This window comes from Malania oleifera, chromosome 3 (genome assembly GCF_029873635.1).
Source record: "Malania oleifera isolate guangnan ecotype guangnan chromosome 3, ASM2987363v1, whole genome shotgun sequence".
NCBI lineage: Eukaryota > Viridiplantae > Streptophyta > Magnoliopsida > Santalales > Ximeniaceae > Malania > Malania oleifera.
The window spans coordinates 125,796,771-125,857,718 of NC_080419.1; the positions used below are offsets into that span (position 1 = coordinate 125,796,771).

Sequence of the window (60,948 nt, forward strand, 5' to 3'; positions counted from 1 at the left end):
ACTTTCCATCACCTTGACTCATTAGCATTTGTTTCAAATCACTATTTTTCTTTCCCATGCATTTTTTCATATGACAATGTAAGTTTGATGTCCCAGAGTTCTTACTATGGTAAAGATATTTCTTAGGACAATACTTACATTGAGCATATTGTTTATCTCCACTTTCAATCAACTCAAAATCTGTCCAAATACTAAATCTTTTTTTTCTAGCTCTTTTTACCTGTGGAGTTGTTTCTTTTGTAGGTTCTGTGTTTGATGAATCTGGCAACTGAACCTCTTCTTCACTCATTTCATCATTTTGATCAATTGAATTTGCTATTGACTGAGACATTTTTTTTCCCAAATCCTTGTAATGCACTACAAAAAATTATGAAATGGGATTAAATGTTTCATTGCCTAGCGAAGGATTAAATTCATCTTGAAACAAAAACAATGCTACTATGCAGGCCTACAACAATAACAAGGTAGAGATGTCAAAGTATTTAAAATGACAAAGGCCTACAACAATAGTAATGCAGAAATGTCAAAGTATTTAACATGACAAATAATGTAGTTGCTAGAAGTATTGGCTTAGAGCTAAAAATTCATATTTTCACTAGCCTTCACTAACTTGAACATTGGTTTTTTTTTTTCTATAAAGGAGGAATTAAATAGAATTAAATTTCTTCGGTACCAAGGCTTTAAAGGAGGAATTAATGCTTTTACTAAGGACTCCATTATCAAAGAATTGCACTCAACCTATTAGCTAAGACTTTAGTAATAATCTCAAGGTTGATAGATGGATTAAGAGAACTTTATTTTTATAGGCCTATATATATTATATTGTTAATTTTTTTTATGACAATAACACGTTTTCTATGAACAGTACAATTTGAATATTATGATTGTTTGAGCAACAAACACTAACCATGCATAGGATTCATGGGAAGAGCATAGATTTTTAGGACATAGATTTGGATATGCGTTACTTTGAACAAACCATAATACAAAATTGTGTTGATTTTATTTCAAAAATTCACACAAATTCAATTCCATGTTCCAAAATCCAAGCTCATAACACTATCCATGCATGTTATGGTTTATTGCATGTTTAGTACATAAGAATATAATGAAATCAAGCGACATGAAATCATATTTATTACTCAGTTTTGTCATTCTCTTCATTTACATTTTTCATTCCGTCCAACTCTTATCAATTTACACGACAATATATTTAGTAATGTTTTGCAATGTCAAATTGTATTTCCTGTAAGTGTATGTTTTACAAAAATGAGTTTTTATTTTCAAGAAAGCTAGAAAAGGATTTCTTCTATTATTGTTTTCCAGCTTTTCTGCACAAATACTAGAAAACTACAAAGCAAGGTATGTCATCTTTTGTAATTCTTTGAAAAAATAAAAATTATTTTTCACAACTGAGGTCCTTTAACTTTTTTCAATGACTGGATTGCAGTACCAAATATGCCGACAACGGGAAACATCCATGCATAATTAGGGGAAAACATAAACACTGCTGTGGCAAGCCTAAGTTACAATTTGCAAATACCAATTCTTTAAACAATTTGCAAGGAATCAATATATAATATATTTAAAATTAAATAAAAATAGAAGCATGGCTCATGGATGCATGAAGAAGAAAAGTAAAAAAATAAAATAAAAATACAATACACAGTAGCATGGCTCATGGATGCATGAAGAAGAAAAGTAGAAAAATAAAATAAAAATACACAACACAGTGACAGTGGAAGTGTGGATTGTGGAACACACAAATAGGGGTGGAACTGTGGAAGCCTGGAAGGCATAAACCAGAGTGGAGCTCGGAGGGACTACCAGTAACCAAACTACCTTCTGAGTTCTGAGTTCTAAAGCCCCCTCCTGCTGGTTCGAAGCTCCTCGCACCTGCTGGTTTGAAGCTCCTATCGATTCGAAGCGCAAAGCTCCTGGAACTTGCTATGGCGATTGCAAAGACTGGTTCGAAGGATCGAAGAAACTCACGACACAGAGGGCCGAGGGAAGAGGGCTTCGAAGGGTCGAAGAAGAAGGGTTTTGTGCGGCGGCAGCGGCGCCTAGACTGGTTTCCACTTCTCCTTATCTGAGTGATTCAGTCTCTAGTGTCTGTGGCTAGGGCTCGAATGGAAGAATCGCGAATGGGGCTGACCTGGGTGGGGGCTGGAAGATTGGGAGCCTGAGGGTGGGAGTCTGGGAGGGCCGAGGGAGACTCAATAGTCAAGAGGGGCACGCATGTGGGCTGTGGGTGCTTGGGCCGGGGCATTGACCATTGGGCCTTTGAGTTTTGGGCAGTGCTTTAGTGTCAGTGGGCTTAGGGGCAGTGGGTTGTGGCCTGTGGGCTACTTTTATGAGTTAATAGTTAAGCAGGTTGGCGGATATCCACCGGATAAACCCGACCCGACCCGCTAAGGGGGCGGATATGAAAATTAAAACTCATATTCGACTCATTTAACAAACGGATGATCATGAGTCGGTTAGAACGGGTCGGATACGGTTCGGATTAACGGATTTTTATCCATTTTGCCAGGTCTAGTGCAATTGTAGTCTTTAATCAATTCAAGCCACCGCCTCTGCTTCATATTCAACGCCTTCTACGTGAAGAAATACTTAAGGCTCTTATGGTCAGTGAAGATCTCACACTGCACCCCATACAAATAGTGTCGCCAGATTTTCAGTGCATACACAACAGCAGCCAACTCCAGATTATGCATAGGGTAATTCTTCTTATACTATTTCAGTTGCTGAGAAGCATACGCCACAACCTTACCCTACTGCATAAGCACATATTCCAAGCCCTTTAGAGACGCGTTGCTATAAATCACAAATCCACCATCCCCCGAAGGAATGGTCAATACTGGAGCAGTAACCAACAAGTGCTTCAACTCCTAAAAGCACTGCTCGTAATCACTGGTCCACTCAAATTGCTCTCCCTTCCTGGTCAATCGTGTCAAAGGTCTAGACAGTTTAAAGAAACCCTCTACGAACCGACGATAATAACCCGCCAGTCTTAGGAAACTCCGAACCTCCTGCATATTCTTTGGCCTTACCCAGTCGACCACAACTTCAATCTTGCTAGGATCAACTGATATACCATCCCTAGTAACCACATGGCCTAAGAACGCGATCTAACTCAACTAGAATTCACATTTCTTCAACTTAGCATACAACTTCTTCTTCCGCAGAATCTGTAGCACTAACCTCAAATGTTCTGCGTGCTCTTCCGTACTCCTCGAGTATAGCAGAATGTCGTCAATGAACACCACTATGAATCGATTTAGGTACTCATGGAAAACCCTGTTCATCAGATCCATGAACACCGCCGGAGCATTCGTCAACCCAAGCATGACTAAAAACTCGTAGTGGCCATATCTGGTTCAGAAAGTCGTCTTCGCTACATCCTCCGCTCTAACCCTCACCTGATGATATCCTGAACGCAAATCAATCTTCGAAGAGACCTGCGTCCCCTGTAACTAGTCAAAGAGATCATCTATACGAGGTAAAGGATAACGATTCTTCACAGTTACCTTGTTAATTTCACGGTAATCAATGCACATCTGCATCGACCCGCCCTTCTTCTTTACAAACAGTACTGGAGCTCCCCAAGGCGAAACACTAGGTCGAATGAATCCCCTGTCCAGTAATTCCTGCAACTGCTCCTTCAACTCCTGAAATTCTACTGGAGCCATCCGGTACGGAGCTTTAGAGATCGGTGCCTTACCAAGTAGCAACTCTATCGCAAACTCCACCTCACGATTTGGAGGTAAAACAGGTAAATCATCTGGAAACACATCTGGGAATTCGTTAACTACCCGAATATCCTCGAGTCTCAACTCATCCAGCGGTGATTCCTCCACACAAGCTAAGTATCCCTGACATCTGTCCAAGAGTAGCCTCCTCGCTTGTAATGCCAACAGAATTTATGGCGCTAAACGCACACACGATCCTACAAACTCGTACTCCTGCTCCCCATAAGGTCTGAAAACTACTACCTTCCTACGACAGTCGATCACAGCATAACTGGAGAACAACCAATCCATCCTTAGAATGATATCAAACCCCGACATGTCGTATACTATAAGATTCTCCGGTAGCAGCTTTCCCTGAATTTCCACTGGGCAGTCTACCAACATCTTCCTACAGGAAGATACACTCCCAGATGACGTAGTAACAAATAACACCTCATTCATATCTCGAGTCTCAACCCAACACCGTCCCAAAAAATTCACAGATACAAAGGAATGGGTTACACCCGAATCAAACAAAACAAAAGCTTTATTCAAAAGCAATAATAAGGTACCTGTCACCATGTTACCTGCATGCTCAACGTCCGTTGGAGTAAGAGAGTATACTCTGGCCGAAGCTGTATTCGTCTAAATGGTTCCCCGAGGTATTTGGTTGCTTCCTCAATCCCCACTAATTGTAGGCACATTTCGCCTCGGTGCTCGACAATAGCAACTACCCCCAAATGGCCGGCACTCACCCTTATGCCGCCTGTTGCATCTGGTACAATGACCATCAGTCTGGCTCCCCTGAGAAACCTGGCGCTCGGTATTCTGACGATAACCCGAGCCCTTGCACCTCTTCTTCCACGATCCCTGACGAGATCCTGTCTGAGAACCAGAAGGTACTGTCCTCTTCCTCGATTCCTGATCCGACTCGTCCTCTCAAATACCAGTCTCGATCATCATGGCTTTATCCACCAATACCGAGAACTCGCAGATCTAAAGCATACCCACCAGTCTACAGATATCCTTCCTTAAACCCTTCTCGAACCTCCGAGTCTTCTCGTACTCGCTCGAGATGAATATGGTATAAAACGGGACAGCTCTATGTATCGAGCTGCATACCCCTACACCGTCAAACTCCCCTACGTCAGAGCAGAAAACTCATCTGCCTTCGCATCACGTACCGAAGCAGGGAAGTATCTGTCAAAGAACACCTCCTTGATAGGCTCCATGTCATCTCCTCAGGACCAGCTCTCTGCCTCTCTAGCAGACTCACCGCAGTCCACCATCGACTTGCCTCCCTAGACAGCTGGAAAGTAGCATAGAGGACTCGCTGCCTATCCGTGCAGTACAGAACTCCCAGAATCCTCTCAGTCTTCTCCATCCAATCCTCTGCTGTTGCCGGGTCAGGTCCTCTAGAGAACGTCGGAGGATGCATGCATATGAACCTCTTAATGGTGCACCCCGTAGCAGTAGGAGAGCGCTTGCATCTCCTCATACTCCGCCCGATTTCCCGTAATACCTGCCTCGTCAAACCTCGAGGCACAGAAGGGGACTTATCACTCGCAGTCTCCCAGAGCCACTTCCCAGATTATTATCCTTGGGCTCTATTCTGCAACATAATAGGAATTTATCAGTATCCCTATAACACATACAGTTAACACAATGATCTACACTAATCGTGTTAACTACTTCCTGTCAGGTCTAGGTATGTCCTATCACACCGACACGAAAGTCATCAATGATTAGCCCTGCTTTTACTAGAGTCGTCATCTTAGGAAAAACACGGAATACCGTCGATAATTCCCAATCTAGCAACCGAACAACCCTCAACCAACTCTACCCATATCCACATCCTATACTCTGGTATGTACTCATAACTAAGCCTAACCAAGTTTACAAGATCTAGTAACCTGGTTAGCTCTGATACCAAGCTGTCACGCCCCGAACCCGGAAATAGGACCTGAGGGTGAAAATATAATCTAACCTGTCCCTTTATCATACAAATCATTACAGATACAGTACAAAGGATGAGGGTCCGACCCCGTGGGGTTCCCAGGCACCCTAAACACATCCAATCATAATCATATACGCAGCAGAAAAAGTCATTCTATATCAACATATGCAGTACCATACCAGAGTCTATACAAGAGCAAAACATGGCTCTAACAAAACAAATAAACTAGGTGCCCAAATACAACTCAAAATGGTAACCCAACAAAACTACAGTCCTAGCACTTATCCAAGCACTAACGTAGTACACCGGCCACTACGCTCCCTATACCAGGACGTTAGTTCCGATTACTCAAAAGACTTGTAAAAATGTACGTACAGTAAGGGTGAGACACCTATTAGTAAGGAAGAACACAGGTTATATCGGTGTGTGGCATTTAAGTGTTATCATGACACAATATACAAGCAGTTGAATGCAATCCAATACTAATTTACACAGCGCACACACGCACGCACACGACAGCCATTTATACGTAGCCCCGTAACAATACACACACATGATCAGTAACCCGGTGTCATCACACCCATCGGCCTGAAGCCGGTCCTGCGTTTCGACGTTGGCCTATAGCCAACCCGCGAAGCACGACGCCACCGGCACATGGCTTGTCCTCGACTCCCATGGCATCGTACCGATGCTAACTGGTGGATCCACACACTTCGGCCTGATTTGCTGGAATAGGCTCACGCCCTCGGATATAGAGTCGATTACTTTTGCCAACGTGGCTGGCGATACATACGCTCTCGGATATAGAGTCAGCTACTCTCAGTATCTAGAACAATTTCGAAACCGCGTTCCTACTAGCACTTCAACATATCACACACACATGGATGCTCATATAACCAAACAAACCACACTCATTTGGTAATCTAAATCATGGTTTTCCAAACAAATACAGTTTAAACAAAGTCAAGGCACGGTCATCCCAATATCACAATATAAATCACACATATACTCAGTTTTTAACAAAACTCGGGATTCAGCCCGTCGCCCCCTTTTTCCCAAAACTGTAATAATGAAAAACCCATAGTTTTCCCCATTATATCCCCCCAAATGAGTAGCCAAAACACACACAGGACCGTGGACCACAGTTCAACTGAGTCTGATTTCAAAAATAACCAATATAAACATAGTTCCCCTTACCTTAACCCCGTAAGCAAATCCCGAACTCCAAGGTCCCTAAACAGCGAACCGAGTTTCAAAACCTACAAATCATAGTACAGAATATACTCATAATACTGATACCTACAAAACTACCAGATCAGAATTAAAAATCGAGCCTTACCTTGATTTTACGCCGAAACCCGAAAATCTTCGAAACGAGATTCCGATCCATAGAAGTTGTAGAGAATCCTTCCATGATCCTCGTGGTAGCTTTTGTTTTTTGATTCCGTCAATGATCAGCGAAGAATTCTAGAGAGAAGGAGAGAGTAGAGAGAGTTTAGAGAGAGAGAGAGAGAGAGAGAGATAGGATTAAGTTTACTTAATGAAGAAGTAACAGAAATTTCCTTTTATAGCCCTTGACCTGAAAATTTCCAATTTTGCCCCTCTTAATATTTAAACCCATTTTTCATATTTTGGGTTTTTACAAACAAAAATTCAAAATCTCTCTCAGTTGCTCTCAAATTCTCAAGGTTCTCTCTTGCTCTCAACTTGCACGAATTCAACTGAGTTTTCGCTGATCTTCTTCCACCGGAATTGTGCTACAAATTATAAATCTTTCAATCATTGAAATAGTTAATCGGTGATTTTCTTCATTGAGCTTCAAGTTAATTTCCATATTGTTATTTACTTTGAAGTATATTGTAGTTTCTAAATTGTTGTACTAATCAACTCCTTGAGTGAGCAATTTCTTGTACACATCTATTTGATTTATTTCTTGTAGATTGATGATTTCAAGGATTGTTTGGATCATTGGCTAAGCAAGAGCATATTGCTTAGAGAGGCGGGCTCTAGCCTATGTAAGGAGTGACCGAACGAGGGTACATTGTTTGAAGAAGGCGGACTCTAACCTTAACTAAGGAGTATTGTAAAGGTTTGTTTCGCCCATTAAAGGAACAGGTTTAGTGAATCCTTTGGTGGTTTACCAAAGGCAAGGACGTAGGCTGGGTATAAGCCGAACCTCGTAAAAATCTCTGTCTCACTCTCTCTTTTCCTTACTCTTTATTTTCAGTATATTTATATTGCGTGGATGGTTTAATTGGTAATCATATATACTATGTAATATAGAAATCAAGTAAACTTGAAGTCTAATTTTGATTTGGGTTGCAGAAACTGAAAGGGAGTACGTTGGTTATACCATTCCTTGCGAAAACCATATGGGAGTAAGTTACTTGGTTAACTTCCCAAGAATAAATTAACTGAAAGTCTAGTTGAGTTCTGAATATTGAGAATAGTGTAGATATTGTGTTGATTGGATGTTGTATTGCACATCATATTGAAGAAGCAAAATAATCAATACAGGGCTTTATATTAGCAAGTAGAAATTATATATATATACATGACTTATATAAACAAACTATTTTAAATGTTGCAGGTAACTTGTGCTTGGCAAATCATTTGGTTGTTTGTTTTCAAATTGTGGATGATTGACTTGATTACTTGAATGATTGGTTTGGTTGCTTGGTTGTTTACATAGTTGTGTTGATTGATTGAATTAAAAGAACTAAGTTCTTGAGTGATTAAAGAATTAAACAAACAACTCAAGAATTAACTCAAAGAAACAAAAGAAGGTTAAGGATTCTTAAAAGGAATTCAAAGAAATTTTTATAATCCAATTCACCCCCCCTCTTAGGACTACACCTTGTTTTTCTCTCGCCTTTGAAAGGAAATCATCTCCCTTATGGGAGTAAGCCCAATTCTCAAATAGTTGCTCAAGTGGGCCTTAGCACTGGCGCCTTACGTGCGCCAGATTACATTCTACGTGCCTCTGAACCAATCTTACATCTCACATCTTGACCCTATTCGGATCCATCCCCAAACTAGATGATCCTTATTGGCCTCGGCCACACACTTGGTCCTCCAACTGTTAGCATATTAGGAGAATTAGTTTCACGTATCAACTTTTACGATGTCACTAATCCAGAGTTACAAACCGTCAGCTCTGATACCATTTGTTAGGGATCTAGGAACAATAACCACACACACAAGCAAAATAAGCACACAAAATAAGAACACCAAATTTACATGGTTTGGTCTAATCTGACCTACGTCTGCGAAGCACACCGAATATACTATAACTTGGGAGAAAAACAAGAGGAGGAGACACACACTCAACTCAACTCTTCTCACACTTTTCTCTCTCTCTCTCTCTCTCTCTCTCTCTCTCTCTTTTTCACTCTCTCTATCTCTCTCTCTCTCTCTCTCTCTCTCTCACACACACACACACACACACACACACACCTTCAGCACTTTCACACTCCTCGCTCACTCACTTCACTTGCACACTTCACACAACACAAATGTTCTTATTTATAGATACATAGGATAAATATAGAAGGAAATGAGTTATTGCATTCTAATGGGATAATGAACACGCGGTATTTAATGGATTATTTTAGTACGTGATAATTGTATTTTTTATGGAATGAATTTGGCATGTGGCTGCAGCTCATCCTCTTTAAGGCGTTTCCATTTTCTCTATTTCCATATTTTCTCCATTTCCATTTTAGATTAACAGCCTACTCTTTACGGGTGAGGTCTCTTTGCTTAAGTGTGACGTAGTAAAAATTAGACTTGCTTGACCTTTGCAAGCAGGACTCCTTGTTGGAGTGTGATGTGGCAATGATTGAATCGACTTGCTTACCTTTCCTCAGTGAACAAGATATTTTGTTGGAATACAACTTGGCTAAAATTATATTCTTTTACATTCGATGAGTAAGATCTCATTTGTTGGAGTACAGTGTGATGATGATTAAACTCACTTTCCCTCCACGCGAGCAAGTTCTCCTTACTAGATTATAATATGGAAGCAATCAGACTCGCTTGCCTTTGCCAACATGGACTAAGTATTGGAGTATAACATAGTAGCGATTAGATTCGAGAATGTGAAGTTGATCAACTTCTTGAATACCACTACCATAGTAGAAGATGGTTTTATAAGGTTGGTTATTCATAACTTGTCATACTAATTTGTTGGAATTAGTGTGATCCCAAGAGGGGGGTGAATTGGGTTTTAAAATTTTGTTGGCTAATTTAAACATTTCCTCGATTCACCACAAATCATATCTCATTCAATATAGACGCGTGTATGTAAAATAATTAAACTATAAGTTTAGGCATACACGTGTGCAGTGTATCTCATTCAATTTAAATTTTTGTATGTAAATAATTGTAACCGTGAATAAACAAACATACACATACAGAAATTTAAGTGCAGAAATATAAATGAGATAGAGAGAGTGCGATACAAGATTTGTTATCGAGGTTCGGCCAAACCCGCCTACGTTCCCGCCTTGGGCATACCCCCCAAGGATTACACTAATCCTACTCACTTAAATGGGCGGAGCAAAAGCCGTTACAACCTCTCCTTACGAGGCAAGATAAAACCCAGCTCAATTACAAGGCTGAGCCCAACTTGCCTCACTTAGAGGGCTGAGACTTCCTAGTTCAATTTATGGGTTTAACCCAATCGGTCTCACTTATGAGGCTAAGACTCCCTAGTTCAATTTCGGTCTAAACCCAACCCATACAATAAAAATAATAAAAAGATGGAGAAATATAAAATTTTAAAAGGGTTCACAGCAGGATCTCGTCGACAAACAGTTCGCGTTCATCAACGAAGCGACTTATTGGGATCGTCAACGGGAATACGTGTCTCATTGACGAGGAATTACTGAAAAGGGTGTTTCAGGGCCTGAAATTTGTTGATGAGGAATAAGTGCTCGTCGACAAATCTCCTTCTTGCGCTCATTGACGAGATAACGTGGCTCATCGACGAGTCTGCATTTTATAAATATGCTGAACCCGAGTTTGGGCGAGACAATTTTTCATGTAAGGTTTCTTTCTCTAAAATTTTCTCCCTCCTCACCTTCTCTCTAGCTTTCTGGCTCGATTCTTTGTCAGATCGACGATCCGAAGCCCCCACACTACTCTTGGGAAGTTTTTCTTCAATTCTGCAGAAGTGGATCATTAGTTAAGTTAACTTGGGAACCATCCCAAAATTTGGGTAAGTTAGTTTATTTCAATTTTATTGGGTACTTGGTGTTTTTGTACCAAGGAGAATATGTTAGGAAAGATAATACTGAAGTTTTGTTGGGGGAAATGTTAATTTCAGGGTGTTGTGCTAGGAACATTGCAAGTGTAGGATTGAGTGTTTTGTGGGCTTCTCAGTAAGTCAGGTAAGGGGATAAATTAAGTTAGAATTTTCCATGAAATTATTTATTATTTTACAGTATTAAATTTCAGGAAAATATGTATATTATATAATTATGCTTGGGAAATACTGTTATGAACACAGATATGATTTAAATGTGATTTATCAAAAATTATGATTTTGGAACAAATTTTTACATTCAGGAGATTACCCATTTCTATGTGGCATGAGTTTAAATGTCCATGTAAATATGTATATCAAAATAATATGTTTTTCCAGATCAAGTACGATATGATAATTTTCAGGACAACTATAAAATAATACAGAAACCATGATTTTAGGATTATAATATTAAATAGTATAAAAATTTATGTTCAGTATATTATGATATGTCGGCGCAGATATCGTGATTCATGTTATGTTATGCTAGTGCAGATGCCATAATCATGCATGATAAGACAGAATTTATGAATTATTAACATGATAGATATTATCATAAAATACGAAACAGTTAATTTCTATAATTCTTCAGGTCTCTACATGTTCGGTCAACCGAGGCATTTATATTGCCAAGGATTCAGTTGACCAAACTTTTAAATTAAGCCCAAAAAAACCAACATCAGTCGACCTTCGATCGACCGAAGTATGTTTTTGCCGCAAATTTGATCCTAAATTATTTCTAAACTTTTTGTATGATTTTAGTCTTTTAGGAAAAAGTTTTTTGTGAAGTGCGTTGGTCCCTAGGGTTTGTCTATGGTCATTTTGAGCATTTTATCTATAACGACCCAAAAATTCATACCATTTTTTTCCCCACATATACTAAAAATCATTTTACTTTGATACCCCTAATAATTGCTACTGGAATGCACCTATGCAACGTAAAACATAAAACTGTATAACCATAATTACAATACCAAAATTCAGTATTTTCCCCAAAATTTATATACATAAATATACATCTCCCTAGCAACATTTACTAAAAACTCCTGAAATCTATCCAAAAAATACATCTCCTTGAAAATACTTACCCTACAGATAAGGTAGGCAGTGCAAACGACCTCTTTATCTCTGAATCTAATCTGCTTGTCTAGTTGGATCACCTGAAATATTTAAATCACTAGGATGAGACCACTCTCAATAAGACGAAATATGCTATTACTAGTGTGTGACAACTGAATTTACATGAATAATATACTGATAAATAACTGAACCTAGGGTACAATGTAAAATAAAATACTGTATAACTCACACCTATATGGTTTAAAATACAACTGTTTATGAACTTACTATTTAATCATACTTTTATAATCTATAGGTAAGTTTGGTTGTGTACTTGTCGTACGCTTAGGCACTTGGTAGATCTATACCAAGCATCTATAAAAGAAAAGGAAAAGACTAAAGAGGTTGAAATAAATTTTGCTAATAATGTTGTCACAATAGATGCTGGGTCATCCAATTCTGTTTATCTTGACGTAGCTGATTTCCTTGTAAATTTAAATGAAAATAATGATGTAATATTTTAGGATATATAGTAAGTAATATTGTATTTTGATAAATTCCTACTATTATCAATTATAGTGATAAGTTTTTAAAATATTTATTGTAGTGTGAATTGTCTTAGAACTTTGATCGATTTTAAGATGTCTTTGGAAGAAGGTTGTTTAACTGACAGTGCTACAACACACTCAATTCTTCAAGATAAGAAATATTTTCATTACTTGAATATATATTCAACAAATTTTAATACAATATTTGGTTCTGTAAATTTGATTGAAGGCTCCAAAAGAGCTAATATAAAGTTACCCAATGGTATTTTATAACAAATTTATGAAACTTTATATTCTAACAGATCTAGAAGAAATCTATTAAACTTTAAAGATTTAAGAATTAATAGATATCGCTTTTAAACTAAAAATGAAGGCAGCAAAAAATTCCTTTATATTACTTCTATTGTTTATGGGAAGAAACAAATTTTAAAAAAGCTGCCAACTTTATCTTTTAGATTGTATTATACAAAGATTGAAGCAGTCGAATCATATAATGTCTTGTACCAGAAGTGCAATAATCCAAAGTTATTTACACTTTGACATGATCGTCTTGGACATCCTGGAGATGTAATGATGCGAAGAATCATTGAGAATTCACATGATGATCCACTAAATAAACAAAAGATTCTTTTATTAAATGATTTCATGTGTATTGCTTGTTCTCAAGGAAAATTAATTGTCAAACCATCCGCTTCAAAAGTAAGTCTTGAATCACTTAATTTCTTAGAAAGAATTCATGGTGATATATGTGGACCAATACATCTACCATCTGGACCATTTAGATATTTTATGGTCTTAATTAATGCATCTACTAGATGGTTACATGTTTCTCTACTTTCTACTCGTAATATTGCATTTGCTAGACTTCTTTTTCAATTGATTAGATTACGAGCTCATTTTCTTGATTATTCAATTAAATCAATTCGTTTGAATAATGCTGGTGAATTTACATCCCAAACTTTTGATAACTGTTGCATGTCACTTGGAATAGATGTTGACCATCCTGTTGCTCATACCCATAGACAAAATGGATTAGCTGAATCTTTTATTAAGAGATTTCAACTCATTGCTAGACCTATGATTGAAAACTAAATTGCCTTTATCTATTTGGGGACATGCTATTCTTCATGCTGCATGTTTAGTTCGTATAAAGCCAATTGCTTATAATAATCTTTCACCCATGCAATTAGTTTTTGGGCAACAACTTGATATTTCTTATTTAAGAATTTTTGGTTGTGTAGTATATGTTCCTATTGCCCCTCCTTAAAGAGCAAAAATGGATCCTCAACGTAAGTTTGGTATCCATGTTGGTTTTGATTCCCCTTTTATTATTAGATATCTTGAACCTTTAACAAGTGATTTGTTTAAAGCACAGTTTCAAGATTGTCATTTTGATGAAATAGTATTCCCTACATTAGGGAGAGTTAAATCAATGCCAGAAGCACAACATGAAATCACATGTAATGTCATGAGTTTATCTCATTTAGATTCTCACACAAATCAAAGTGAACTTGAAGTTCAGAAGATTATCCATTTGCAAGAGATTGTAAATCAATTACCAAATTCTTTTGTAGATACCAAGGTCATACTAAAATCTTATATACCTGCTGCAAATATTCTAGCACATATTGATGTCCATGAAGGACAATAACCAGCTAATGAATCTAAACCACAAGTTAAGTGTGGAAGGTCAGTTAGTGTAAAAAATAAAACTCCCAAAAGGAGAAGATTGAAATTTGTAAACACTCCAAAAGAGGTTACAGTGGTGGATAATCTATTCAACATTCACAAAACTATTTCTTTTGAAAATGAAATCCCTATTATAAAACCTCTTGAAGAGGAACCTCCTAAAGAGGAATCTCCTGAAGAGAAAACTCCCGAAGAGACATCCCTTGAAAAGGAACAGGTACATGAAAATAATAATGAGATATCAATTCATTACATAGGAGAAATGTGGGATAGAAATAAAATTGTTGTCAACAATACATTTGCATATGCAGTAACTATTGACATTACTAGAAGTAATGAGGATCCTGAACTTAAATCTGTTAATGAATGTCAATATAGAAGTGATTGACCAAAATGGAAAGAGGCTATCATATCAAAATTAAACTTTTTATCAAAAAGAGAAATTTTTGAACTTATAATCTAGACACCAGAAGATGTCCAACTCGCTGGATACAAATGAATATTTGTGCGTAAGCGGAATGAAAATAATGAAATTGCTTGATATAAAGTAAGGCTTGTGGCACAAGATTTCTCGTAGAAACCTGGAATTGATTATGAGAAGACATATTCTCCTGTAATGGAAGGAATCACATTCAGATTCTTAATTGGGTTAGCAGTCGTTGAACGACTGAGCATACGTCTTATGGACGTAGTAACAGAATACCTATATGGATTGTTGGATAATGAGATTTATATGAAAATCCCTGAAAGATTTAAATTGCCTGAAGCAAAATTCAGGAATTTATATTCAATTAAAATCAAACATTTTTTATATGGACTAAAGCAATCTTGACGCATGTGGTATAATCGATTAAGTGAGTACCTTGTGAAAGAAGGTTTTATAAATTATCTAATTTGTCCATGCGTTTTTATTAAAAGATCAGAATCCAGATTTGCTATAATTGTTGTTTATGTTGATGATTTGAATTTAGTTGGGACTCCTAAAGAGCTCACTAAAGCTGTTAATTATTTAATGGTTGAATTTGAAATAAAAGATTTAAGAAAGACAAAATATTGTCTCAGCCTACAGATTAAACATATAAATGACGAAATTTTTGTTCATCAATCTAAATATACCGAGAAGGTATTAAAGCAATTCTATATGGACAAAGTTCATCATTTGAGATCTCCAATGATGGTGCGACCACTTGATGTTAAGAAGGATTCATTTCGACTTCATGATGAGGGGGAGAAATTATTTGGTCTTGAAGTACCATATTTAAGTGCTATCGGCTCTCTAATGTATCTGACCAATAGTACAAAACTCGACATTGCATTTGTTGTAAATATACTAGCAAGATACAACTCTGCTTCTACTCAGCGGCACTAGAATGAAATTAAGCACATTCTACTCTATTTGAGAGGTACATCTGATTTGGGTCTATTTTACTCATTTGATTTCAAATCTCAATTAATAGGATATGCAGATGCTGGATATCTATTTGATCCTCACAATGTTAAATCTCAAACTAGATATGTATTTCTTTATGAAAAAACTGTTATATCTTGGAGATCAGTAAAACAGACGATTACAGTAACATCCTCCAATCATTTTGAAATACTAGTTATCCATAAAACTAGTAGAGAATGCGTGTGACTTAGATCGATTATTTCTCATATCCAAGAAAATTATGATCTTCAATAAATACAGAACAAAGCATATCTCTTCAAAATGTTTCTATACGCATGAATTCCAAAAGAATGGTGATATAAATGTTCAGTAGATCCGATTAAGTGATAATCTTGCATATTTGTTTACTAAAATTTTGCCTACCATAACATTCAAAAAATTAGTTCATCTCATCGAAATGAAACACCTTCAAGATCTTAATAGAATGAGTTAATATATGAGTGACATCTAAGGAAGAGTGTAATGAAATATAGGTGGATGTCCCCTATGTCAACTATGAACCTACCTTATATATTTACACTAATTCATGTCTCATGTGAACCTGCCCCATATATTTGTGCTTATAAAGTGTATGTTATCCCATCTTCCACTCATTTAACTTTTCCTCTAATAAATGTTTAACTATCCATATTACCTTATAAAAGGGCATCCTCTCCTTTTCATTTAAGACACATTTGATGCTTAAGAGAACAGAAGAGAAAAGGTAAATTGAATAATAGATAAAGAGAAGATAAAAATATTTTATAAAAAATCGGTTTCATATCCTATTATAATTCCTCCCATTATATTGAAATTTTGATCTCATATGCCTATAAAATAAGTATAGTTGAATCATATAAAGTTTTGATCTCATTTGTCTATAAAATAAGTATAGTTGAATCACATAAACTTTTTGTCTCCTATCTATTTATTTTTTATTTATTTTTGACATTTTTATAACAATTACAAACATTATTTACTTTTACTCTTTAAATTTAAAGTTAATATTGAATAGTTTAGAAATTTAAAAAATAGGTATGCGTTCGTACAGTAGCATGAGGCTGTGGTTGAATATGAACGCGCTCTTACTACGCGTGAAGGGTTCCAACTGCTTGAGACTTGAGCCGCATGGAGACAAAGCGCACCGTACGATTCTACAGAGATGGGGGGCGGTGATTAGTTCAAGTTGTCCACGCGCATCAAGGGAACGTGGGTCCAAAATCTCAAGCCCCGAAAAGGTGCACTCCCGAAAAATTGAAAATCTCTGAACAGTGAAGGACAGAGGCCCAAAATCCTTCACTTTTCAACAAAACCAATGTGAAAGTGAAGGTGAAAGCTTTCTCTCTCCTTCCTCTCTCTCTCTCCTCTTTCAAAGCTCTCTCTCTCTCCTGTCTTTCTCTCTCTGGATTCCTCACAGGGACAAGAGGCTCACAGCTCATCATCAACTGTGGTGATAAATATAACTTAAGAATCTCAGATGGGATAAAAGTTGCAAATCCCAATGGACAAAATGTTTGTCTGTCACCCATTTTTGGCTCCCTCCTCTTCCTCTCGCCCTCCTTTTGTTCATCTCTCTCTCTCCTCTCTAATGGTGGGTCTACTGTGAATGATTCTTCTGCAACTTCAGTAATCACTGCATCCAGTTTGAGTGAGAGAAAGGGTTAAAAGATGAAACTTTTGTAATGGGTCTCTGCTTTGAATGACCTGAGCTAGCAGCCTACCACTCTCTCTCTCTCTCTCTCTCTCTCTCCTCTGCAACTTCAATAATCACTGCTCCCAGTTAGAGAGGGTGAAAAGATGATACCTTCATAATGGAGCTTTGAACTACCATTCGTCTCTCTCTCTCTCTCTCTCTCTCTCTCTCTCTCTCACCAACCATCTGCAGCACCCATAGCTCCCCTCCCTCATTCCCTACCTCTCTCTCTGCAAGAACATTCTTCTCTCTCCCCATTGCTGTCATCCTTTGAACTCATATCTGATAGCTCCAAGAACACTTATCCACTGAAAACTAGCTAGGATAAACACAAACACACACACAACACACGAGAGTTAAGAGACTTGGCAAGTACAATGCCCTCCATCTTCTTCATCGTCCTCCTCTTATCTTGCACACTCTGTATCTCATCCTCCACCCACCACCACCTGCGGCGGCGGCGGCTCCTCCACCAACCGTTCTTCCCCGCTAGTTCCATTCCTCCAACGGCATCTCCATCTTCCTCTCCCCAATCTCAACCCCATCAGCAGCCCAAGCTCCCATTTTCGACTTACTCTCCCCCAAACGCCCCCTTCTTCCCTTCTGACTCTTCTCCGCCGCCCCCTCCATCTCCTACCGTTCCCGTCACTGTCCCGGCCAACATCTCCTCCCTTTCTCTGCCTCAGTCTTCCTCTCGAAAACCCGTCTCCAGAAAAAAGCTCGTCGCCGTCGCCATCGCTCTTTTCTCCGCCACTTTCGTTCTCGTTCTCGCCTCTGTTTTGTACTACCGAAGGCACCGCGATTTCGCCGTCGATAAGGCCTCGAGATCCGACAGTCTCCGGTTGTTCCCTGCGAACGCCCCCGCCTCCGACGGTGGCCATAAGTCGCGAGTCGCGTCCGGTACGAGCTCGGAGTTTCTCTATCTCGGCACCGTGGTGAATTCGCGAGGAGCCGATGACGACAACATGCTGAATTCGAACAATGCCAATATGGGGATTGGCGTGTCCCCGACGCCGGGCTATCAGAAACTAGGTTCGCCAGAGCTCCACCCACTTCCGCCACTACCCCGGCAGAACTTCCGGCGGAACAGCCGAAATGCCAAAGAGGGCTTTTTGAGCGATGGCGACGAAGACGAAGAGTTTTTTTCGCCGAGAGGGTCCTCGGGCGACAGAGAGAGTCCGAGCGGCATTGGATCGAGCTCTAGGAGAGTATTCGAAGCTGTTGGAGCTGAAAATTTCGGTATTAGAAGCTCGAATTCGCGAAGCCCTTCGTACCCATCTTCGTTATCTGCTTCCTCAACTCACTCAAGCAATAACAGCCCTTCCCCGCCATTGAATTTAAGCCCCAGAAGCTCGAAATCGAGATCGCCAGATTCTGTCATCAAATTCCCAGCTCCGCCACTGCGGCCGCCGCCGCCACCTCCGCAACGGCAAAGGACGCCGTCCCCACCATCTTCATCACCATCTCCGCCATTTTCCCCACCAACGATAGAATTGGGGGAACCCCATGATTCGCCAGTGAGAATTTCAGATGTTTCGTGGCAGAGTCAACTTTCCCCAGAAAGATTTCAAATTTTGCCAAACCAATCCGTTTCTACAAAACAGCCGCCGCCGCCGCCGCCGCCTCCCCCTCCCCCTTCGAGATTCTGGGATACGCCAGTTGCGCCGTCGATTATCCGGGGACCGTTTTCTGGGCCGCCGATTCTTGTTGCGCCGTCCAGATCAGTTGTTTTCCAAAATGCCGTACCAGAGGTTTCCCCAGCAGAGCAATCTCAGAAGTCTGAGAATCTGGAGAAAAGTGAGGATACCCAAAAGCCAAAACTTAAGCCTTTGCATTGGGATAAGGTTAGAGCGAGCTCTGATCGTGCTATGGTGTGGGATCAGCTTAAATCAAGTTCTTTCCAGTAAGATATGAGCTGCCCTATCTCTCTCATTGCTTGTTTGGTTAGAATGATTAGCTTCTTGTTTCTATGTTCATATAATCTGATTTGGTGGCAGATTGAATGAGGAATTTTAGCTGCTATCTGTTGAAAAAATGTTGTTTTATGCTTTTGATGGAAAAAAATGTTGTTCTAAGTTCGCAGATTGTGTTTGATGGCATATTAAAAGGGGAATTATCATCTTGCGAGAAAATTTTGATTCATGCTTTATTTGGTAAACATAAAACACTAGTCAGCTAGTCTTTTTCTAAGTTTGTGGAATCTAATTTTGTGGCAGATTGAATGAGGAAATGATTGAGACGTTGTTTATGGTAAATGGTTCAAATTTGACCACCAAGGATAACCTCCGACGGGCAGTTCTTCCGACTCCAAACCAGGAGAATCAGGTGCTTGATCCGAAGAAGTCTCAGAATATTGCAATTTTGCTGAGGGCTCTTAATGTGACCATTGATGAAGTTTGCGAAACCCTTTTAGAAGGTAACTTGTTCCCTTTCCATGTGTTGGTTTCCGTACCCATGCTTGTTGGAAGTTTTGATAATGTGATTCTATGCATCCAGCTATTTCTGTTTTGCCGTCTGCAGCATTTTTTTTGTTGATGTGCGATTGCTCTGTATTGTGATTTTTATGTCTATGAACAGAAGCCATAAGAGAAATCTCATTTTCTTTCTCTTTCTCTTTCTCAAAATAGCCATGTCCAATTTCGTTTAGACTGCTGTGTTTTCATCTATTTGATTGCAAGGATCGGAATGGAATGAAATTGACCTAAAAGTCACTGTTTCTGAAGAAGTTGTTTGTATAAAAATAGTTGCAATGTAGAAAGTAGATTATAGCCTTGATGAATCCTTTTTTGGAATACTTCCTCTTAATGGATGTTGTGAATTTCCCCGTTGAAAATATTACAATGGCACCATTGTGAACTTCCTTAATCGATGATGCTGTCGCATCGTATCGCTGATGTTTCCACCTTTTATACTGAAACAGGTAATGCCGACACTCTTGGAACAGAGCTTCTTGAAAGTTTATTGAAGATGGCTCCAACAAAAGAGGAAGAACGGAAACTCAAAGAGTTTAGAGATGAGTCGCCAATCAAGCTTGGCCCTGCAGAGAGATTCCTTAAGGCAGTAATTGATGTCCCTTTCGCATTTAAGAGGGTGGAGGCAATGCTTTACATTGCCAATTTTGATTCAGAAGTCGAGTACCTTGGAAGATCTTTCGAAACCCTCGAGGTAAATCTTACCTTGTCATCATTTTTTTTTTTATGTATGACTTGTACTGCACCATGTCAATATCCATAATATAATGAATGATGACCAGAACAACTTGAGTCTGCATTCTTGAATTGAGTAAAAATGAATCAATTTAAAACTAGTAAGAAATAGTTTAGACACTTTTTTTTCTTTCTATTTAGAAATCTTATGATTGGGTTGAATCCTGTTCCAGCTCTGTTCGCTGTGAGGCTTAAGTAGTTCACTTTAAATCTTATGCATTAGATTAATGACATTGGCAATACAAATAAATTAATTCCATTTGAGCAAATCCTTTTCATGCCAAATTCCTTCAACTGGCTAATGTAAGTGACCACTCATTTTTCTTCTCTCTTGCAGGCAGCATGTGGAGAACTAAGGAACAGCAGAATGTTCCTGAAGCTTCTTGAAGCTGTGCTCAAAACTGGGAACCGCATGAACGTGGGGACCAACCGTGGGGATGCCCGAGCCTTCAAGCTTGACACGCTGCTCAAGCTTGTTGATGTCAAGGGCACTGATGGGAAAACTACTCTCTTGCACTTTGTTGTGCAGGAAATCATAAGGGCTGAAGGCTCTCGTCTCTCTGGGGCTAATCAGGATCCAACTGCTGACACAACTCAGCAATCTGCTTTTCGAGATGAGGTAGAATTCAGGAAACTTGGCCTGCAAGTTGTTGCTGGCTTGAGTGGGGAACTAACCAACGTCAAGAAAGCTGCAGCCATGGATTCTGATGTGCTTAGCAGTGATGTTGCCAAGCTTTCCGGGGGAATTGCCAAGATCAGGGAAGTTATGAAATTAAATGAAGAAGTTGCATTGAAGGAGAGCAGTCCGAGATTCTCAGACTCCATGAATGGATTCTTGACAAAGGCTGAGGAAGAGATTACGAGAATCCAAGCCCAAGAAAGCATTGCACTTTCATTGGTTAAGGAAATAACTGAATATTTCCATGGCAACTCAGCTAAAGAGGAAGCTCATCCATTCAGGATTTTCATGGTGATGAGAGATTTTCTTTCCATTCTCGATCACGTTTGCAAGGAAGTTGGGAAGATCAACGAGCGAACTATAGTAAATTCAGCTCGTCAATTTCCGCTGCCTGTTAATCCAACTGTACCACCAGTTTTTCCTGCCTTCAACGGAAGGCGGCAGTATGGTTCTTCAGATGATGAAAGCTCATCCTCTTCCTCGTAGCACTTTATTTTTGTTTCAGGGAATGTGCGTTGTGCTGGTCTGCTGATCACTCTAGGATGTCGATTGGTAAAGGCTTCGGGTGCAAAATTGCAGGACAGCAGGCTTTTAATTTCTCTCTTTCACTTACATTTAGAAGATTTTGGAATACTGCTTAATCCCATATGTAATATACAGGGTTGGGAAGTATATGGAGAAGTAATATGGTAGTATTGCTGGGAACATTTGAAGCTATTTTGTACATTTGCTAGAAACTGGATCCAAGGATTGATGTTCTGTAAATGAAGCAATGTTTATGGTTTTTTGAGTGTTTTCCTCTTTGTTTTTTTCTCAAGTCTTTAGGAGTTGATCGTGTTCATTTTCTTGCACTATACGATGCTTCTAAAAAAGTGCTATGAATTGTCAATGCTTCATTTGAGAGATAATTCAAGCTCTTGATCATAATTTTGTGGGCTGCCTGCGTGAATGAATCAATCTGATATTTGGAATCAGCTTTTTCAGTATAACACAAAACTGATGCATGAAAAAAATTGAGACAATATCCAGTCACCTTACATCTCAACATCTTTGAAGGTTCTAGGGACGAATTCTTATCAATTTCCTTTTCAAGGAGTTGGGCCGTTCCTGTAAATTATGCTCAATGAATGGATTGCGTTCATGAAATTTGGGTTTCTTTCTCATTTTTTATGGTAAAAAAATAACTGATAATAATGTGAATTGTACATATATATTTTTCCTCTCTGGTCATTCCTTTCTTGCTTGTTTCCTTATCCAAGTGCAAATCTGTTCGTGTTTCCTGAATGTGAGTGCTCAGCATCAATCAGTTCATCATTTTCTTAAATTGAATATGTTCATCATTTTACTAGATGCGAGCTTTCTCAGCATCCATACGCTCGAGCACTCGCCGTGCTTCCTCTTCTGTAGCTGGAACAGCATTCCGAATCTTCAACCCATTTTTCATGGCCTCCGGACGGATTGTGAACGTGAAGTAGAACTTGTTTGAAACCTAATTAAAATTGGCAAACACATGCAACAAAGACAAACTCATAAATTACAGAAAAATAAACCAGTTAATCTGACATAGAATATCAGATAAGGTCTTATTTCTAACAAAATGGGCTAATTTTTATTGCCAGTGACTTGACTTTGGTGGCAATAAAAGATTAATAGTGCCCCAAATGGCGTTGGGAAGATTTCAATTTTTTTCACTTCTTTGTTGAAAATTTTAAACTAACTTAATTATGTCCAAGCATTCAAAATTTGAGAGAAGAAAATGATTTGGTGCTAAAGATATGCCCTTTTTTGCTTCCTGTTTTCTCTTCGAGGACTCACCTGGCTAGCTCTGAGCTCAGGCCTTGTAACATGAGCCACAACTTCCACATTGATCAGAGGTTGAGCCAGATCCTCAAGTTGTGTGTACAGAACACAAGACTTGAAACGGAGGAAATCCCCAACATCCACCTGCATTGACCAAGAAAAAAAAAAAACCCCACCTCTAGTTATAAAAGCTTGAGTTGCGGAGTCTTGGAATGAAAGCAGTAATCTCATTGGACTCATCTTCAGTTTCCAGTGACGAATCAAACAAAACCTTGGGCTGCCCTAATTCCTCAACCTAGTTTTGATTGCAGGTGTGTAAGTGAATTATGAATGGAAACTTTTCCCATTTACATTTTCAGAAATGGGAAAAGTTTCCAATTCTTCAAAACAGTTATTTGTTCTAGCAACCAAATCAACCATAATTCTACACTATAGGCATACCTCAATAGCATGGCTGATGCAAATTTTGTTAAATCACTCGTGAAAAAAACACCACAGTGGACAAGTACAAGGCTTAGACGCATGGGCTTTGGGGTGTACCCAACCACACACCTACACATTTAGAGAGACTGTTTCCACAACTTGAACCTTAGACCTTTTAGGTTTTGGTCTAACAGCTATCATTGGGTCAATGCTCACCCTCACTGAGATTTTTATTTCCCACCCCATTAATCAGGAATCTGCCTAAATGAAAATGCAATTTGTAATGTGTCAAAGGCATATTACTCTGTAAGTTTAGTAATGTTCTATTTCGTTTTTTAATACATCAAAGCCCTTACTCTAGAAGTTTACTGACCATCAAATTTGAAACCCACAAATTCTCATCACAAGAGCTACCAAAAATTGCATGACAATAAAGAAAATTTCATATCCTACTTTTTAACAATTGTCTTATGAGAATCTGCTAACAGGGTCCAAGTTCAGGGGGGTTGCAACTTGCAACTTAAGGTGACATGCAAAAATCACTACAAGGAGTTAATATAGTCATATGAATAGTATTTTAGATTCTAGCAGGCATCAGGTGGCTACTCACAGGTCTTAAAAAGTCAACATGATCTACTTCCCAAAAGCATGGAGTCATGCCTGCAAAAGCATATGCTGTGGAGAATGCCAATTCAAATGCCCTATGCATCAGGAATCCTCCAAAAATCCGACCGTAGATGTTCCTTTGCTGTGGCTGGCAGATGAGAGAATTCTGGAGGCAGGTGTCCCTTATAAGAATGCTATCTCTGTCTGCCAAGGCTGGCATGTCACAGAATATCCTCCCTTCAGCCAACAATTCTTTGAGCCGGTCTACTTCCTCAATCTCAATCTCCTTTTTACGTTCTCCTTTCTTCTTTTTCCTCATCTTATTCCTTTCTTCTGCCTCTTTCCAGAGCAATTTTTCATGTTCAGTTTCAGGTGAAATCTGGTTGACTGGAGCAGATTTTCCAGTCTTAGAGTCACGAGCCACAAATGTGAAATTTGCTACAAGGGCTAATGAGTCTGATGACGGATTAGAATTCTCTGTGAAAAACGTTTCATATTTGGAAGAGATGAGATGACCCTGGTGCCAGTGCTAAATTGATCAAAAATGAAAAATACAAGAACATAGTGGAGTTGTATCTGTTGGGATACGAAGAAGCAGCATGTGCTCTCTATGAAATAAAAGGTATGCGTCTTTTACCGTGTATCAGTCATGTTATGAAGATAGAAAATAGCAGTGACTTATTGACTGAAAAAATAAACAAAATCTAATGATTATCTGGAGACAATTGAAAGGATATAAACAATTAATTATAAAGAAATCATGGGCAAGGCTTGAACTTATATTTATTTCCCTCATAAACTTTGACTGGTGAGGCCATGAAAAAAATAAGGAAAAAGGAGGAAGAAACTACTTAGAGAAAAAAAAAAATCTACTTCCAAAATGATGCAGGGGATGCCCAACCCAACTAACAACACTCTGCCATAGAAGTTCTAAAAGAGCTGACTTCGCAAAAAGAAAATGGATAACATTACTTGAATAGAACAGAGCAGATACCATGTATAAGAATGGAAATAATTTAATCACCAAAGGCTATGATAAAATCAGAAATGCCAAGATTAGCACAATGAAATGATAAAAAATATACAAGCATCAAAAGAAGTACATAATTTGTGCCCTTAATTTTTTTGCCACTAAATTCATGCTAAAAATTCCTCATGGAGTTTCCAACCCTCTGACCTTACTTACACTGCATTCGGTTGGAGGGTACGAAGAAGGAAGAAAAGAGAGATCAAGGAAATGACGAATGAAAAATCTGTTCCTTTCATTTGGTAGGGTGTAAAGCTAATTAAGGAAAGAAAAATTGATGGAAATGGGACTTTCCTTCCCATACAAAAGTGAGAGAAAACTAGACAGAAAGAAAATTTACTATTAAATCAAGTAATCAGCATTTTCTCCCTTACCAATTAACAAAACAAGTGAAAGAATGGCACATTTTTTCCTGTTCCTTTTCACTCCCGGACACAGCAAACATAGCATTCAAGTGCAACCTAGAAGCACTGTCAGTGTTTATCATGTTTCTTCTCTTCTCTACGGGCAAATGAGGAAGAGCTTATGACAGATCTGAGATGGGGGAAGCCCCAACTACCGATTGAAGTTTTCTTAGCAAAATTCAGCTCTTGCCAGTCTCAAAATAGTCTGCTTAATTTCCAATTATATAAGTGTGTTGGTATCACTGCAGATAGAGGAACCAAGTACCTAAATGCACATTTAATTTTTTTCAAAAAAGTTTGAAGTAACGAAAGTGGCATTTGTCAAAATGTTTTGAGTATGTCAAACAGAATGATATATGAAAGGGCATTCTATCCATGGTCTTAAATTTCCACAAAATTGTCAAAATTTGCGATTTCTGTCACCCACGAAATCAAAATGGCAGTCGATTTCTGTCTTGCATAATTTCCTTCGAAATCTCATCGAATCATCCGAAATTTATCGAAATCTGAAAATTTTAGCGAAACTTGTCGAAATTTTAACCATACGATGAAATTTCGTTAGAATTCAAATGAGAAATTTAGGAGTGAAGTGAAATTTCTATCCTAATTTATTTTATTGAAACAAAAGATTATTACAAAGGCTTTTGAAATTATATGAAAAAATAAACTTATAGTAACATTTTATTTAACCATTTATGTCTAAATTATCATTATTTGTATAATAAATAATATTTCAATGATTTATGAATTTCATTAGTATTAACTGAATATGTTTAATGTACATTATCTTACAAATATATTTGATACACGGACTATTTTACAACTTTTCCACCTCATACAAAACATAGATGTATTTAATTTGTAATATATTAGTACTAAAACTTATATTATTATGTTTGTTAACCATTTCTAAAGTTTCACAAAGAATTCCATGCTTTACCACTAATTTCCGTCATTTTTTCAAATCGAAATCGAAATTGACATCGAAATTGAAATTCTGTCAAACTTTCCGTACTTTTGGAGCTTCAAAATTTAAGACCTTGACTCTATCCTTGTATTCTTACACAATGGTGTACAGGACTGCCTATGTCACTAAGATAAAACCAAAACAGCTAAATTTTCACATGGTAGCCAGATCAAACCAAAGAAGGAAACAATAAACTCAAGCTGTACCAATCAACAATAAGCAACAAAAGTCCTATTTGCCTCCAATACTTTTGCAAGAGAAAAACCCAGAACACACCCAAAGGAAGCACCCAAAAAGAACCGAGGAAAACAATTCTACCCCATAACAACTAGGATGATGTTGCGTTGTCATTAAAATCCTTACATTTCTCTCAAGCCACAAAGTCCACAACATAGCAAACACAGCACAATTCCACAAAAAATTACCCCTTTTACCTCTCCCAAAACCCCAAAACTGCACCAGCATGAAATCATCAACATCTTGTGGTTTTACCAAGACTTCACCAAAAATAGAGAATAGAGATGCCCAAAGTAGTCTAGCCACCCAACAATGAGGAAAAAAATACCCATTAGTCTCATTAGACCCTAAACAAATCATGCAAATAGTAGACTAATAGCCTTATATACTCCTTATCTAGTAAATCATTTGCATTAATCTTGTTAAGAGTCGAAGTCCAAGTAAATGCATTGATCTTAAAGGGACCTTAGCCTTCCAAATGACACTATTTGGAGGAAAAGGACAAAATAAAATCTTCAATAAGTGAAGAAAATGGTTTAGATGAAAGAAGCCAGAAGTAACCCCTAACCAATCTATATATTGCACCTCAATTGAGGAACAAAAGAACCAAAACTCCCAACGAAATAGCTAGCTAATCAACCTTGCTTTCATTAAGAATCCGGACAAAAAAAAAAAAGCTGAAATCCCAAGAAAGAGAGGCCCCCTTCCAAGGAATAAAAGGATGCAACTGCAGCACTATGAACAAGAAAGCCAAAAAAGGTCAGGCAGCAAGGCTTTCCAAAGAAACTTCACCCACCCACAAATCTTCTAAAATTGAATCTTATAGTAGTACTAACAATAGTTGTCAAATCAGATTTGGATCGTGAATCAAAATTCTAATTTTAGGAATTAAGAATTGAAAATCGAATCGAATAGTACAATTCAATACAATACAAATTTTCAAAATCAATTACACATAACATGCACTAATACACATGAATGTACAACAAACAAAATAGTATAATTAAATTAAATTGAATCAGTACAAAAAATCATGTCATGTGTATGTTTTCTAAACAATAAAAGTAAGGAGAAAAAAAAAAAAAAAACCTTTTAAGAAATTAAACCTTACGTTGTTTGAGGGATGGAATCAAGAAACCATGAAATATTTCTTGCATATGCTTTCTCTAATTGAAAAAAAAGAAAAAGAAAAAGAGTAACTTGAAAAAAAATTGATGAATAATTGAAATAATTACTGAAGAAAAAAACCAACCTTTGAATCTTAACACCATACTGAAACATGAGTACTATCTTAGTTGACACTGCTCTTTCTTTTCAATGGTCGAACGCTATACTCCTCCAAGAGTGACAAAAGAAATAAGGTATTGTTTTCTCTTATTTTTTAGCATAGGACCAATGTAAGAAGGAATGGAAGGCAATAGTATATATATAAGCAATCAAGAATAAAAAAACTATTTTTTGGTTTTAACCAAGCCAGGTCGTGAGACTCAACTGTATATGATATATTCAAAATCATGTGAACTGATTGATTCAGATTGATTGAGTCGATAGATTCGGCAATGATTTGGTTTTTTTTATTATTATTTGATAAGATTCAAATTGATTTGGTGTGGAATTGATAACACCGTAAGATTCAAATTGCAAATCATAAGATTCTAACAACTATGGTACCAACCATGATATGGGGGTGAGATGAAAGAACAAAAGAGAAACTTGAAGCACAAATTTCCATGGTCTTGCATGAGAAAAATTTCCACTCCCTCTCTCATCCCACCCATCTCAATAAGTACCAAACTTGCTGCCATAACCTCATGCCATAAGGAATCAACCTCTAAGGGGAATCTCTACAACCATTTAACCTCTATAGAGAGGTTTTTACGCACCAAATTACTAACCCCATTACCTTAGATTCCCTAGCCACATTGTAGCTAACAAGATCATCCCTCTTTCACCCTCACTTGACCATATGATCTTCCAAATTCTTAGCAACATTGACAAGGACTCTAAAAAGGGGCAAAGAATAAATGGATGTTGGAAGATGCAAATCAATAAGAGCGATATGACCCCCCTAAGGACAAGTAATCCCTTGTCCAACCCTCTAAAAGAATCCCTTGATCATGATCTTGACATTCCCCAAAATAAAAATTCTATAAAAGCCTCCTTATTTGCTTGTGGTCTCTTATCAAGCATCAAAATCTAATTGAGATCCTTAATAAGACTTCTCCTCCTCCTCTCCCATTAGCCACTTGATGGAACAATCTAGAATTACAATCCTCCTCTTTTAGCACATGACCCTAACTTCTATCTCCAACTAATGCGTACAAATCATCACTAAGATGAATCTCTCTTCCAATCTATCCAAACCTTCAATATCAGAAAATAAATAAAAATGCTCTTTTATGTCTCCCATAATCTCTTTATTCCATCTTTTTGGTTTATTCTTTCACAAACTTCAATTTTTTCATAAATTTAAAACAGCCACCCTGAACTTGACACTTTACCCCTAATTTTTCACATTCTCCCTAAAGAATGGTGGGTAAACCACATATTCTCAAATCTAGATGGGATAGGACCCCACTTAACTGGTTGAAAATCTAAGGTTACATTTAGTTTGACATAATACTTATTCCTAGAAATAGGATGATAGACGATGAAAATTGTATAGGGATATAACAGTTTAGAAGAAGTCACTCATGTAAAACTTTGTATTATTCCATCCAACATGGAATAGGAACAAAATTGGCATTAATAATTATCCCTTGTCTATTCCCTGTTATACTTTCATTTTTGCATTTTCATTTGCTTTATGGTACTAACATATTTATGTAAACTATCAAATTCTTTTATTATAACCATTTTATTATGAAGAATAGACATTCTATAAATGAAACATAACATAAAAGCACCAACAATGGTTTGACGTACATCTAAATAGAACTTCTTGAACAACATTTGGAAACATGTCATCCTAGAGCAATACTTAGCTAATTAAGAATTTGAAGTTCAAGTTTAGAGTATCAAAGATAAAATCAGAATAAAATTCCATTAGCCATAACTAAAAGTTTAAAACAAAGTATAGTAATTGGGAAAAAAATGTTGGTACCTTGAAGTGATTGAATCACTTCTAGTTGAATCTCCATGGACGATCGCCCGACCCAAGTAACTGCACCAACTATTTCCAAATCAGCATCAATGCGGATTTGTTTCTTGAGAATCATCTTGTCAACAGATGCAGTGACCAATAATAGGGGCCTTGTTGTGTTATCATCACTGACACAATGCTGGTCCACAAATGCACAAATAAATAACGGAACTACCAAATCTTCTATTACTTGGAGGACAATTTTGAAACATGAATAAAGGTAACATGTGCAGTAATCCTGTGAGCATAAATATTAGACCTAGAAAGCTTTTTTCTGAGCAACTACCCATAATAATAATCATTGGGTTCAGGTGCAGCAGACAATTGGTAAAGCAACAGTCTAGAACTTCACATCTCATATAACTCCTCTTTGCAAAGTTTCACAATATTGCAACTATGTGACATGTAACACATACAACAACAACAACAACAACAACAACAAGCCTTAAGTCCCACTAGGTGAAGTTAGCTACATGAATCCTTTTCCATCAATTCACCCGTTCGAGAGCATTTTCCTCTAATAGATTAAGGGGTATTAAATTCTTTCTCACTACCTTATTCCAAGTTATTTTAGGCCTACCCCTACTCTTTTTCATGTCAGAAACAATAACTAACTCCTCTTCATAGGTGTTGTACTAGGCCTACATTTCAAATGCTTAAACCATCTAAATCGCCCCTCCCCTATCTCATCTTCAACCAGTGCTATGCCTAAATTATTGCGTATAGGCTTGTTACTGTAGACACCCCATTTTGTTCGGACCTAATTTAACAAAATTGTACATTTTGTTTTCGAAATACATCATAAATATACAAAATATAGGGAAATACAAGAAAAATACAAAAGGGAATATGCCGGAATATTCATTTTGGTTCGGCTGGCACCTACACATGCACAAAAAAAAGAAGTAAGAGGAAAATCAACAATTAAAGACAGGAGATTCTTTTCTTAAAATCAATTGATCTGCAATAAAATTGAATGATTTATTTCTCAAACTTGAATGATTTGCAATAAAGAAGGATGATTTGTTTCCTAATTCAATTTATCTGATTGAGATTCACATGGAAAGAAATCAATAGGAGACATCCAGTTGAGCCTATGATGGAAACTTTCTGCGAATTGGAAAGCATACGCATGGAAAGACTGGAAATTTGGAAAGAGGTAATGGGGGAAGAGTTGATTTATAGCCTAAGATGGTTTGATTTGATTTTAATGTTGGACGAAGCCCTAACCCTATAAATAGGGGCATCTGCAAGAGGAGAAAAACAACAAGGGAGGAGGCAATTAGGGCCCAATTGAAGAAGAAAGAAGGAGGCAGCAGCCTAGAAGAACACGGCTACCTAAGGAAAATAAGAGAGAAAAGCTTGGAGCATCACAGAGAAGGGAGGAGGCAGCCCTCAGATTCACAAGGAGGCAGCAACCTAGGAGAACACAGCCACCCAAGGAAAAAAAAGAGAGAAAAGCTTGGAGCATCCAAGAGAAGGGGGAGGCAGCCCTAGGATTCTCAAGGTAATCCCTTTCATATCATGTTAACTTATTGTTTTCTTTAAAAAAAAAAATTTCATGTCAAAGATAGATAGGGTTTTAAGGGCGTGCAGCAGCAACCGCATGGAGGATTGCTAGGGTCGGCTGGTAGTTTGGAAGCAGCTGGGTGTTGCAGACAGCAGCAGCAAGAAACGCAGCAGCAGCAGCACAAGCAGATTGAGCAGGCTATCTTAGGTGGCCAAACTAGGTTTAGTGTTAACTTTTTGAGTCCGATCCCTGTTTTGATACTAACAAAGCATATGTATCTTATGTATGCATTTAGTGTGTGAACAAGTTTTCATTTCAGCACGAACATAAGATACCGGAAAATGGAAACCAATACGGACATAAAGCTCACACTCCTGGTGAATTCCATAGAAAATAAAAAGCAAAAGAAGAAGACATTTTGATGTTATCTATATTGCATTTAATATTTTATTAATTGGTCTGTAATAATGCATGCATCTGAATGATATGGATAAAATGCTTAGAATGACCATAGACAGACCCTAGGGACCAACACACTTCACAGTAAACTTTTTCCTAAAAGACTAAAATTACAAAAAAGATTTAGAAATATTTTAGGGTCAAATTTGGGGCAAAAACGGACTTTGGTCAATCGAAGGTCGACTGACATTGGATTTTTTGAACAAAATATTAATTGTTAATGCACTCGGTCGATCAACCAGTTCGAGCTTTAATCAGCTCAGTCGACCGAACTTGCCCGAAGTCAAAATGTTGACCAATGCTCGGTCAACCGACCTCTTGGTGTGTTAAATGCCTTGGTCGACCGAATAGAGAGAAAGTTAACAGTTTGACTTGCCTTGATTAACCGACCTGTTTTGAACTAACCTTCTTTGGTCGACCGAACTATAAAAATATACTTTTCCAACTACTTAGTCGACCGAACTCACAATTCAAAAACACCATGGTTGACCGAACTTCATAGATGGTCAACCAAGCCTTTTACCTGGGTCGACTGAACCCCCATAGGGTTCAGAATCACCCTGATATGGTCGACCAAACTTGCAGTTCAAATTAGCCTTGGTCGACCTAACTTCTATAAGTGGTCGACTGAATCTCTCGAGTTGGTCAATTTTTTACCGCAGGTAAACGAGATTATTTTTAATTAAATATCATTAATTTTTTTCTAAAATGACCTCCGTGTCCCCAACGGTCATATTTTCCTAAAACTCTATATATACCCCTTCATTTGCTTAGATTAGTAATTTTGATTAACCATATTTTTCTCTCAAATTTTTTTCTTAGTCAAAGTTCCCCCAAACAATGTTTTATTGAAAAATCTTTTCTTTGGGGCAAATTTATTTTACTCTCCTAATCTCTTTTACTTATTACTCTTGCAAAATCATTTTTGAAAGAGAAATTTTTGTGTGGGCATTTGCTTTAGATCATCCACTCTTACATAAGCTTTGTTTTTCATAAAATTATTTTTGAGAGTTGGATTAAAGTTTCTCTCGATTATTTTCTTCATAAATTTCTTGGGAGAAATTTTCTATTGCACAAATATTTATGAGCTCAAATCCCAGATTCTCCAAATAATCTTTTATTGCAAAACTCTATATTGGAGAACATATTTATCTTATATACATATTCATATATTTTATTTGTGTAAAAACTATTTGAAAAGCAAACCCTAGATTCTCCTATATTTTTATTGAAATATATTCTTGGGAGAATTTTATTAGGGTCATATCTTTGAGTATTTTATCATACACATCATTTCTCAAAAATTCAAAATATTGTTTTGAGAAAACACCCTTTCTCTACTGAGCATAAATCATATCATATTAGAGAGTACATTGTAGAGCTTAAACGTGTACATCTTTGCTTGTATTTTCAGAAACATTATTATGTACAAAAATATTTTTATTGTATCGATTGGGTTCAGCCCATAATTGAACTGGGGAGTCTCAGCCCCATAAGTGAGACCGATTGGGTTCAGCCCGTGAATTGAACTGGGGAGTTTCAACCCCGTAAGTGAAACCGATTGGATTCACTTGGGAAATTGAACTGGAGAGACTCCGCCTTGTAAGGGAGACAAGTTGGGCTCAGCCTTATAATTGAACTGGGGTTTACCTCGCCCCGTAAGGAGAGGTTGTAACGACTTCTGCTCCGCCCATTTAAGTGAGTAGAGATAGTGAAATCCTTAGAGGATATGCCCAAGGCGGCGACGTAGGCAGTATTGGCCGAACCTTGATAACAAATTTGTGTCACTCTCTCTCTATCTATCTTATTTAAATTTCTACACTTTAATTTCAGCATGTGTGTGAATGTTTATTTAATGTCATAATTATTTGCATACACACATTTGATTTAAATAAGATATACTGCACATGTGTATGTTTACTTTCATTGTTAAAATTATTTTACATACACATGTACATTGAATGGGATATGACATGTGGTGAATCGGTAAAAGTTTAAATTAGCCAAAATGTTTTAAAACCCAATTCAACCCTCTCTCTTGGGATCACACCAATTTCAACAATTAGGGTTTACAAGGAAGAGGATGGCGGCAGGGCAGGTCTTGGAAGACTGCCTTGGGCGGCAAGGAAAGTCATAGGGGTTCGTTTCGTGGGGCTGCAGGGTGCTGCAAACAACAGCAACTGTGAGCCATAGCAGACTAGCAGGAGTTGCAGGTCTGCTGGTTGTCAGGATGGCAAGTGGTCTGTGGGCAGCAGCTGATAGGGCTGCTGTTTGCATACGTTGGGGCTGCTTGGGGTGGGCTGCTCTGTGTGGTGGTTCTAGGGTTCATTAGGTTTATCCGCCCGGGGGGGGGGGGGGGGTTCGGGGGGGGGGGGGATAGTTTTAAAGTTATAGCTGGTTTTATTTTTATTTTTATTTTTTATACAGCAGTGTGGGCTGCTGTGCTGGTTTTTCTAAGGTTCCATTAAGGTTATTTGTATCTTATTTTAAGAGACACAACCAGGTTATATTTAAACAGCAGCACGGGCACCTATGTAGTTGGTTTTCTAGGGTTTCATTAGGCTTTCTTAGATTTTTATTTTGAGAGTCATGGCTTTTATTTGGGTAACAGCATAGGCTGCTGTGTGGTTGTTTCATTAGGCTTTCTTAGGTTTTTATTTTGAGAGTCATGGCTTTTATTTGGATAACAGCATAGGCTGCTGTGTGGTTTTTCTAAGGTCCATTTAAGTGTTTTATTTTGAAGGTTATAGCTGATTTTATTTAGGCAGCGGCATGGGCTGCTGTGTGTTGGTTTTCTAGGATTTCATTAGATTTATTTAGGTTTTATTTTAGGAACTACAGCTGGATTTTTGTTTGGACAGCAGCATGGGCTGCTGTGTGGTGCTTCTAGGGTCTTATTAGATTTGCTTAGGTCTTTAATTTGAGAATATAGTTGGTTTTTTTATTTATCTGGATAACAGCATAGGCTGCTGTGTGGTGTTTCTAAGGTCCATTTAAGTGTTTTATTTTAAGGGTTATAGCTGGTTATATTAAGTCAACAGCATGGGCTGCTGTGTGTTGGTTTTCTAGGGTTTCATTAGGCTTGCCTAGGTTTTTATTTTGAGAGTTATAGCTTGGTTTTTATTTGGATAGCAGCATGGGCTGCTGTGTGATGCTTCTAAGGGTTTCATTAGGCTTGTTCAGGTTTTATTTTAGGAGTTCAAACTGAGTCTTTGTTTAGGCAGTAGCATGGGCTGCTGTGTGGGTGGTACTTTCTAGGATTCATTAGGTTTATCAGGGTTTTTTTTATTTAGGGCTATAACTGGATTTTTCAAGACAGCAGTATGAGCTGCTGTGTTGTCTTTAAGCAGCAGCATGGGCTGCTGTATGGTACTTCCAAATGGTTTCTTTTGGTTTGACAGAGGGTTTTATTTTAAGAGCTTCAGTTGAGTCTTCATGGGCTGCTGTGTGTGTGTAGTGTTTCTAGGTTTTCTTAGGGTCTCATCTTAAGGGATGGGCTGGGTTTTAGTAGGGACAGCAGCATGGGCTGCTAAGTACTCCTCCAAGGCTTACTTATATTCATTCAAGGTTTTAGGGTTATGGCTGCTTTTTTTTTTTTTTTTGAAAACTCGTATGATTGTGAGGTCTCTTTTGATTAGTATGCCTCTTAATTTTGAATGGATGTGTAAAATCGATTTGGTCTCCTTGTTATGAACCTTTAGATATTTGCATATTTAAGTCTCCCTCCATTTAGCATTTGGTTTTTCTGAACAATTTTTTTTTGTTTTTCTAATCATTTATTATTTTATTTTCAATTTAAATTTTAATCGGATTTTCAATTTTAAAAATGGGAAGAAATTAGAATAGTGAAAAATCAGGAAAAATATTTTGAAAGCCAGAAAAATAAGAAAAAATATTTTTGAGCTGTTTTGAGCCGAAATAAATTAGAAAAAAGTTTTTTAAAATCCCAAAAAATTCTAGAAAATTTTTGAAAAATCTCATAAAATTTGGGATACTTCTAAAGACTCTTTGGTTCCAAATTTCCTTATTTTTTCCAATTTTTTGCTCGGGTGCGTCCCTATGATTTTAAAAATGAGTAATGGGATATTTCAGACCTTACTTGTATTAGCTTTTGAGGGAGGTTTATCTAACAAGATCCCCTCGTTTGGAGGTCTTATTAGACATTCCTAAATTACACTTTAATTTCCATACCCTTTTAAAGGAGTTAATTAAAGACCATCAAATTCAATTTAGGGATAATTCATAATTAATTAGGTACCGTTCATCGAACGGGTGCGTAGGGGGTGTTGATACCTTCCCCTCGCATAACTTAACTCCCGATCCCAACTTTAGTAAAAACAAATCAAGACTACTAGTTCCTTAGCCTAGGATTGGTCTAGACACACATCAAATGAGTAGTAATTAAGTGTTCCAATCATAAATACAGTTAAATATTCACAATCATACAAACAATATTCAAAAAATATCATTGAGTAATTAAAAGACTCATTAAATTCATATTTGGGATAATTCCTAATTAACAAATGGCTCAACTCTCTAGAGTCTCCAACGGGATCGCCAAGTTGTTGCAACGTGCCACTCGTGAACGGAGTGTGCTCCAATACACATCCCATTGACTTTTTCGAGATTGCCAAGTACAAGATAAGTGGTTTCCTGGGTCTTGAGGGAACTATCACAAGCGGATTCAAAAGATATCTTTTGATCTTTTTGAAGGCCTGTTGGCATTCCTCGTTCCATTTTTCAGGGTTATTCTTTCACAAAAGCTTGAATACAGTCTCGCACGTGGTTGTTAATTGAAAAATAAAACAAGCAATGTAATTTAGCTTTTTCTCAAGAAACTCCTGACCTTCTTTTCAGTTTGGGGGATCGGCATTTCTTAAAAGACCTTTATCTTGTCTGGATCTAACTCAATTCCTTTCCTACTCACCATGAATCCCAACAATTTCCCTGAAGTAACACCAAAAGTGCATTTTTTTCTGGGATTAACTTGAGTTGACATTTTCTCAATATTTTGAATAGTTTCTTCAAATTCACCATGTGATCCTCTTTATCTCGGGATTTGACAATCACATCATCCACATATACCTCCATTTCCTTATGCATCATGTCATGAAACAATGTCACCATGACTCGTTGATATATTACCCCAGCGTTCTTTAACCCAAATGGCATAACCTTATAACAAAAGATACAAGGTAATGAACGTCGTTTTCTTTTTATCCTCAGGTGCCATCTTAATTTGATTGTATCCCGAGAATCCATCCATGAAGGAAAATACAGAATGTCTTGTGGTGTTATCAATCAGAACATCTATCTGTGGAAGTGGAAAATTATCCTTTGAACTGACTTTGTTTAGATCCCTATAATCAACACACATTCTGACTTTTCCGTTTTTATTTATTATGGATACAATGTTAGCCATCCATTCGAGATATTTAGCTATTTCTAGAAATCTAGCCTCAAACTATTTCCTAACCTCTTCTTTAATTTTTAACATCTCTAGCCTCATTCTTCTCAGCTTCTACTTTACGGGCTTACTACCTAGATAAGTGGGTATCTTATGTGTTACTAAATCTGTGTCCAACCCCGGCATATCCTAGTATGATCATGCAAACACATCAATGTATTCTTGCAAAAGATCAATTACTTTGTTCTTTTCCCGATCTGTAAATAGTGCTCTACTTGTTTTGGTTCCTTTTCAGTCACAAGTTAATTATTAAAGTGGGATCCTCACTAGAAACTGCTTGTTTTTCTTCAAGTTCCATCATTCTTTGCATTTTAGGAGGTATATTTAGTTCTTCTTCCTCTATTTCTGCCTTATCGATCAAATTCTCAAAGTTAATTTCCACTTCAGGCTCGTTGGTACTAGTAAAGCCATTTCCCGTATTTCTGCATAGAACACAAGCAAAAAACAAACAAGATTTGGAAAAAGTAACCAAAACGAATGCAATGAGATGTAATTGAAATGCAAATTTTATTTCATTAAAGCCCAAAAAGGATTTAAACAAAGTTAAGCATTGTCCTCTTATTCAACAAAAAGAAAAACAAAGGAAACTCATAATTACTGTGGCATTACATTGTGTCGGCCATGATGGGATACTTGAACTCATGCCAATTCTGGAGCTCTGTTTCTGCTACAATGGGATAAACCCAACTTTCCACGCTTTTATCAGTGTCAGGTGGATCAACCACGGAAATGCTCACTTGTTCGATTTTCTGACATGCCTGTTCTGCGAACCCCACTTCTACCTAGCCATTTGGATCTACCATTCCCCCACTTTGGAACACTTCAGACAAAGCAAGAATCTTCATCTTTCCCAGGCCCTTCACTTGTCTTGTAAGACACGCTATTCTCCTTTCTTTCCTTTCATCAACCATCTTTTTGCATTTTGCAAAGGTAGACACATATCCCAGTCCGAAGCACCCTCCTACCCTTGGAAACTGTATTGGAATCAGGGTCCCCTACAGGTCCTTGCCCAGACCTTTTCTTGGGCAAAATTTGGATCAAATCATTTCTATTGCAATCATTTTGGCTGTAGATGAAATCCAGGGTCGAGGGATCGGGCAGCCCTCAACTACATAGGTTGTACTTACAACCTCAAAAGAATGAAAAAGAGTCATTAGGTATTTCCTCGGCTGCGTCCACATACGGGGTTGTGGAAGGTTTGGTAACCATCAAATTCGTCTCTCCATACACGCAAATCATCTTTTCCTCTACTACGAACTTTACCCTTTTGTGCAAGGAAGAGGGTATTGCTCCAGCCATGTGGATCCATGGTCTTCCCAGAAGGCAACTATGAGAGGGTGACATAGCCATGCCCTGGAATGTAATATTGAAAGTCATCGAGCCAATTTGCATAGACATTTCGATGATTCCCATGGATTCTCTATGAGTCCCATCGAACGCCCTCACAATCAAATTACTTTGCTGCATATATGAGATGTCAATCGGCAATTTCTCTAATGTAAACATGGGCATGACGTTCAAGGATGAACCATTATCAATCAATACTCTTGCTACCATGTGATCCTTGCATCGAGTGGAGATACGGAGGGCTTTAATATGCCCTCATCCCTTAGATGGAATCTCTTCATCAGTGAATGTTATATAATTGGCCGTCGTGAGACTCCCAATTATATGATTGAAATTTTCTATGCTAATGTTTTGTGGGATGTAGGCCTGATTAAGGACTTTCAGAAGGGCTTTCCTATGTGCTTCTGAGCTTAAAAGTAGAGAGAGTACCGATAGGTGGGCCGGAAGCTTACTGATCTAATCTAACACACTATACTCACTCTGTTTGATGATTCTCAGGAATTCTACAGCATCTTGGTAGGACACGGGCTCCTTGATTGCCTTGCCGGTTTCTGCCTGCTTCATTTCCTTTTGCTTTTTCTCCTTCTCCAAATAGTCGGGAGTGTAGACTCTCCCGCTGCGGGTTACCCCATTGACACCAACAACATTATTGGTGCTCTCCTGCTCTATAACACCACCATCATTGATTTCATACCCGTACTTCCAAGGTATCGCTTTGCTATTCTAATATGGAAATGGACGTGGGACCGATATGGTGAGTTTGGCGGTTCCCTTGCTTACTCTTGAAATTGTTGAATTTTTTTGGATATTGATAGGAATGAAAGGCTTGTTCGTGTACTAGGGATGCGTGGCCTTACAACCCTCCCCTCCTATAGTATGCACTGTCGTGTCCTCTCCTTTAGTATAGATTTATATCCACCCAAAATCCATGAGGTTATGTATGAACCGTCAAAATGTCCCGCAACCCTACATTGACGGACTAGTTTTGTTCTGACAACTGCACCCCGCCCCCTTGGGACAAACTGTTATCTCTTCAAACAACCATACTTGGCATAGCTTCCCATAGATCTCATCGAGTGACAACTGAATCTGTTCCACTTTTTCCCTTTTCACCTTGTCATTTTCTCGCCCTATGTCGTTCACTGTATTGCTCCCATGATTAGGCAGGGAATTGCCATGCACGTTAGATTCCTTAGTGTCCAGCCAACCTACATCTCTCAATGCTTGAACTCGGTATTTGAAAGACTAGCATCTGTCAATGGTATGTCCAAGAGCATTGGCGTAGTATTCGCACCGTGCATCGGGATCGTACCATTTAGTAAAAGGCGGGTGCACAATTACCCCCGGGATAGGGGCAACTAGCTGCCTTTCGACTAGTTGTGGGAATAGTTCTGTATAAGTCATTGGAATGGGCTCAATCTTCTTGGTTTCTCTAGTAAATATTTTCTCTGATACATGCGGATTCTGTGCCTTTGGGCTAGGGAAGGCCCGGTAGAAATCATGTGTGGTTATGCACCTGATTGTGCTATCTTGTTGACCACAAGCTCAAAAGTCGTACTCTTACCTACCCATCTGGTACGGTTCTCCTGATAAGGGCCACCCTAAATCATTTGGGTTTCCCCTTCCTTTTTCTCGCCTACCCATTTCTTGGCAGCGTTCTGTTATGTTCCTGCACTTTTCATTCTTCCCGTTCTAAAGGCACTCTTGATTCTTTCACCTATAGTGACTAGATTTGCAAAACTCTAAGGCGCACTCCCAATTAGATGGCCGAAGTATGGGTCCCTGAGAGTGTTGACAAATAGCAAAATAGCTTCCCTGTCTTCTACTAGGGGGTGTGCCTGAGCTGCAATCTCCCTCCATCGGTAAGCATATTCTTTGAAGGTTTCACTGGTTTTCTTCTCCATGTTCTGCAAAGTTAGTCTGTCAAGGGCCATCTCAATCACATATCGGTACTAGGCTATAAAAGCATGAGCCAAGCCTTTCCATGTACAAATTTTGGTCATGTCTAGCTAAATATACCATCTTACAGCTGCCTCGGTTAAGCTGTCTTGGAAACAGTGAATCAGAAGTTTGTCATTATCAGAATAGGCTGTCATTTTTTGGCAATACATTCTTAGGTGAGTCAATGGGCATCTAAATCCATTAAACTTTTCAAATTCCGGGACCTTAAACTTCGGCAATAGCACTACATTCGGGACCAGAGACCAGACACAAGTCAAAAGCATCAACCAATCCAAACAAATTGGTTCTTTCCATGGCCCGTAGGCGCTCTTCTAGTATCTCGTATTTGCGTTCAGCTTCTGATTTGAGAGTCGGTTCTTTAGCTATTCTAGAGTCTAAGATCACAAATGGGGGTGTCCCAACAGAAGAGAATCCTAGAAATGACATCGTGGGCACAAATGGCTGTGTGCTCGGACCAAGGCCGGTTGCCATGTTAGCGGGCTGACATGACAGGTGCCCATGAACAAGAGTGAAGCCTGGCGGGTACAAAGGTTTTTCTTCTATTACTACTTCAGGAACCTGGGCAATCTTTCCTTTGCTTGAAGTGATCATTAGCTCCATCAATTTATTCATTTGTTCCTTGGTTTCCCTAACATCTTGGCTTATTTCTTCATGGAATTGTTCCAGGCCCATCATGCGGTTTTCTAAGTGCTCACTCATGATTTTAGTCTTTCTCCTAGTATTGTAGGGATGCACAGTGGGCTCAATGTTGCCTTCTAGATTTTGTTAGACGGATCTTTTTCTACAAGCAACTTCTTTTTCATGAGTATAGGATTATGAATGCATGAATAAGTGCAAAGTGAATGAATTTTTATGCAATTCAAACTAAATGACTACTTTGCCAAAATTCCCGAAAAAGCCCTCATTACTCCAAGGCAAGCAAACATGGTAAACAAGATCACTTTTATTATTTGCATCCAATTTCATTACATAGAGTTTCATTACAAAATATCATGCTCAAATTGCCCTAGACAAGTGATCACTAGTGTCTGAAAATTCAGTGTTCGAGATGCATTTCTTTTGTCTCGCAACTGTTTGGTCCCATTCTTGTGCTAGAGCTTCGAGTTCCTATAAGGCTCAAGATTTTCTTTCATTCTCTGCTTTAACAGCTCTTAGTAATACCCTATTGAGCTCGGCCTCTATTTGGAGCCTCCTTTCCTTTCTCCTTAAGGCTATTATTTCCTCTTCCGCTTGTATGCACTTGTCTATCTTTTGCTTCACGTTTCTCTGGCATTGGAGGATTATTTCGTGCGTTCTTCGCTTTGCCATCCTAGCACTCAATTTGGCTTCCATGACTTTCTCTTTAGCAAAACGAAGTTTCCTCTACCATTCTGTTCTACCATCTTCTCCCTCTTTCATCTAGGACTGATTAGTTGACAAGAATTCTACCAGTGAGTTCGGAATTTCCTGCGCTCGGTTTATCAAGAAATCTGCGATCTGAGGGTTGATCGTAATGGCACTCCACCTATAATAATCTCCCTGGATCCTTGTCATACGCTTACCCGAGTCAATCAAATGGATGGTCTTCCAAGCTATCACAAACTTCCCGCTTTGCTTCTGGACTCCTTCCTGCTCATAAGTGAACTCTGAACTGCCCAGTGAACTGCCCAGTCCATGTGTCATAGGTATGAATTGACAAGATCCTAGCTGCCTTCTGAGCATGAGAGGAGCGTAGGTTGTCCCACCCCATGGGCCTAATAAAGGGACCCATGGAAACTCTCCGCATTTGTAGATCATGTCAATGTATCCCATCCACAGAGCTTGGCATACAAACCCCTTTGTTCCCCAATTACGCATTCTTTCATTCCATTCTCGCTTGTTCCGGTATTCTTCCCATTTGGCCTTTTTAAATTCGACTAAAGGAATCCGGAGGCTTGGGAATACAGGATGAAAATGACCTTCTTTCCACGATATGTGACTCATGAACCAGACGTAGAGCATTAGGATACAACACCTCAATCAGCCTTTTCCTCGAATCCTGCAATGGTTGAGGAAACGGAATGTTTCTGCCAGGATATCGGGTATCGGGCTAACCCCATTTTGAACTTAAGCCATGAAGAAGGTCATTTCTTAGTCGATAACCCCCAATTCCTTAGGAAAAATTACCAACCCGTAGATGGCCCTGGCTAGTATTTTCATATGAATCTCTTCTTTCTCTTCCCCTTCCATCAGAGTCTTCAAGCTTTTCCAAGTGATGCTTTTAGCTTCTTTTACGATTTGTCGATTTATCTTCTAAGCTTTGACCTCAATTACCCTCCATAATTCCCTTCTGAAAGTTATTGCAAGATTGTGTCTATACGCCCCACGTCCCCCCGCAAGGTGAATGAGTCTTCGGCAAGAATGACAATGACGTATATTCCTCGATGGTGGGAGTCATGTCTACCCCTTCAAAAGTAAAACAACAATAAGAGGGGTTCCGGAACTCCACCAAGACATTCATCACTTCAAAGTTTACTATCACATGCAATAGGAATCCAATTTGACCGTATAGCTGGGAGAGTTTCAGACTTCTTTCTACTGTCCAACCGACCCAGATATTCTTCAATTCTTTCAAAGAGTTCTGTCTGGTATCAAGCTTAACCCCAGCTAGTAACACTGTGTTGATTTCTTTATTCACACTATCCCATGATTAGATTCTCTCATCATGTCATGTTATATAGAAGGAATCTAGTTGTGGATCGGGTATTTAACATTACCCTCACTAGACACATCCACGTCCACTATAGGGGTCATCTTCCAGAGGTCTTTCAAGGGTACTTAGGATTTGGAGGGAGATGGACCCACTTGCTCTTTGATTTTGAAGTCTTTTTTTTTTTCTCCTCTTTTTTTTGTGCTCCAATTGACCCCACCAAAAAAGAAGAATAAGAAGAAAGAAAGAAAGAAACCCCAGCCAGAAGTTCTCCTAGATGATTACTCCACGTAGAACAGATCCATCAAGATGTAAATTTGAACAAACACATTACACATCACCACAAAATTATATTCGGGTCTCAAACAAATCCCAATATCACAATTTCAACAGTCTAAAATCAACAACAAATATCGACAAAATGCACAAAACCCAGGAAAAAAGTGTATAAATCTCAAAAGCCTATGTACCTTGAAGGAGATGGTCCCAGCAAGAGCATCGAGATCTTCAAGCAATTTCCCAATTCTGATCTCATTAGAGGGGTCCCTGTACTGCTCCCTGAGGATATAATCGGACGAGAACTTGTAAAGAATACCAGTCCTACTCTGCGACGGCGTTTTGGTCACCAATACGCTTTGCAAATTAGAGTCCTCAATTGGGAGATCGACAGGCCTCTCACATATTTTGGATCTTGCTTCCCACAAAGCATTTGTTACAGGAGAATGGTACATTCCGGGCCACAAGCTAATCGGTTTACGAATGGAGGAGCCTGCATCAATAGGCGGAGAGCTCTCGAATGGTGGAGTTACAGTGGAGACAACAGGGACTGCACTGGAAGATGCAGAGTCTGGCGGTTTGGGAAATGGGGATACTGTGGACGAAAATAACTTGGTTTGAGTGAGTTTTGGCGGGATTGGATTTTGAAAGTTGCTTTTGGCGATGGGTTTTGGATGATTTGATGAACTGGGCAAGTGGGCAATTGCGGGTTCATCTTGTGTGAAATTTGGAGAGGAAAGCGAAGCAACTTGAGGGAGTTCTGGAGAGGAAGATTCAAGATCGAGGAAGCGTGAAACAAGTGTTTGGAGGGAAGGTTTAATTTGGGGTTTGGGAATGAAGGAAGAGGCGACCGATGATGATTTGAAGAGGGGCCAGGAGAGTGGTTTTCTCAGTGGTTTCATCATCATTTGATTGAGGAAGAAGAAGAAGAAGAAGAAGAAGAAGCTGTACTCAACTTTGGAGCTATGAGATCGGTCATGGTAGAACAGTATCCCAAGGAGGAAGCTGTGGTTGGTCTGGATGAGATTTAAAGAAGAATTTTCGCAGACTACTTGACTAGAAAAGTTTTCACACCGTTATAGCCATTCGAACTTTTTAAAGGTGCAATCGGGCATTGTAAAAAATTATGAGAACAATAATTACAAACTAAAATCTGTTATAAAATTAAAAAAGAATAGGAAAATAAATAAATAAATAAAGATAAAGACAGAAATTTACATGATTCATCTACTTTACGAGCGGATGGGAACAAAACTTCACGAGAGGAATTACAATATGATATGAAACCAGTCTTGTATAAGATATCTCTATCTTCTCTTTATCTATTATCTTCTTTATATATACCCTACTTACTTCAAGCATACAAATGAGTATTCAAGTATGCAATGTTTATACAAGCATATAAAAATTTATCTTATCAATATAGGTCAATATGGATACCAATGTATTTATTGGGGTAGAAAATCGAAGTGGTGAAAGATGGGATGATATCCACATTTCCCATAACTTATTTTTCATAACACTATCTCTTGGATGTCACCCATATATTAACTACTTTTACTAAAATCCTTAAGATGTCTCATTCCAATGAAATAAACCAATTTCTTGAATGTTGTAGTAGGTAAAGTTGTGGTGAACAAATCTGTTAGATTATCACTTAGATGGATCTGCTGAACGTGTATAGAAGAATTTTGGAGAGATATACTTTGTTCTGTCACCCTTTATATATCCCCATCTTAATTGAGTTATACAGGTAGCGTTGTCTTCATATAAAACTATTGAAATATCCTTGATTGATTGTAGACCATAATTTACTTGGATATGAGAAATTATTTATCTGAATCACACGCATTCTCTACTAACTTCATAGGTAGCTAGTATTTCAAAATGATTTGAGAATATTATTGTAATCATCTGTTTTATTCTCAAATAGCATTGAATATGTTTAATTTCATTTCAATGTCATCGAGTAAGAGTAGAGTTACATCTTGCTAGTAGATTTACAACAAATGTAATGTCGGGTCTTGTACAATTTGCCAAATAGATCAAAAAGCCGACAACATTTAAATATGGTACTTCAGGACCAAGTAATTCCTTCCGTTCATCATGAAGCTTAAATATGGTACTTCAAGACCAAAAAATTCCTCTTCCTCATCTTGAGGTCGAAATTGATCTTTCTTAACATAATCACATCATCATTGGAGATCTCAAAGGATGAATTTTATCGATGTAAAATTGCTTCAACACCTTTTCGATATATGTAGATCAATGAACAAAAATTATGTCATTTGCATGTTCAATCTGTAGGCCAAGACAATATTTTGTCTTTCCTAAATCTTTCATTTCAAATTCCACAATTAAGTAATTAGCAACTTTAATAAGCTTTCAGGAGTCCCAACTAAATTCAAATCATCAACATAAACAGCAATTATAGCAAATTTGGATTATGATTTTTAATAAAAACGCATAGACAAATTGGATCATTTATGAAATCTTCTTTCACAAGGTACTCACTTAATCGATTGTACCACATGCGTCCAAATTGTTTTAATCCATATAAAGAATGTTGGAGTTTAATTGAATAAAAATTTCTGAGTTTTGTTTGAGGCAATTTAAATCCTTCACGGATTTTCATATAAACTTCATTATCCAACGATCCATATAGGTATGTTGTTACTACGCCCATAAGACGCATGCTCAGTCGTCCAATGACTAATAGCCCAATTAAGAATCTAAATATGATTTCATACATTACGGGAGAATATGTCTCCTCATAATCAATTCCAGGTTTCTGCAAGAAACCTTGTGCCATAAGTCTTATTTTATATTGAGTAATTTTATTATTTTCATTTCACTTGCACACAATGTTAGACATCTTCTGGTGTTTGAACTACAGGTCTAAAAACTTCTCTTTTTGATAGAGAGTTTAATTTTGATGTGATAGCCTCTTTCCATCTTAGTCAATCACTTCTATATCGACATTCATTAACAGATTTAGATCCAAGATCCTCATGACTTTTGGTAATGTCATTACTTCTGGTAATGTTATCACTTCTGGTAATGTCATCATTACTTTTGGTAATGTCAGTGGCTACTGTATATGCAAATATATTGTTGACAATAACTTTATTTCTATCACATATTTATCTTGTGTAATGAATTGAGATCTTATTATTATTTTCAAGTACTTGCCCCTTTTCATGGGATGACTTTTCAAGAGTTTTCTTTTCAGGAAATTCCTCTTCAAAAGGTTCCTCTTCAGGAGGTTTTATAATAGGGATTTCATTTTCAGGAGAAATGGGTTTGTGAATGTCAAATGAATTATCCACCTATGTAACCTCTTCTGGAGTATTTACAGATTTTAATCTTCTCATTTTGGGAGTTTTGTCTTTTGCCCCAAAGGCCTTCCACACTTAACTTGTGGTTTAGGTTCATTAGCCGGTTGTTGTCCTTTGGGGACCTCAATACGTGGTGGAATATTTGCAGCAAGTATATGAGATTTTAGTATGACCTTGGTATCTGCAAAAGAATATGGTGATTGATTTGCAATCCCTTGCAAATGGATAATCTTCTAAAATCTAAGTTCACTTTAATTTGTGCGAGAATCTAAATGAGTTAAACTCATGGCATTCCATGTAATTTCATGTGTGTTTCAAGCTTTCTCCCCCTAATGTAGGGAATACTGTTGCATTAAAATGAAAATTAATTTCCTTAAGAGCAAGTAATACACATGAAATCATTTAATAAAAGAATCTTATTCTTTAGTGGATAACCATGTGAATTTTTAATGATTCTTTGCATCATTACATCTTCAGGATGTCCAAGATAATCATGTCAAAGTGTAAATAATTTTGGGTCATTGCATTTCTGGTGCAAGACATTATATGATTCAACTACTTTAATCTTTAGATAATACAGTCCAAAAGATAAAGTTGTCAATTTTCTAAAATTTGTTTCCTCCCATAAATAATAGAAGTAATATAAAGAAATTCTTTACTACTTTCATTTGTAGTTTCAATGTGATATCTTTTAAACTTAATAGATTTCTCATGGATCTGTTGGAATATAAAGTTGCATTAATTTGTTATAAAGTGTTGAGATATGGATCGAATTAATAAGATGCACAATAACAAGTAAATGAAACACAACCAGAACAAGAACAACAACAAGATTTATGTGGTTCGGCAAAGCTTACATCCACGGAAGCAATGACACATAAATTTCACTATGAAAATCACAAAGTACACAATACACTTTTTAAATGATCACTCTCTCTATCAATATATGCCCAAAATGACATATATAATAGTCCCTCAGAGGTTTCCCTCCGATTACCCAACCACCCCAACATTCAAATTCAAAATTCAAAAAACTACCTGTTGCCCAGAACTTCTCGTCGACGAGAACAGGGGATTCGTCAACGAGACAAAGAAGAACACTTGTCGACGAATCATTCCACTCGTCAATGATCTCATTTTTCTGCTCTCGATATCTTAGAAACTCTAAACTTTTAGGCCTCTTGGGATCTTCTCGTGGACGAACACAAGACACTCGTCGACGAGCCCCTGCTGTTGTAAAGACCCAAACCCGAAATAAGCTAGGTTCGTCAACGAAGGATTCACGTTCACGACGAAGTCTTTCAGATGTCTCGTTGACAAAATTCAGAGCCTTGTCGATGAGCAAATATCGAGCAGGCTAGAGAAATATCCAGAACTTGGGCTCCGCGACAAAGGGATGGCTTCGTCGACGAGCTATGTGGAGGATTCGTCGACAAAGACGCCGCCTCGTCGACGAGTTGGACTTGGTCAAAGGCCCTATAAATATCTATTGTGGTTGCTTAGAAGTTAAGTTTCTTCCCAAAAGCTCTCTCTCTCTCTCTCTCTCTCTCTCTCTCTCTCTCTCTCTCTCTCTCTACCAATGAAATTTCTCTCTCTCTCTAAGATTCTTCGCCATTCAACGTCCGTTTCTAAAAATGGAAGTTCCTACGGGGATTAGAGTAGAAATTTCTACAACTTTAGCGGATCGGATCATTATTTTGAGGATTTTTGAGTTTTCCTAAAAATCGAGGTAAGGGTCTGATTTCGATTTTAATTGGATATTTGGATAGTAGTTGAAATTATAGTAAGGTTATGTTTTGTGGTTTTAGGTTTCTAGGATCCCGGGTTGTCAGTTTGAATCGGTTTTGTACAAAGTTTCGTTTCGAGTTTAAGGTAAGGGGAATTTGATTACAACAGCACTTTTGGAAAATTAAACCACTAAAGAGCTAGTTTATATTTATATATATGATTTAACTACTTATTTGCGTCAATTTTATGATTTTTTTGGTTTTTGGTAAAAACGAGGATTTTAGCGTATGATCTCCAAATTTTACGAAAATCACTATTTTGCATTTATATTGTAATAGGAGATGCTTGAAACCTTTACTTTTTCTTTTAAATGATGTTTACTGGATTTATATCATTTAGCGGATTTTTGGACTAAACTCGTGTGATATATGTTGAAATGGAAATGTATGAATTTTCTATACTACTGATATAGATTATAGGAATGAAGTTCCAATTTGTTGTAATGAGTATGTGGAAAACAAAGGCCGGTGATACACTGAGCTGTATCAGTAAACAAAAAAGGGATAAACTGAGTGGATAGGCATCGATTTGAATCCAATGTGATTATCTAAAATTGTGAAAATACTGGAATTGTACAGGTTACTATATTTTGCTATAAATTGTATATATGATACTTGGAACCACAACTTGTGGCCAAAAGAGGTTGAAAGAAACTTCAGTAAAAGGGGTTGAAAAATACTCTAGTTCGGGGGGTTAAAATAAACTCCTAGGGCTAGGTACCGATGCTGGCAGTACAGTGCAACCATATATGAGAAATCAGTATGGGTACGTTAGATGGTCGACCTGCGAGGAGTTAGTAAGCTGCTAGTAAAAATAAACCAAGGGGTGGTCGGACTATAAAAGATGCTCGGCTTTGTCTGCACGAACAGGACGCTGTCATAGGCAATCGATGCATAACCCATGCCACGGGGTAAACAAGAAAATTGTCATATCAAGATGGAGGTGTTCTAATAATCATATGCATGATTTAAATACTTGATGTGTAGATAAATGTTATATGTTATAGTATTATAAAAAAATGTTTCAAACGTATGAGTTTGTGTAAAAATGTGCATATATGCAGTCACACACTGTTGTTACACTTTCTTCCTTACTGAGAGGTGTTTCACCCCATTATACAACCTTTGTTTTCAGGTCCTTCAATACATCGTCCTAGTAGCTAGAGGGACTGGGGAGATTGTCTTTTGGTTTAGCATTACGTAAGTGTTCCAAAGTATGTACTAAACTTTGATGAAGTTCCTTTTTGGAGGGTTGTAATAACAGGATTTATTCTATTTCTGGATTTATGTACTTGTGGATGTAGTAGTAAGCTATGGTATAAGTATAACAGAAATCCCAATGAATGTTTATGTTTTTTCGCGACATTTACATTGTAACTATGTATGGTTTACACCCGTATGTCCCTGTTTAGGGCGGGTTGTCTACGTATCTTGAACAGGTACAAGTATTTTGTATTCGGGTTAACGGAGTTGGTCTGTATAAAGGGCCGGGTCGTTACAGCTATGCTGCCCCTTCATGTTTTTCTTTCTTCTTTGTTTATGAAATCCAAAGTATTAAAGCCACACCACAAACAACAATCTCCACCTTGGCGATTATACGCCCCTTAGGAGAATCCCAAAAAACATGTTTAACTACTCCACCTTGAACTTGAAACGCTTGGTTGGGTATATCTCCCTTCTATCACTTGGAGATATGGAGTAAGTCCAAGCAATGCTTGAACTTCTCAGAAGTAATTGATTTCGTCAGAATATCTGTTGTATTTTTAGACGTGTGAACTTTCTCCAACACAAGCTCACCTGAAGCAATCGATTCTCAAACCATGTGGAACCTCACATAAATGTGCTTGGTTCTAGCATGGGTAAATGGCATTCTGACTATCACAATACAACACCACTCCATCTTGCTATAACCCTAACTCTCTGACAAAGCTAATAAGCCATAAGGCTTCCTTTGCAGCTTTGGCAACTGCCATATATTCCGCCCTAGTCGTGGATAATGCTACCAGAGACTGTACCATGGATCTCCAATACACCGATCCTCCTACAAGAGTAAACACATATCCCGTTGTAGACCTTCTATCATCCATGTCTCCAGCATAATCAGCATAAACAAACCCCATAACTGAAGGACAACCATGTTGCTTGCCGAACATGATGTCATATCTCGATGTACCCTGTAAGTATCTAAGTATCCATTTGATGGCTTCCCAATGTCGCCTTCCTAGATTAGAAAGAAACTTACTTATAACGCTTACCGCATAAGCCAAATCTGGCCTTGTACACACCATGACATACATCAAACTCCCCATAACACTAGCATAGGGGACCTTTGATATGTCCCAGATTTCCTCATCTATACTTGGGCAATCTGCAGTAGACAACTTGAAATGATTTGCCAAAGGTGTACACACCGGTATTGCATCAGTCATGCTAAACCTCTCCAATACCTTCTGTACATGACCGCCCTGAGATAACCATAACCTCCTTGCAGTTCTATCATGGCGAATCTCCATCCCAAGTATTTTCTTGGCTGAACCAAGATCCTTCACATCAAATTCCTTATACAACAGTTCCTTTAACTGATTCACCTCAGTTAAAAATCTTTGCAGCTATCAATATGTCATTGACGTACAATAACAAGAAAATAAGAGAACCATCCTCAAGCTTGTTCACATATACGCAGTAGTCATACTCACACCTCTTGTAGCCAATCTTAATCATGTAAGAATCAAACCATTTATACCATTGTCTTAGAGACTATTTCAACCCATAAAGAGATTTCTTCAACTTGTAAAAAAAATTTTCTTTTCTCGGTTCAATGAATCCCTCCAACTGTACCATGTAGATTTGTTGCTCCAAGTCATCGTGAAGAAACACCATCTTCACGTCCATTTGTTCCAAATGAAGATCATAATGAGCTACCAACCCAACACAATTCTAATAGAAGTATGTTATACCACTGGAGAAAAGATCTCATTATAATATATCCCCTTCTTTTGTGAGTATCCTTTTGCTACCAATTGTGCCTTGGATTTCTCTCATTCCTTTTCTGAAATTGCCTTCTTCTTCCTATATACCCATTTGCAACCTATCGGTCTCTTTGTAACATCCTCAAAATTTTCACCATTTTTTTTAAAATTTCTCCAATACCTGCATGTAATGAGCACTCTTATGCAGCGAAAAAACATACATCACATAACCACTAATTCATGTATATACAATACCAGAATTTAGTATTTTCAACCATAGCTACATAATACATTTCTCTTTCTAGTGTCTACTACTCAAAATACAGAACCGTACATAAAACTTACCCTATAACTAGGGTGACCAAGTGATCACTATCCGCGAGCCTGATCTGCTCACCTAGCTGGCTCACCTGAAAAATGGTAAAGTAACAAGATGAGTCGACGTTCAGTAAGTGGAAATATGCTATTACTAGTGTGTGGTGACCGAGCAATAAAATAATAATATTTAAAACTCCATGATTTGGCAACGCTATAAAACACATGTATAAAAGCTTAAAACATCTGTATCATCTGAGCTTTCTATCATTCATACTTCTATAACATACTATATATAATGAAAACTAAAAATCTGTATACGTATATATATAATTGTGTTCTTTCCCCGGGACTCTGTATGTCATAATTTGACCCCTCATGACAGGGTTGTGCGGCCCGTAGGTAAGACTTAACCTGGTCGGCCCTCCAGGTAAGTCATCATACTCTACACTACCTCAGCTCGGTCAAACTGCATCCATTCCTAAGCACGGGACTGCCTATTACCTCGTCTAACCGGCCTCCTCTACCTAGTGTACTGGGGAGCTGCATCCTCTCCGAGCATGGTTAGATGATACACACACACTATCTGAAATATGTAATTGCACTCTATCTGTATATAGCAACGGTACCGTGCTCTGTAAACTGTATCTGTCTGTAATAACTCCACAGGGATCTGGTACTATATAAGTACATATATATATCTTTGCTGTTTTCATTATGTTTCCAAAATAACCATACGCTATAATTCTGTACTGTAAAATCTGAGTAACTGTAGCATCTCGATGCTATAACTGTATAATCTGTCTTTATAAACTGTGTGTTATGGTATTTAGGAAAACATAACATTCTGTGAAACTATGATATACTGAATTGAATAAAATCTATATAGATCTACATAAGATAAATATCTACTCAGACCACACAACATTAAAACATTCATTTTATAGAAACTGCATATTAATTGGTATATATGTATCTATGAAAACTCTGTTAATATTCTTAAAACCCTAGCATATCATATTTCCCTTACCTTAACTCTGAAAAGCCTTTATAAATTCTGACTCTATACCCGCAGGGTTCCTAACTTAATATCCTGAAAACACAATCCCTAAAAACAAAATATCAGTATTTTCTTACCTACAACATTTCTTATAACTAAGGGAAAGGCAAATACTGAATAAAATGCCTTACCTTGAGATTGAGATGAAATCCAACCCAACTCTTCCAACGATCAGTTCTAGCAAACTTGTAAAGAACTTTGTCAGGAGCGTTGTGGTAGCCTCAGATCTTTGATCCGGTGAGAAATAGGCCTGGAAACGAAGAGAGAAGTGAGAGAGGGACATAGAGAGAGAGAGAGAGGAGCGCTGGAAATGGATAAAAATTCAAGTTTTAGCTATTTATAGGGTCAGATTCGTCGATGAGACACGTCACCTCGTCGACGAATCCTTCAGTAAATTCATCGACGAATCTTACCCTTCGTCGACGAAATTCAGAGTAGCACAAATTCGTCTCTTGATATTTTTTTCGTCGACGAACTCCCTCTGTTTGTTGATGAGGACCTGTGAAAAATCTTTTGGGTTATTTTCCAAAATGCAATGTTGTCGACGAACGCAAAGCGTTCATCGACAAAGCTTGCTACCTCCTTCTGTTTCTGTTTCCATTTTCCTCTCTCTTAATATTTAAATATCATTATTTTTTGGGTCGTTACACTCTTCCTATCTGGAAGCTCTACCAAATCCCAAGTTTGGTTCTAATATAACGATTCCATCTCCTCAATTATTGCACCCATCCACCTATCTTTTCTCTTGGTCATGCACTACTTCTTGAAAAGTAGTTGGATTGTTGCAACTAGTAAAGAAAACATAAAATACTAACTTTCCAAATACATACCTTGGTGGAGGCCAAATAGTGTGTCTGGATCTTTGTATAGGAATATCGTCGACTTGCTGGTTTCTCGAGCTAGAACTCCCTACAATCATAGGACCATGATCATTTTCGTTGCCCTGAGCTTCCAACTCCACCTGTACAACATATTCATCACTACCCCAGCTTTCTAGCTACTATTTCTATTAATCATACTCTTGAGTATGCTTCCCTATAGCCTTTTCAGTAAAGACTATATCCTTGCTGATCACCAACTTGTTTGTCATTGGGTCCTATAGCTTGTAACCCTTCACACCCTTTTGATATCCCAAAAAAAATGCAACGACGAGACTTTGGGTCAAACTTAGACCTCTCCTCACTAGATACGTGAACATAGGCTGGACAACCAAATACCTTCAATCCGGAGTAGTCTACTGCATTTCCCGTCCAAGCCTACTCTACCCTTTAGTGACGCCCTTGGTGATCGGTTTATCAGAAAACAACTCACACTCACTGCCTCAGCCTAGAAGTTCTTCAGTAGCCCTATATTTAATCTAAGACACCGGGCCCTTTCATTAAGAGTCTGGTTTATCCATTCTGTCACACCATTTTGCTAAGGTGTCTGGCAAACTGTAAAGTGTCTTTTGATGCTCTACTCCGCACAAAACTTCATAAATCGAGAATCAGCGTACTAGGTCCCATTATCCGATCTTAAGTATTTGATTTTCTTCCCTGTCAAGTTTTCCATTTTAGCTTTCAAAATCTTAAACTTGGTAAACGTACTTGATTTGTGACGCATGAAGTAAACCCAGACCTTTCGTGAGTAATCATCAATGAAACTCACATAATACACATGTCCACCCTTTGATGCAACTATAACCGGACCCTAAACATCTGAATGCACATAATCAAGAATACCCTTTGTCTTGTGTTTAGTTGGTTTCAACTTTACCCTATTCTATTTTCCAATAAAACAAATCCTACAAAATTATAGCTGATATGATTTCAATCCCTTCAAAAGTTTCCTCTTGTGTAGTTATTTCATGTCGTATTCCCTCATATGCCCAAGGCGCATATGCCACAAGACGGTCTCGTCTGATTCAACATCTATGGCTGCAGCTCCACCTATAATGGTAGTTCCTTGCAATGTGTAGATATTCCCATCTAGTTTCTACCTTTTCATTACAGTCAGATTACCTTTTCATACCGTCAGAATTCCACCTTTGGACTTGTAATTAAAGCCATTACAATCCAAAGTACCGAGTGATATCAAGCTTTTCCTTAACTCTGGTATATGTCTTACATTACACAACGTTCTTACAACACCATCAAACATTTTTATCTTTACATTTCCTATGCCAATAATCTTGCAAAAAGCATCATTGCCCATAAGAATTGATCCATAATTCACTAACCTATAAATACCGAACCACTCCTTGTTCGGAGTCATGTGATAAGAACATGCCGAATCAAGTATCCAGGAGTCCGTTAGATTAGCTGACCCTGCTGAAACTGATAGAACATCACCATCACTACACGCTGAACCTCCTTCTTGAACAACATTCACCGATTTTGAAGTACCCTTATGTTTCTCAGAATTTCCCTTCTTCCAATCCGGACACTCCAATTTCACATGTCCCTTTTTACCACATTTATAACACCAGATTTCTTTCTTCTTCTTAGATTGATTTCGGGATTTCTGACTTGATCCATGTTTGGATTTTCCCTTGCCTTGCTTGTTATTACCCTTTACCACAAGTCCTTTTCTTTCATCATATGTTTTCAATCTTTGATGAAAATTTAGCAAAGCACTTGTTACCTCTTCTAGATCAAGAGTTTCTTTTCACCACACAAGAGTGGTCACAAGATTTTCATAGGCATGAGTCGAGGGTAAAGAGTTTAACAACATCAAATCTTTGTCATCATCATCAAACTTAACATCAACTCTCATCAAATCACTAATAATTTGATTGAAAACATTAATGTGTTGATCTAAATTTGATCCTTTAACCATCTTAAGCCAATACAAATGTTGCTTAAGAAAAAGTTTATTATTAAGAGATTTGGACATGTATCGACTCTCTAACTTTCGCTATATAGCCACTGGAGAATCCTCCTCCATCACTCGATAGAGTACTTCGTCGACCAAATATAAGCATATTGTAGAAGTGGCCTTTGCTTGCAATTCTCCCCATGTTACCTCATCCATTCCATCTGGTTGAACACTAAGTAATGCCTTTCCTATTCCTTGTTGTACAAGAATGTCTTTAACTCTCCTCTACCATAAACCAAAGTTCCTGATTCCATCAAATATAACGATGTCAAAACTTGCAGAAGACGATCCCGATGTTATAACAACAATCGCTCTGATACCAATTTTGTTGAGATATGGATCAAATCAATAAGATGCATAGTAACAAGTAAATGAAACACAGCCAGAACAAGAACAACAACAAGATTTACATGGTTCGACAAAGCCTATATCCACGGAAGCAATGACATACAAATTTCACTATGGAAATCACAAAGTACACAATACAGTTCTTAAATGATCACTCTCTCTATCAATATATGCCCAAAATGACATATATAATAGTCCCTCGAAGGTTTCCCTCTGATTACCCTACCACCCCAATGTTCAAATTCAAAATTCAAAAAACTGTTCGCAACCCGGAACTTCTCGTCGACGAGAACAGGGGATTCGTCGATGAGACAAAGAAGAACACTCGTCGATGAATCATTCCACTCGTCAACGATCCCATTTTTCTGCTCTCGGTATCTCAGAAACTTTAAACTTTTGGGCCTCTCGGGATCTTCTTGTTGACGAGCACAGGGCACTCATCGGTGAGCTCCTACTGTGCTGCCCCTTCATGTTTTTCTTTCTTCTTTGTTTATGAAATCCAAAGTATAAGAACCACACCACAAACAACAAAGTACCATTGGGTAACTTCATATTAGCTCTTTCGGAGCCTTTAATCAAATTTGTAGAAACAAATAAAGTTTTGACATTTATTAAAAATATATTTAAGTAATAAAAATATTTCCTATATTGAAGAATTGTGTGTATTGTAGTTCTATTAGCTAAACAAACTTTTTCCTTAGAATTGATCAAAGCAATGACAAATTCAAATATAATATTGCTTACTTTGCATTATTGTTTGATTCACAAGAAAATTAGCAACATTTATTTTTACTTCTTTACTATTTTCCTTTTCATTTATAGAGACTTGGTATAGATTTACTAAGTGTCTGGGCGTACGACAGGTATGCGACCAATGATCTTTTACTTGGCATCTATAGGATTCACTTTCATGATGTGTATCATTGATTATTCCGCTTCCGGGGGCCATCCCTCTTTTGGGGGATCGTATCCTCACGTCTCGACACTAGTGATAATTTCAATCACGACCACAACCATGCCCACGACCATACCTTTGTCCTCGTCATCAACCACGAAATGTGTTCATATTCACTTCAGGGAATAGGGTTGAACCAGTTGGAGGAGTTTGGTAAAATTTATCAAAAGTTTGTTATTTTGCTCAGCAACAGGAAGACATGATATAAGTTCAGAATATTCACTTCAGGAAAATTTAGTAAAAGTTTTTTTTTTCAAGCATGTCTTCGTCAATAATATTTTCACCACATAGTTTTAGTTTCGAGCTAATTCTATATATAGCTGAATTATATTTACTAATTGTTTTAAAATCTTACAATTTCAGGTGCAACCATTCATATCGAGCTTTTGGTAAAATCTGATGGTAAAATATATCCTTTTAAAGTTTTTTGTAAGATAAGTGGGTCTTTGATAGTGAAGTATTTAGTTTTTAATTATTTTTTTATAAATACAATGACAATAACAATGATAATAAAAATATATGAGAGAAAAAGCAATTAAAGACAGATAACATTTGTGAGAGAGAAGAATTATTAATTATATGGGGAGTTGAATATAGAATAGAAGATGCAAATATGTCTAAGCCCATGCATGATTATATATGTAATAATATATAATATTTTCTTAATAAGCCGCCCACTCCATACACCTTGCATGCATCATCATATATATATATATATATATATATATATATATATATATATATATATATATATATATATGCGTAAGGAAGATCATGACTTTTGTGCAATCCTGCGGGGATGCGGTATTTCCATCTAAAATAATATGTCCAAATTTCATTGCATTTAGATGAATTTCAATATCAATAATTCATGATAAATAATAATTGCCTTCGATGTCAAGGAAAACAAATTCAATTTTGCTTACGTTCAACATGTGAATAAATTAATAATAATAAGACAATTTATAAAAACAAAATGTAAAAGCTTAGATAAAATTGGAATAATAATATAATATTAATTCCACCCTTCTCGGAGTACTTAAATACGTTTCTTTAGGAACATTATTTATATTTTTCTCAATTTGTACTCGTCAGGAGTATGACTCCAATTTACAATATTAAATTGGGCAATAAGTTATCACCTCTTTCAGAGGTTAAATATACTACCTCATCTGAAGGATAAATGGTTCACCTCTTCAGGAGGTTGCTTTTAACATCTTTTTAGGAGATTAAAAATATACCCTCTTCAGAAGGTAAATATTTAATATTTATTTTAGAGATTAAATATATAAATGAAAAATTTAAATATATAACATCTCTTCTAGAGATTAGATATATAGCCTCTTCAGGAGAACTATCTTTTCAAAATATTAAATATATATACGATAAAATTAAATATATATATATATATATATATATGTGTGTATTTTTGTTTATACCACCTTAATTGCCAATTTTATTTCTGTACCACATACATACATACATACATATATATATATATATATATATATATATATATATATATATAAAATTGACAATTAAGGTGGTATAAACAGAAATAAAACCATCTATTAAGGCGGTATAAATATATAGAAATATGTCAATTAGTTAGAGTCTCATGTTGATAACGTGTTATAAAAGATGTAAAAAAATAAATAGGAAAATAAATAAATAGAAATGAGATAGAAATTTACGTGGTTCGGTTATGCCTACTGTTGACTTTTTGAGTCCGATCCCTGTTTTGATGCTGACAAAGTGTCTGTATCTCATGTGTGCATTTAGAGTGTGAACAGGTATATATCTTAACATGCACATGAGGTAAAGGGAAAATGGAAGCCAGAAGGACCTCAAGATCATACATCCTGGCGTATTCCATGAAATTATAAGAGCAAGACAAAAGAAGACATCTATTTTAAATTGTATTGCATTATGTTTTATAATTTGGTCTGTAATAATGCATGACATGCATGATGTGAATAGATAGCTCATCGGTCGACCAAACCCTTCTAGTTATACTCAAATCAGTCGATCGAACACTCTACAGGCCAGCAGTCAACAAGTTGACTGAGGCTCGGGCGACCGACTTTGTTTGAACTAAAATACCCACGGTTGACCGAACCTTAAAGGTGAGCTTCCTTATCTGCCCTGGCTACCCGAACCTGTAGTTCAAAATCACACCGGACGACCGAAGGTCAAGAGTCGGCAAACTGAATCCTAGGCTAGGCGATCGAACCTATGAAGATTTGGAAAATTGCCTTGGCTCGGCCGATCGGTGCCTTGCATAGTCACCCGAACCCAATATCAGCCTTGTGTCTATTCGAACGACTGACCCTATGAACCGGGTGACCAAACATCTCGAGTTCACATATTTTTACCGCGGTAATAGGGTTAATTTTTCATTAAACAAATTATAAAATCCCTAATATGTCCCTAATGATCAAAATTCCCTCAGACTCTATATATACCCCTCTACTACATATTTTTAAACAAGGGAATTAGAGAGAAAATCCTCCTAATATATTTTTTATTCTTGTTCATTTTAATACTCTCCTACACTTTTTATTTGGAAAATTTCTTTTGGAGAGCATATATCTTTTGGGCATTTTTTTCTTTGTTAGGTTTAATACTCTCACTCATATTAATTTGTTGAAAATCTTTTTGAGAGTATTAGCTAGAGGTTCCCCTATATAATTTTACTTGATAAATATTTTTGGGATGAACAAATTATAGCTTGTGAATCTTGCACATTTATTGCCAGACTTCAAAAGCTCACATTCTTGATTGCAAAATATTTTTGAGCTTTTAACCCTAACTTTCATTAACAATAGTTTTGAATATTATTTTTTAGAAGAAAACTTTTGGGTCTTCAAGATCTTTGAAAAACACTCATTGCATATTTCTTTTAAAATCAAAGATCATATTATTCTCTTTGTGAAAGTACAACCCTAAGTTCTCCTATACTTTATTTGAAAAATATATTTGGAGAAAGATTTTATTGGGGTTTAATCTTTGAAGTGCATTATCTTACATATCAGTTTTCAAAGATTATAAAATCATTTTAACAAAATCACATTCTCACATTAAACTTAATTTCCCATCATACGTGAGGGCATTGTGCTTATTGTTGTGCACATTTGCTTGTAGTAGAAGCATTTCCTTGTAAACAAAGTTATTTGATTATCTCTTGTATTCCCGCTGGGTTGTTGGAACAGGGAGATTAGCCCTGTGAATAGTCTCGGACTTGCTCAGACTCAGTTAGGAGAGCACCAGACTAATTCAGACTCGATTAGGAGAATTGGGTGCACCATCCTAGTAAGATATTGTAAACGGTGTTGCTCCACTCGTGAAATGAGCAACTAGTGGAATCGTCTTGCTTGTAAGCTTGAGGCAGGGACGTAGGTAGTATTGGTTGAACCCCAATATCATATCTGTTCCTTTATTTTTCGCACTTTAAATCTCCGTACATGTATGTCATTATTTATTGTCTTGATTATTTTACATACATGTTTTGAATGATTGAGAAATACTGAGTCTAATATAACTGTTTTATTTATCTGCTCAGTTTATTGTGTTGGGTAATTGACATATGTTTATAAAGACCTTAAGTTGTGGTATATTGCTGTTGGATCAGTTATACCTAGGAAGAAATTTTTTAATACCCAATTCATCCCCTCTCTTGGAAATACACAAATTCCAACATCTACTCCACGGGCGGATGGGATCAAA

At 37.5% G+C, this 60,948-nt stretch overlaps 2 protein-coding genes across 2 annotated transcripts; one reads left to right on the forward strand and one right to left on the reverse strand.

The window, feature by feature from the left end:
• The first annotated feature begins 17,009 nt into the window (after positions 1-17,009).
• LOC131150361 (formin-like protein 1) lies at positions 17,010-22,084 on the forward strand. The gene is made up of 4 exons (XM_058101046.1): positions 17,010-19,317; positions 19,631-19,830; positions 20,335-20,579; positions 20,958-22,084. The coding sequence occupies exons 1-4, from the start codon at positions 17,792-17,794 to the stop codon at positions 21,783-21,785; spliced, it is 2,799 nt and encodes a 932-aa protein (XP_057957029.1). The 5' UTR covers positions 17,010-17,791; the 3' UTR covers positions 21,786-22,084.
• Positions 22,085-22,431: 347 nt separating this feature from the next.
• LOC131150362 (acyl-coenzyme A thioesterase 2, chloroplastic-like) lies at positions 22,432-44,722 on the reverse strand. Its single transcript, XM_058101047.1, has 5 exons — positions 43,789-44,722; positions 29,867-30,044; positions 24,133-24,605; positions 23,115-23,243; positions 22,432-22,788 (listed from the first exon to the last, which is right to left on the reverse strand). Exons 1-5 carry the CDS (start codon positions 44,500-44,502, stop codon positions 22,645-22,647), a joined length of 1,638 nt encoding a protein of 545 aa, XP_057957030.1. The 5' UTR covers positions 44,503-44,722; the 3' UTR covers positions 22,432-22,644.
• Positions 44,723-60,948: the final 16,226 nt, after the last annotated feature.

Coding starts and splice junctions, on each gene's coding strand:
- LOC131150361 (XM_058101046.1), top strand. CDS start 17,792: ATGCCCTCCATCTTCTTCATCGTCCTCCTCTTATCTTGCACACTCTGT. Junction 19,831..20,334: donor TTGCGAAACCCTTTTAGAAG/GTAACTTGTTCC, acceptor ATACTGAAACAG/GTAATGCCGACACTCTTGGA. Junction 20,580..20,957: donor GATCTTTCGAAACCCTCGAG/GTAAATCTTACC, acceptor TCTCTCTTGCAG/GCAGCATGTGGAGAACTAAG.
- LOC131150362 (XM_058101047.1), bottom strand. CDS start 44,502: ATGATGATGAAACCACTGAGAAAACCACTCTCCTGGCCCCTCTTCAAA. Junction 30,045..43,788: donor CTGGGACCATCTCCTTCAAG/GTACATAGGCTT, acceptor TTTGTGGACCAG/CATTGTGTCAGTGATGATAA. Junction 24,606..29,866: donor AGTGATTCAATCACTTCAAG/GTACCAACATTT, acceptor CGTTTTTCACAG/AGAATTCTAATCCGTCATCA.